The sequence below is a fragment of the Apaloderma vittatum genome, unplaced genomic scaffold, assembly GCF_000703405.1.
Source record: "Apaloderma vittatum isolate BGI_N311 unplaced genomic scaffold, ASM70340v1 scaffold14429, whole genome shotgun sequence".
NCBI lineage: Eukaryota > Metazoa > Chordata > Aves > Trogoniformes > Trogonidae > Apaloderma > Apaloderma vittatum.
This window is the reverse complement of record NW_009733621.1, coordinates 13,121-64,915: the sequence shown is the minus strand read 5'-3', so window position 1 is coordinate 64,915 and position 51,795 is coordinate 13,121. Positions and strand designations below refer to the sequence as shown.

General features: G+C 47.7%; 1 protein-coding gene across 1 annotated transcript; it reads left to right on the top strand.

Annotated features, from left to right (window-relative positions):
• Positions 1 to 28,669: 28,669 nt before the first annotated feature.
• Positions 28,670 to 48,251, top strand: HEG1 (heart development protein with EGF-like domains 1). Its single transcript, XM_009875985.1, has 13 exons — positions 28,670 to 28,952; positions 29,956 to 30,260; positions 30,594 to 31,308; positions 33,999 to 34,112; positions 35,722 to 35,816; positions 37,065 to 37,123; positions 37,596 to 37,756; positions 39,485 to 39,619; positions 45,355 to 45,397; positions 45,505 to 45,542; positions 46,055 to 46,142; positions 47,084 to 47,258; positions 48,102 to 48,251. Exons 1-13 carry the CDS (start codon positions 28,670 to 28,672, stop codon positions 48,249 to 48,251), a joined length of 2,361 nt encoding a protein of 786 aa, XP_009874287.1.
• Positions 48,252 to 51,795: the final 3,544 nt, after the last annotated feature.

Sequence of the window (51,795 nt, the reverse complement as noted above, 5' to 3'; positions counted from 1 at the left end):
TGGTCCCGCCGGCAGGGTCGTTGCCCCTCGGTTCCCCACGGCGCCTTCCTCCTCATCATCATCTTCCTCCGTCCCGAAGTCGCCTGGGCCATCCTTACTCGCCTCCAACCGAGGGATACGCCAGCAGCCCAGGTGAGTGCCCAGTTCCGTCGTGGGGATGGGATTTGGTTGCGGTGCGGGGCAGGGGGTCCCACACTGCGACCAAGGGTCGCTGAACTCGAATTGTAAAAAGTGCTTCTCCAGGTGGGAAATCGGTGGCTCCCATCAGGTGGGCTTCAGGGCCTGCTCGCCTCCAAGGCGGTGCCCTCATCTCGCCCGAGGTGTCGATCCCCATCCAGGTGTGGGGACAGATGCCACAAGCTCTCTATAAAAACCTCCTCTCCCTGCATCGCCTACAGACTGTCAGATTAGTCGTGTACAAAGTTCACACTTTGCCTTGCGTGCCACATGTACGGTGCTGTTATCAGGAGCAATGACTGGTTTGGTGCTTTTCAAATGACGCCTAATTAGGTTTCAGCACAGGAGAAACTGTGTTTTTCCCAGAACAAGTGTGGCTCGTTTCAAGTGTCACCCCGTGAACTGGTTCACTCGCTGAAGACGACACATAGTTCTAAGGATGACTAATTCTCGGTGAGTTCGGAAAGCGCTGGGTGTCTGCAGGTGGTATAAGGAAATCCAATGTGTCACATTAGCCCTGTGTAGGTTTTAAATAGGTTTTGGGATTTGAGATGCACTGTCAAATTTCATCTTTTAATTTCTGATGTGGAGAGAATATCATACTTTGGTACTTGAGGTTAAGTTTACTTTCATAAAGCTATGAAATTATAGGAAATACGGCAAAACTAAATCTATAGCATTTTAGTTTTCTTCGCAACCCCAAGGTGTGCCTTTGGGAGATGTCTCCACACTAGACCAAATGTACAGTTTGAGATATCGACTGGAATGTGCCCTGCGGTGGATTAGAAAGCTCCTAACTAACAGTGTTTGTGAGAGAGCAGCCTGGCGACAAAGATACTGCAGCGAAATGAGAGAGATTTGGGTCTGTTCCCAGCTCAGCCACTTCTTTGTGCCGCTCCAAGTCTCAATTTGCCCTCCAAACCAGGAGACAATAACTCTGTCTTACCTGCTATCAACCTTGTGAAGATAAAATCTGCAACTTGCCAGCAAAGTGCTTGCCTATTATTTGATGAGAGCTGTGCAAATTCCTTGGTGGATAGACAAAAAAAATATTTAATTTCATCTCAGCTTTCGATCTGGCATCTTTTCCTGTGACCTTGATGACTCCTGAGAGCCAGCGGAGGAATGCATTTCCTTTGTTAAGAGTCTGAAAAGCCTGAACTCTCTGTCCACACACTGAAAAAAGCCATTTGTTGGGCTACCACCACTTGGCCGCCGGCACTGCGGTGGAGGCTTTGCTCTGTGCAGCCCCGTGCTCAGCAGCTACAGGTGCTCGTGAATCACGTCAACCCCATCCAAAAGGAACGGGGGAAGCACCGTGAAGGAGTGATAAACAGCCCAGCAGCAGCTCGCTCCCCAGCAAACAGCATCATGAATTATGCTGGGTCTGACAGCCGCGATTCACTCGCTGTTAGCTACAGCTCTATGCTTGTCAGTCAAGGGAATTGTTTGGTGTTACGCGAGCGGGCTGACGGGATCTCCGGAATCACTCTCAGGTTGAGCTGTAGACGCTTGAGAAATCCCTGGTTGTCTGTCTCACGGCCACTCCTGCCCCACTGAGATTTTTTTTTTTTTTTCCCCTTTGAAAACGCTCGCTTGAAGCGGAGTGAGAAGCGTTTCTTATGCGCTCATCACCCCAGCGCCACGTGGAAATGAAGATCGCATCTCCTCTTGAAACAAGTCTGAGGTTAGGCAGCAAAAGCCCTTTCTCAGGCAGGGCTTAGCGAGCAGATGGTGAGGTGGTGGGTGTAGAAATGGGGCTTTGAGTCTCTCACAAAGCATGGGGTGAGGGAGCGGGATGGGAGCTTCCCCAGCCTGCCTGCCCCTTGGCCTGCATCTGCCGCCTCTCCCTGCCAAACCCACTGTGGGCTTGTCTGGTGAAGAAATGAGGGCAGTTGACTTCCACATTTAAAGAACAGGCTGAACCCAGGCAGAGGAACGTAGGAAAAAATAGCTGACATAGGAAGCGAGAAGGCTGGTGAGAGCAGAGTTAAAGCATCATCGACCCGCTCTGTGGAATTCCTCCTGGCAGCTGGTTTACGTGGGTGCTGGGTGAGCTGAAGGGCACTGCCTGCTGCCAGCCTGGGACAGGCAGGGGTTCCCTTCCAAACCATGTACTCCTGCAGGTCTCCTTATTTCAGGTTTCCCATCTGTAAAATGGGAATAATTCCAGTGACACCATGGGGACAGCAGAGGTGGCACTGAGCCTCCGATAAAGTCACTATGGCTGGGGTCTCCCCCTGTTTCTGCAATGTCCCTTTTCCCTTTACTTCTGACCCTGCTATGCTGCCTGGCACAGCGTGGCGCCGCAGGCAATGGGCTTGAGCTGCTTTTCTGCCATCTGTGTCCAGCCTTCTGTCCTTTCTCCCTCTCTCCTGTGCCAGCTGCCACCTTTCCTTGCAGCTTCCCCAGTGGGAGCCCTAGAAATAAGGTGTGAAATCACCTGAGAAGGAATCAGCTTAGCTTGCAGCAGAGATTTATGCTGGCTGCTAGAAGAAACTTCCCAACCCTAGGAAACAGTCTGTATTTACCTTTTTTTTTTAACTTTGAAACTTTTTTTTCATCTTTGAAGCTTTCTGTGTGCGAAAGAAGCAAATTTAAGAGCGAGGGAAGAAGACGATGAAGATGTCTGTTTATACAAAAGTACACTGTTGCCTCCAAACCTGCCTCGAGTTTCACGGTACAGATTTCGTGGCTCTTGGAGGGGCAGAAGCCTGGCTCCTCCTGCAGTCATGCCAATGCAGAGAGGTGTGAGATACTACCGTTTAGCTTTGATAGGATTTCAGGTGACTGTGGGTGATGCGGGAAAGATGCTTCCCCTCCATGTGACGCAGGGACAAGGAAGGATCACCTCCCACACCTCCCCATTGCTACCAGAAGACCCGAAGGCTGCAGGGCTTTCTTTTCACGGGTATCCTTGCTGCTCCTCTCACTCGCTGTGAGTAGATTTGGTTGGTGTGCTGCGAACGTGAAGTCCCTGGAGTTGTGTAGATTTAGCTCTGCTCCTGTGGGGCATGTAATTAAAAGCAAAAAAGAAAGAGAAGAGGCAAAAAAGAGACTCAGAAAAGGAGGGAGATAAGAGATTAGCTTCGCTGCCTGTTCCCTGTCAGAAGCCCCTGAAGGTAATGAGGGTCGTGGACTGACTGGCTAGGATTGCATGGGTCTGTTAAAGTACTTTGCATGATATTTAAGTGGTAAATGAATACAATCTGAAAGATAATTGTGTAACCCAACTGGCAGGGAGCACACACTGATGTGTGTTGATTTACACCTCCATACATAGTGAACGTGAGTGCTGAGCTGTGACCAGGGCACAGCGGGTAAGGGGAGAGCTGCTGTAGCTGAAGCCTGGGATGGGCTCTGCAAGCCTGCATTTCTCAGTAGCAAACCTCCCATTCAGCAGGCGTTAGCAGTGAGCTCTGCTCCAGAAGCTGTCGCTGCTTCAAAGGGACAATTTAATTTGCTTTAATTTTTGCATGTGCCCAGGAGGACAAGGGAGATGGGCAGTTGCTGCCATGTCTGCAGAGGCTTACAGATCCCAGTTTTTGGGCTGGCAGTCAGAAACTCTCCGTGGCTGAGCTCCCAAGCTCTGTGTGCTTGCCTGCATCTTACCCATCATGTTCATTTATGGTGGGACATGTTAAAACACCTGAGCGTTGTGCTAATAGCCCCATTGCCATCATGTCTCTTAGAGCTGATACAGGATTATGCTCATTTAGTGGGTGGGATGTGGTAGCAGGGTAGAAAAGCAGTGGGCCTTGGTGTGGTTGTAGTGCAAAACTTGAACGGATGCTGCCGCTGCGGCTGGGACTGTGCCTGTGCATCTGAAACATAAACCTCCTGCTTCAAACCTGCGCCGTTTCAGGCAAATCCTGCAAAAGGGGTTTTGGGAAGTGTCTGGGAAACAGGAGCAGGGAATTGCTGTGTCCTGGGAGCTACCAAACGGGGCACTGGGCTGTTCCTTGGGTGAAAGCAGAGACCAAAGTCTGGCCGACTGTGCTGGCTGCCTGCTTGGGTGCTGCTGCCGGCCAGCCCAGGCCCTGCTTCAAACCTGCGCCGTTTCAGGCAAATCCTGCAAAAGGGGTTTTGGGAAGTGTCTGGGAAACAGGAGCAGGGAATTGCTGTGTCCTGGGAGCTACCAAACGGGGCACTGGGCTGTTCCTTGGGTGAAAGCAGAGACCAAAGTCTGGCCGACTGTGCTGGCTGCCTGCTTGGGTGCTGCTGCCGGCCAGCCCAGGCTGTGGGGCCGTGCACGGCTGCTGTGGGAGTTGCTGCTGGTCCCGCTTGCTGCTCCCAGGGCTGTACAGAGGTGGACTGAGGCCTTGGTAGCATCAGTCTGGTCATGCCAGTTTTGTTTATGAAGCCTTCACCCAAGCTAATAAAAAGAAGAGCACAGAATAAGGAACTATACCAATTAACAAAGTAATCAAGCCAATAAAACCTGTCAGTGTAACAATAGTGTTTCAGCACTGTGGTGTAGGGTCTAAGGCGTCAGAGTCCTGCGGCTCTCCTGGAGTCGCTGCTGCCACTGTGGGTTCCCCATCAATGGTAGCTATGTGCCAGTTCCAAAATACGGATACGTACGGAGTGGTAGGGCTCGCCTATGGCTGAGCCTGCTGCCTTTTTGGAGCAAAAAAACCCCATGTGAACTTTCTGGGTTCTAGCTTTTATTCCTTTCATAGTTTCCAGAGAGTTTCTCAGGTGTGGGTGGTGAGGAGGGGCTGGGGGGGCGAGGGTGTCACTGCACAGATGAGCAGACCCGCTCGCACCGGGGCTGGTCCACTCAGGCGTACACAGGGCTCCTCTGGAAAGAGCTATGGCCAGATCCGGGCACCTGTTGTGGTGCCTTTCTGCTCTTGCAACGGTGCAAAGAAGCTTTTGAGGTGGTTTGACCAGCCGGAGGGTCAGAAGGTGCTCCAAGGGAATTAAAGGTTGGTCATTCATAGTATTCTGATAATGTCCAATACAGAATCCATGGTCTGTAGGTCACGAGCAAGCTCATCACGAGGCCTTAATACCCCAACCACAGGCCCTGTTATTTACATTCGATTGAAGATGTAGGTCATACAATATGTTTTTTCTCTTTTCTGATCGGCTGAGCGTCAAAGGCAGAATCCAATTTTCAGTGGCAGTAGACCTGATTACAAATTCAAATTTTTATTTCTCGGAGCAGTTTTGCAACATTTGCATTGTAATTTGCTGTTTCCATAAATATTAGAGGTTCATTTGCTGGGATATTCATCCGGAGCCAATGCAAGAGGGTTACAAGCACAGGTCTGGTGAGAGAATGAAGTCTGTGGGTGCCTATCAGAAGAAAAGGGTTTTGTCGCATCTGGCCACCCTTTCCTCTCACCCTTGTCTGTATACATGCAGCTGATGTGTTTGTGCTCAACACCATATATTTTTGAATGCCCACGTGTTATAGCATAACGTCCTGCTGCTTCAGTGAGGGGCATGGTTCATTTATGGCTCTTTGATTATGTGGAGTTCACATTCATCCTTTGAGGCTGAAGTCATTTGCGTCCGAGGACAAGGAGAGAACTTTCCCACCCAAAAGGGAAATGATGTTGCACTACTGAGCGACCAGCCCAAGTAATAATATAATCTTAGAAAAATGCGGTTCCCTTGAGTAAAGGAAGCTCTGTAAACTTCAGCTCCTCCAAGCTGTTAGCGTAACTGTTGCCTGCATTATAGTAATGTTACTGTAAGACCCAGCGTACTGAAGTGCTCGGAAAAGAACAGGGGAAAAAGGGAATAAGAAGCAGTTCCTGCTTAAAATTAGGACCTCTTGTAGAATCTGAATACTGCAAGGTTTGTAATACTGGTTTGAGGGTCTAGAGTCACATCCTTTCTTTGCTGTTAATTTTGTTTTTTACCTCAGCTGGGTGCTGGATGGGGTGGTAGTCACCCGTGTTCCTGAAGAGCTTGGAGAAAGGGCAGGCAAAGCCAGGGCGAGCAGAGGGATCAGTTGGAGGAAGGTAAAACAATGCAAGGGCAGTGCTGGGCTCGAAAGCCTGGCTGGATAAAACCAGGGGAGAAAGAGACTCATTTTTAGAGCTGTCAGCGTTTGGGCAAGCCCACGCGAGGAAGAGACAGTGATAAAGTGACTATGTGAGCAGTGCCTGTGGTTTACTCTCTTCTGCTCGCCATGGGGTGGGTGGTGTTAGTGTGTGCCGTGGTTCGTTTTGCGCCCTGTGGGTGCTGAGTGCATACGGGTCCCATGGCCAGGGTGTGAGTGGAACCACAGGGACCCTCCTTGGTCTGGGTGCAGCAGCTCCCCAAGTCAGACACTCACTGGAGCCATCTCTAGCGAAGTGCTTATCTTCGTAAACCCTGTAGGAATTTGCTGTCTTGAAGGTCTCTGCCTTCTAGTCTGATTTGTTTCAGTGTAAGAAGAGCTGTCTCAGGAGCTTTTGTCTCTTCAGAAACCAATATGAAATGCATGAGATATAAAAACATCATTTAAAAAGTGACCAAAAGACAGAAACCAGCCTATTTGCTATAAGTATCCTGCTTATAGGAAATACCCTACAAGCTGTCACTGCTCCCATGCTGCCCCAGTCCCTCCCATGGCTTTGGGTGAATGTATTTCCTATTGCTTGTCCTCTGTGCACGCAGGGCTGTTGAGGAGGGTTATATCTGCTTCTGCATCTGCTGTGTCTTTGACTTTGAATGTTTGATAAATAGTTTTGCAGTTGGTTACTTAAGTATCTCCGAGGTGCAGTTAGCATCTTGGCTGTGGGCGAGGGAACGCTGCTGCCAAAAGTCAGTATCTGTGTCAAGAGCTTCCTAAGATTTGGCTATCTTTCCGTAAAGCCCCTACTCCTGGAGTTGTCGTTACCGGAGAATCGCTTAGAGGGGAAGAAAAAAGAGCTTCTGGCTGTCGAGGTGATAGATAAAAAGCCCTTGAAAACATGAGCTGCAAATCCAGGAGATGCACAAGAAGTCCAGGTTGGCTGTATTTAAAAATACCACGAGCTGAAAGCTGATCTCCAGAGGCTTTTGGGTCCAGACAGAGGGGCTGTTTCAGACACTTGTGCTTGGCAGGGCTCTACCTGTGTGTCTGCAGAAGTGCAACCATCTGAACTGTCTTGCTTTGCTAGGAAAGAGGGTGCGCAAAGAAGTGCCAGGCATTTCAGCAGGCAAACGGGGTGCAAACTCAAGTTGTTTTGTGCCCTCCTGTCTGAGTACCTTGTGCAAGCGCCTTGACCTTGGCGGACTGACTCTCTGCTGGGAGGCGCAAGCTCCATCTGCCTTTTCATTCTTTGCAAGGATATGAAGCTAGGAGAATTTTTAAAACTGCTTTCACAGCATCCTGGCTGTGGTCTGGCCAGTTTAAGCTGTTTGAGGATGACTGTGTCACTTTCAGTGTGACCAGACACTGGAGGTCCTTCCCTCTGCCCGTCTCTGTGAGCACCCCTTCGTGGGCTCCCAAGCCAACGCTTGCAAAAGGTCCTCTGGAAATGCCATGACCTTTGTGGTTCCTTTGCCAAGGCAAACACAGAGATGTTTGAGGGACCTTTTGCACAGTGGTTAGATGGCAATGAGGATCTTGTGGTTGAGGTCTAGGAGAAAATATCCTTTTCTTTTTAGCCCTGAGCTAATTTAGCTCTGGGGTAAAATCAGCTGGCAAAGGAGTAAGGAGGAGTTCTAAGCGGTCTCATAGAAAGGCATGCGAACTGAGCGTGAAGGGTTAACTCGGCAGGGTTAACGATTGTCCCAGGCTGCACCTCCCAGAGGATGTGGTGTTGCTCACACTTGTTCAGGGTATTTTTCTCAGCATTCTTCAGCGTGATGGCAGAGGTTTTAAAGGCCATTACAGGAATCAGTCTGACCTCTTGCCTCTATAACCAGGCGAACATCGTCATTTCTGCTGCCAGACGCACCCTCAGATTCCCTCAGGGATCTCCAGACCAGGGAAGAAACCCTGTGCAGGAGTTATGGACTGATGGGCAGGCTCCTTTGGGTTGCTGGTAGCTTCCTGAAGAGCATGCTAAAAGGCATTTCTGCATCTGGAGTGACAAGAGGAATTTGGATCTATAGAACACGATTACCCACGTCACCGCTTGTTAGGATGCTGGTGTTAACACCCTTCCTCTTGTGGAAAATCTCTTAAGCCCTGAGGACTGATGTGAAATGTCACATTCTGTTGAACTTCACTGAAGCAGGGATGAATCACACTAAGTTGAAGATTTGGCTTCAGTCTATTACTGGAAAGACCCCTTCTGCGATAGCCGAGCAGCAGGGTACTGGAGCCCACCCAGGATAGTGGGACCTGTCCTGGAGGGTGGAGTATGCGTAAGCTGAGGATGGAGTTTCTGGAGTTTGGATATTTGAGGAGGTTTTTTGTTTGGTTTTGGGTTTTGACCACTCTCTAAAAGCAAAATGCAGGTCCGGAAGGGATCTCAAGATATCTCCCATGGGGTTTCGAGACATCTCCCCTTGCAGGATCACCCCAGAAGATGTTTATCTAACATGTTTTTAAAAATTTACTCCAGAGAAAGGTTTCACAGCTTCTCTCAATAGCTGTCCCACTACATCCATGCCATTATAGGTAAGAAAACACTTTCTTATCAGGGAAACTGTAGCAGCTGGTAGTTAAACCTTCTGCAAAGAAAGATATCCCTTACAAGTGGTGGCCGAGTTTGACCCTGCTTAACTTACACGATCTCATGAACTGTCAAAGTAAGGTAATTTAGCAATCTGGGGAAGTAACACGAAAGGTAACCCTGTGTACTGAACCAATTTCTTCCCCTCTAGTGGGAATGAATTTGCAGGAGTGGAAACATCATCAGAACAACTGCGCATGATTTGCTTTCCTTGTCAATCGGAATCAGGGACCATGATTGTGGAGCATAATACTGCTCTTGTAATTCAGCCTTTATCTTTGTGCTGGAGCTGGGCATAATTGTATCTGTGTCTGGAGGGACAAGGGGAAGGGTTTCAGTAGCCGGTGCTCACAAAGGCATCTTTAGAAAGCTCCTTACCCCTGGTACAAGCTTGGAAGAGCTCAAAGGAAAATACTCCTGAGTAGCTTTAGGCATTTGAACAGTCATCATTGTTTGATTCGGATTCAGTTACGGGACTGACATCTAACTGTTAATTCTTTTTTAGGACATTATCAGCTCTTTCAGCAAATACAAAATAGGACTGCAGTATTAGACTGGCAGCCAACCCTGATGAAAAAAGCCCTTTGAAAGGATGTTTCTTAGGAGGGAAACTTGATCAGAGAGTGCAGAATAATTGTGAAGATGGTCTTTTCTGAGGGGCATGGAGCAAATACGATGCATGAAGAAAGCAAAAAGAGGACCAGGAGGCTTCTGGCCTGAGGAATGGGAGTACCAGCGATTTTGTGACCTCTGAGAATGGTCTGTACCGTGCAGACAGAGATCCCCATAATCCTGTCCTGCAAATTGCTGGTATGCCTGGAGATCGTACAGTCCTGGGTAAGCTGCATCACACACTGGGTTGATACTGAAGCTGACGGCGAGATTGTGCCAAAGCAGTCAGTGTGAAGTGGCTCTGTGTGGGGTCAGCATGCGGACACATGGGGTTTGGGTGCAGATTTCTGGTCTCCTGATCCTCTGGGCTGCCTTGCTCAGCACGCAGCGCCCAAATGCACCAAGGTAGGCTGTGACCTGACCCTGGCTCTGGTGAGTCATAGAATCATAGAATGTGTTGGGCTGGAAGGGACCTTTAAAGGTTGCCTAGTCCTCAGTGACCCCTCGGAGGGTGACAGCCCAGTCCTGCCCTTCTCCATCACCCATTTCCGCTGCTGGCCATGGGGCTGCCTGCTGCAGAGCAGTCACCCACACACAGCCCAATAAGGGCATTTTGCTCTCAGCCTCCCCAAAATGTGTAGAAAGGCACTGGAAGCGGTAAGTCCCATCCCCTACAGTTCTTGGAAAGGAAACGTGTGACTGCTGAGGCAGTGGGGGACAGCGGGAGGGACGTTGGCTCCAGCCGTCCCTGGGACACGCTGCTTCTCCACGGCAGTGGTGACCAGCCAGTGGGTGCCAGTGGGGAAGGACGTGGCTCGTCCCCTGGAAGGAGGAGGTCTGGCATCATTCTGAGCGCTGCCACCGCTGCTTCCGGCAGCACATCGGTGCGGTGTCATCTAGGAAATGCGATTTAGATCATCATCCTTTCGCAGCATGTGGGGGAGGGGAGGGTGGGGGCCCTTATCCCTTCTGGGGATTAATTTCTCTTTAAGCTGCTTAATTTTTTTGCCTATTTGCTTTTTTCTCCATCCCCTCCCAAGTCTCACGGTCTGTTGCTGGGAGAGTAGGATCCGCAAGAGCGTCTGTGGTTCCCACCTTCAGCTAGAAAGTGAGAGCTGGGTGTCAGGCTTGGGCTGCCATCAGTTTTCCCCTGGAATGGGGTTGGATTTTTCTAGTCTATAAGGAGGAGGGAATCCAGTGAGCCTTGTATCTGTGTGTCACCAAAGTGCGTCCACCCTTTGGTGGCTTGGTGATCCTCTTGTGTCTGAGAGGGCCCTTCATCACTCTCATCCCCACCACTACCTGGAGAAGTTGCTCAGTTCCCAGGTTGGTCATCATCCCTTGCATGGCCATTGACCATCAAAGCTCTTTGCTGTGTGCTTAGTGTTAAGCATGGAGAATAGTTCCCTGGGGAGCTCTTCTTAAGTGCAATGCAGGAGCCGAATTCTGGTCAAGACACCTGCACCAAAGCCTTGTTTTCTCCTGTGTCTGCCAAGGACCAGAGTCCTCGGCTGCTGGGGCAGAGGGCTCCTGCCACACGTATGTTCCACACCGCCGGGCCTTGCTTTTTGATGTGCATTGAGGTTTTGTGCAGAAAAATCTGTGCTTCAGCCCATAGCTCTTGTGGTTTTAAGCACAATCCCAGATAATCGCAAATACCAAGAGTTTTTGTTGTTTTTTTTTCCCCTGCCAAGATCTGTTTAAGTCAAATACAAGTCACTAAACTTATATTGGGAGTAAATAAGCTAAACGGAATGACTTTGGTTATACATGAGGTCAGACAGAATGAGCTCATGCTCCCTTCTGGCCTTGAAATTAAACTGTTCAGGAAGCACAGTTTCGTCCTGCAGCTTCTAAGCTGCTAACACCTTTCCTTATGGAGGAGCTTGAGCCCCAGGGCTGTGCAGTACTCTGCCCCTCCTGAGGCTGTTCACTCCTTTTATCACCAAAATGTAGCCCTGCTTGGAGGCAATTTTTTTAGTCTTACAGTTTAAATGAACGCAGGCAGCTTCTGGGAGTGTGTGATGGTGTGAGAAAGTCAGACAATAGATTGTAGTGCCCTGGTTAATGAGCAAAGGATAATTAATCTCTCCATAGCAGCAGCGGGCTGGCTTCCCTGTAAATATTGCTCCTTGTGAGATTTTTACCAGTTGCAAACCTTGCAGACAAATTCCAGGTTTCTGGAATTATTCACATCAGAGCTCTGGAGAAAGGTCCATGTCAGAAATTAAGCCGCGTGCTTACAAAAGCCAGCAGCAGCAGCATCCTGCTCCTTCCAAGCCCTGCTTCTTTCCCCTTAACCAGCCCTGTACACACTGCCATGGCTTTTTTCTTTTTTTTTTTTCTTTTCCCTTTCTTTTTTGTAGCCAGGATGTTTTTTCTTGCCTTTTTATTGTTCCAGTGACCTAGCAACTCCACTTTGGTGGAGCCCTGCCAGGAGACTTCCTCCCTGAGCCGTCTGACGGTCTCCGGCAGCACTGCCCTCGGATGGGAGCGCAACTTCCAGTGACACCGGGCTGCGTCCCTGCATGGGTTTTGCTCTGCCCTGCGAGTGCCACCAAGGGTACTTCTGCCTTCCCATCCTGGAAAGAGGAAGGAGAAGGGCTGCACGGGTGATGTTTGCTGTAATGTTTCTGCAGGACTTTACAGAAAACGCTGGGAGGGTTTTAGAAGTGAATTAGGGGGTGCTAGGGTTTAGCATTTGGTGCAGGCAGGGTGCGTGGAGACATCTCGGTGTCACAGGGCAGTGGGAGAGGGGATGGAGAGGAGGTGCAAGCACTCAGAGGGCTGTACCATTCGGGGGATTTCTTTTGGTTTATTTTTATTTCTGTTTACTGAGAACAACGAGAAAGCAATCCCTTCAGTAAGTGTTCCCCGGCCCCACCAGCTGGTGCTGGGGCAGAGCTGCAGTCGCTTCCCCTGGGGCTTCAGGGGCTTTTCTTACGTTGATACTGGGAGACAACACCGGAGGGGACAGTTCTGAGGTAGAGAGTTGTCAAGCAAGCAAATACAACTAGTTTGGGATTTCTGCTCAGGAAGGGCAGTGGGGACATGGATGTCTGAGGTTGGAGGCTTGGTCCCCTCTTCACTGGCTGGATGGATTGGGATTTTACTGGAGCCTCAGCATGGTTATGGGGGCTTTTAGGAGTATGGGTAGTCATAAGACAGCTTATCCCTGTTGGAAGTGGGCATGTATTTGAATGTGTTTTCCGAAGGCCTGAGAATAAAACAGGACCTTTTTTTATTTTTTTTTAATTTGGTTACCAAGGGCTATTTAAAAGCAAAAGCTCATGAGAAGAGGTTTAAGGCGCTGCTCTGAGCCCTGAGCTGGTGGTTTCCAGGCAGTATGGGTCCATGTGGTCCCAAGGATCTGTGGGGTTCAAACTCTCCAAGAAAGATAAGTAAGAAGCTCAGGGTTTCATAGGTTTGAGCTGGTGATCCAGGAGCCTGCACCTCCCCAGGGAAAGATTTAGTATACCAAAATTAAGAGGCTGGAAACCACTGCATGAGCAAGACTATATCCTGTCCCTGCACTGTGCAGATTTTGCCCTCAGTTGCAGGCGATCTATATGTATGCATCCCATGCTTTTAGAATCAACTGCGGGTTTCTTCATACTCTTTATTTTGGAGTACCTGTTTCTCTGCTTTAGGGTACTGCTCTTAAAAGCAATAACTGGATCCTTTTCTTTTCTTGTGGCATTTATGAGCATCAGGCTCTGGGATCATGAATCATAGACTCATAGAACAATTCAGGTTGGAAAAGACCCTTGGGATCATCAAGTCCAACCATTGACCCTAAACTACAAGTTCGCCTCTAAACCATATCACCCAACACCCCATCTAAACGGCACTTGAACACATCCAGGGATGGCGACTCAACCACCGCCCTAAGCAGTCTATTCGAGTGTCTGACCACTCTTTCTGTGAAGAATTTCTTCCTAATGTCCAGCCTAAACCTGCCCTGTTGCAACTTGCAACCAGTCCCCCTGGTTCCATCCCTAATTACCTGTGAGAAGAGACCAGCACCAACCTCTCTACAATGTCCTTTCAAGTAACTGTAGAGCATGATGAGATGCCCCCTCAGCCTCATCTTCGTCAAATTGAACAGACCCAGCTCCCTCAATCGCTCCTCATACAGTCTGTTCTCCAGGCCCTTCACCGGCTTTGTTGCCCTCCTCTGCACTCGCTCCAACACCTCGATATCTCTCCTGTACTGAGGTGACCAAAACTGAACACAATGAAAAAAGGGCAGAAAGCAAAAATGACCTTTAGCATCCTATGTGGTTTTACAAGTCCTGATGGGGAGGTGGTGTGGAAGTGCACTGTGGTTTTGTCTCATTAAAGCAGCACAGCAAGCAGAGTGCTGTGGCCTGGCATAGGAGGGGCTGAGAATGATGTCGATTCCCCCATGGCTGTGGGCACCCATCACTTAGGTAGACATTGACCACCTGGACCTTGGCGCTCAGAGCTTACAGGGGCTGCTGCTGGCATCAAGCCCCCATCACCTTTCTCGAGCTGACATATTAAAGCTCCAGTCACCTTTGGTGGCTGGATGAATTCTTCATATTATGGTTAAAAAGATTGAAATTCCTGTGACTTGGTGTCCTGTTCTGCCTGAGACCCGATGGGGAGAGGATGAGAAGCACAAGGAGCAGAGCAAGGCAGGGCCAGGGGATGCCTCTGTAGATTATCCAGACCAAGCCCTGCAGCAGGGCAGGAGGTGCTGGCAGGGCTCCTGCACCTCTTCTCTTCCCCATTTACCCCCTCTCACCATCTTCTTCATCCAGCCTAAATAATTCCTTCTATTAATACTGAAAGAATTGGCAAAAAAGGGTTGACCGCTTGTGGTTAAAAACCTCTCGCATTCTTCCCGTGCTTAGTGCACACGAGGGACCTTCCTTAAGCAATATTATCAACGTGTTTACGCTCAACTGACCCATCTCAAGTATGAATTATTTTTTTTTAAGCTTCATTTCAGCGCCTGCCCCCACCACTAACTTCCCCCCCTGCCTCGACCTGCTTCTTTCAGGGCAAGAACAAGGAAGGAAACTGAAAATCCCAGAGAGCCCTGGACGGTCCAGATTTAGGGCTGTAGCTTTTGTTCGCACAAACTCACTTGGCTCCTAACCGGCCTCCACCCATGATCCTGACATCCGCAGCAGCCGTTCAAAACACAGCGCAGAGCCCGGCCCCGGCGGGGACCAGCAGCCACCCGTGCCCCCCACCGCAGGGCCAGCAACCGTGGCTTTGCGCCCCACTTCTCCTCCCTCGCAGCCTGTCTTTCTTCCTAACCTTTTCTTACAGCCGGCAAAGAGTTTCCTGAGTTGAGATGAGTTGTGTTATTTTTTTTTCCCTCTGCGAGCCTCAGATGATGTTAAGATTATGCAACGTTAACAGATGTGGTCTTTATAATTATAGCTGCCTGTCCTCGGGAGGAGCCTGTTTTAGCTTCACGCAGGCTCAGCCCAGCATGGGATGCTCCCGGGGTGGCCGCAGCCCTGGCAAAACAGCCACTGCATGGGCGGCCAGACCGGGAACGGTCCCCAGGGAATTGCCATCCTCCTGAGGAGGAACTGCTCTGGTGTCAATGGCAACTGCTCTTGGCTTTTCCTGTGTGCAAACACAGATTAAATTTGCATTCCCTGGTCAAGGGAGTATTTTTCCGCCCTCTGAGGAGAAATATCCCTCCTGCAGGAAAGCAGCAGGGCTGAGATAGCTTGTGGTGTGTCTTGGCTGGTTGCAAGTCTCCGGACAAATGCTGTCTGTGGGGATCTTGCTCCGCTGAACTTAGCAGGATACATCCCTCCTCGCTCCCTGCCCTAAAGTGTGCCTGGGCAATTGCAGCCACTCCTGAAAACTTGCACTATTGTGCTTTTTTGGTGTTGTGTTGTCCTGTGGTTGAGCTTTCAGCATCACCATGGTGTTGCTCTGGCAGCAGCCACCTCCTGGCCAGGGCAATGCTCGTGCTACCCCCAGGGAAGGACACAGAAAAATCCCTGTCCAAAAGGGATTTTTCAGGAGTCTCAGAAGGTAGACATCCAGCTGGGCTGCCAGGGGCAAAGCCCAAGCCTCAAGAAATCAGCTGGAACTTGATCTGTTTGTCCTGGCTGTGTTATAACGCAGCTCCCAGCAAGCTGCGGACTTGTTATGCTTACGAAGAAAAAGTAACTCCAAGCCTCAACCTGTCTGGCGAGCATTAGTGCTAGTTTTAACTGGGAAGAAAAACACCGGTCCGGCAGGTGGCAGGAGGATTTTCAACTGGAATTCAAATATTTCTCTTGACATCTTTGGTCTCGTGGAGTTAAACCATGGAAAGTAGTTGGCGGCTTAGGATGCAATGAAATTGTTAGTGACAAATCTGTACCTGAGCTAAAGGGCCCCTCTGCTTTAAGCTTTTAATGTGGTCAGGGGAGGCCAGATGGTCCTGTGTGTATTTTTTTGGAAGAAGCTTGCACCTGGTCCATCTGCTCCAGCAGAGGGTCATCTTTGAAGGCTAATTTCTGGAGGGAAGTCAAAGAGGAGACTGGAATTGTCTTGTACTTCTGGCAAGCCTGATGGCTGTGTGATGAGCTGAGAATTCATGTCTGTTTTTTTAAGCAACCTAGTTTTTTCAAGTTTCCTTACTACAGGCTGTGGGTTGGATTTTCCATCACAGCTCATGCTCTGCACCCACCAAAGTGGGGAGCTGAGCCTGGGTGCTGGCATGAGGTTTTCCTCCCTGCACCAGGACCTGGCATGCCTTGCAGGGCAGAGTTAAAAATGCCAGATGACTGTAAAAAGCCTGTGTAAATAATACCTTCTTATTCAGCCCGTCCACTCGCTAGCTGCACTCGGAGCCAGGTTGGCTGGCACCCTTGATAAGGAGAAGGGTTTTGCTTTGCTTTGTTCCCAGCAGCTCCATGGAGTAAAAACTGGATAGAGAAAACTCCGAGGTGGATTTACAGGGCAAACAGCAGTATTTTACTTCCAAACCGTCTGCATTCAATCAAGGGTCGTAGCGAAAGGTACTACTTGCTGGCATTTCCAGGGTTATTTTTAAGAAGTGGCAATTAAATGCCTTCTGCAGTGCCCTGCTATATATTTTAGTGTGCCTGGCCAGAGCCCTTGTTGACAAATGACTTGGCAACTTGAGAAAGCAAGTTTCCCTCTGTCTGTACTCATTCCCTAAGGGATTCTTTAAGCATTGCCTATTTCCCTTGCAGCAAAGCCGACAGCTGGGGCACAGTAAGCATGGGGATGCACAGCTGAAAGCTTTTAGTGAGAGGGGAATGGAAAGAAATCCAGCATGCTGCCCTCCAGCACACCCAAATTTTTCAGCATCGGGGCTTCTATAATTGGACTTGCAGACTACTATTACAGGCTGGGTACTGGCTTGCAAGTGAGCATAGGAAGAGTCCCCTGTGACTTTGCATCCCCCTGTCCAAATAGTGACCACAAGCAACTTGTTACATGGGGCAGCAGATGGCTCCAGGTGAGGTGGTCGTTGCAGCCGTGGTTGGTCAATAAAGGGTCCTTGGGCCTCCTGGTGCTCAGACTCCCGGGTTGAAATGCAGACTGTCCTACCTACGAATGTCTTTTCTTGGTGAGTTCCCACTGAAGCTATTGCAGAGGGATACAGGAGACCACTCATTTGATTGCCACCAGCGGTGCGGCAGGTACAGCAACCCTAAAGGAGGCGCGCAAGGCAAGGAGACCCCTCCCATGGTTGTTTCTTGAGGCACACCTTTCTTACAGAAAGTGCTTGGAGGCCAAGGACAGATGTGCAAGGCTTAGCCTTCTGCATCAGAACTTTTGGGCACAGACTGAGCGGTGCCTTTAGCTGCTGCCTGTGTGTCATGCACAGCCCTGTTGTGAGATGCCGTGTGCAGGCAGGGCATGTCCCAGAGCCTAGTGGATCTCCAAGCTGCAAAGTATAGAGAGTTCTCCTCCCAAATTATACAACTTTTCTCAATTTCTTGAGAGGCTTCAGACCCTGTCACCCTACGCTGCAGTTTCTTTAGAGAGGCTCCAACTGTGCCCAGTCATCAAGTGGAGCATGTTTTGGGCTATTCCAGCCCAGAGATTGTGTTTTCGTTATAAGAAACACAGCCAAAACTGGGATCTTTCTGTTTCAGATGACACAGCCGTGATTTGAACTTGCTTTGACTTGTTGTAGGCTTTGAAGAGCATCTGAGGCTGCAGTGCCAGCCAAGCCTCAGGGCTGTAACACAGAACAAGTGTAGTTACTACTCGTTTTCATGTGACTGATATGCAGGGAAATCCTCACACAGCCCTGGCTGGTACCGTAGGCTGGGAAACCCAATTCCCGTGGCAAATCTCGCTGGAACTTCTCGTGGCAGCTGGCACTAGCTGCTCTGCTCCAGGCAGTATCAGACGGGATGGCAGACCCAAGGCTGAAGCCACAGCTGCTGCACAGAGTCCTGCTGCTGCTGCGGCTGGTCAGCATTAGTGATTGAGCTGAGCAGTTGGCTACTGAGTAATGGCTTCAGTCCTTGCTTAGGGCCCAATGTGGGAATGTGTTTTTATTCTAGAGATGCCCCCAGCTATCTGCATGCTTTTGGAGATCACTTATAGCATGTAATGACTATCAACATCCCTGAGAGAAATAATTTTTGGGTCCATGAGGTACAGCAGATGGTAGAAATGCAGAAGAAACTTGTGCAAAGAGGGGATGACATTGCTGCTGTTACACCTGAGCACGGTGTGGAGCAAGCAGAGGGAGGGGAAGAGCTAGCTAAGCTAAAGGGTAATGCAGGCTTGGGAAACAACATCTATTCCATAAGTGTGTTTATTCATTTTCTAATGAAATCAGAAAATGTGTTTGGGTAATGGGAGAGGTGGAAGTTTGGAGCAGTCTTCCAGGAGGAGCAAGAGAACAGATCCAAACGCTTGTAGAATAGATCAGGGGCTGCAGCCACATTTGCTTAAAGAAAATGGACCTGGAGATGCAGAAACTTCTTCTCCATCTTGTTTCTCATATTCTGGTAAGCATTAATGTCAGATATGCCAAAATGCCCATCACCTTGGGGTGCTTCAGCACCTGAATGGCCAGTGTAACCCGCACCATACATTGATCTCTTCTGTCCCAATTCCTCATGGTGGCTGGGTGGATTATATCAACCCTCCTGTTTGCCCTGCAGTTCTCAGCCAGCTTCATGCCAGCTCTCTAGAGGTGGTAGGATTTTAAGTCAGGCATCCAGCAAGCACTGGCCGAGAGGATGGAAAGAGCACTTAGGATGAGGCACGTGGGCTGTGCTGGGCTCCAGCTGGCCATTGGCTTTGGAGACCTACAGACTCCTCCCATGGACTCCACACTGCATGCATCTCCGTTGGTTATTTGTTTAAGATTGCCTTTTTACTCCGTTAAAGATTTATTTCTCCTAACACAAACAAAAAAAGCATGGAGGTGCTGAATTAAATTAATCTTCCATACAAAGATGGGTTTCAGCATTTGGCCCCACAAATCAACCTAATTTCCACTGGTGTGAATCCAAAAATAAATTTCATGTCTATGTTTTGCTTATGCAAAATTTTCTCTAGTGTAAAGGAGATCAGAGCTTGGACTCCGTGTTACTGCAATGAGCCGAGCATGCATGGGATTTTAATTTTTTTGCTTGCTTTAAATTTCAGTCACTGAAAGCAGCCATCAGGTGAGAAGAAATTTGGAAATGGAGACAAGGACTTCTGGTGCTCTTGTGGACAGCATGGAGCTGGTGACAACGCTGGCCAGGAGTGGGGAGCGAGGATCACTGCCTGCTGGGCACGGTGCTGTGCCAGTGGTGAGCAGGGTCATGGGGCATACTGGTTCACCCACCAGCAGTGGAGATATCACCCCAGCAGGAGCAGGACACCCAGAGAGCTCATCTACTGGGACAGGGATCAGCGTGCCCACCCACAGTCATCCTCCCGGTGAGTACTATTGATGTGAGAGTCCCCAGTTGCCATCCCCAGCCCATGGACTGAGTGTAGCCGGTAGGTTAGGAATTTTTGATGCCCCACTGCTAGAAATTCAGATATTTGGAAGAAATCCAATCCCAGGAAATCTGACTACATCTTTAACATTACAATGAAGGTGATTCTTGGGAGCTGCCATGCTTGTTATTCACCACCCAGCAGCACCCAGAGATGCCTGGCCATCCATGGAGCTCGATGGCTGCGGGCAGAGCGGAGACCCCCAGCGTCCCCACGTGTGCTCCCAGCAGGTTGCCCACAGAGATGGTAGATGCTCTGTCTCTGGAAACATTCAATGTCAGGCTGGACAGGGCTCTGAGCAACCAAATCTATTTAAAGATGTCCCTGCTCACTGCAGGGGGTTTGGACTAGATGGCCTTTAAAGGTCCCGTCCAATCCAAAACGTTCTATGACTCTGTAATTCCGAGATCTTCACTGCATTTGGTGGGACTATGGTCACAAGTGAAACCATGCACTTTTTTAAGCACGTACTAGATCAAGGCCTGTTTCCCACACCAGCAGAACAAGCCTGTGCTTATTATCCTGTCCCCACTTCAGTTTTTTCCTTAATATCTCTGGATGCAAGAAGTGTCCTGCTGAGATATGAGCATGGAGGTTTTCTTCAATATTTTAATTCCCCATTTTTTCCTCTACTTTGGGACTAGAGTGCAGAGCTGGCGTGCCCAGGCTGCCAGCTGCTGACTGTCCTGGCATAAGGTCCTTACTGCTTTCTGCATTTTTAATGTCTTTTTAAAAAAATCTGGCTTTCTTTTGCCATGTACAAATGAAGACAAATTTTAAAACACTGATATTTTTTGGTGATAGAAACCTTCTGTTTGCACTACTCCCTCTTGCAGTATGCTTTGTGTTAAATATAGGAAACACAGAGGATGCAGCTGTGACCTTACCTGTGGTGTATGGTAGGACTGGGTACCACTGCGAGTGATGCTGGTGCTACCCCAGCCAAGACAAATTAACTTGTCCAGGGGGAACATCACCCTCTCTGTGTTGTTTTCCAGCTGCTGGAAGCCATCACTATGCTGTGGACAGCTGGGAGAGAGACAAGAGGGCTCTGGCTTCTCCCAGCACCCCTGCACCTGCTGAGGGGACAACGCCAGTTTTGGCAGCTGTCAGCACTGACTCGGCTCAGAGGACGCCGGGCAGGCACCGCGGGGACGGGGACGTGGCAGGGTTTGACAACATGACAAGGACGGTGCTACTGCCTTCATCTGCAGAGACTCTTCGCCCGGGTGAGCCATCCCAGTTCAGCCTGGGAACAAGGTGGATGTTGTTCCCCAGAGAATCTGGATATCAATTAAGCCGGGCTTCCCAGTGCTCTGAGAGCGTTGTGTGCTTGATCCAGCTTCCCATGCTCGCCATGTGCTCAGGGCAGTTTTCTGGCTTGTGCGTGCATGGGTGTGGAGAGAAGGATGTGTGTGTCTGCTCCTGGATTTGAAAATTATGAATTACTTGGTGCAGCTCCTAAAAATGAAATTGCTGTAGGCAGAGTATGAGTGAGGGGACCATGGAGGGAGGTGGAGGGTGGCAGCGAGGGCTGCTAGGTGGGAAGTTCAGCCCACCTCTGACCTCTCCTTTGCTTTCCCCCATTGCTTTGCAGGCACTGGTGGCCCTTCTCAACCGGCGGGCAGCTGGGTGGGCAAGGAGCCGCCTGACAGCCCACCCCCAGGCACTGCAGCCACTTCACCCAGCCCCTCGGGAAGCAGCAGGAGGATGCTGCAGCCCCTCCCCAGCACCCTCCTCCCTGGCTCTCCAGGATGGCCCCGGTCATCGCCACTAGCTTCCAGTACCCAGACTGGTGCAAACCACATCATGCTACGCTCCAGGGATGTCACAGGGCACTCCACAAGTCCGTCGCTCACAGCATCGCCTGCCACAGACAATTTTGGAGGTAAACTTTACTGGCCCATGGATTTGTTTTATAGCTTTAAAGAGCCTTCATATAGCCTTTGTTTTCTTGAAGAGAAGATGCTGTGTTTTGCATGTGCTCTGTTTGTTTTTATTTGGATAAAAATTCCCTGCTAGAAACATGAAAAAGCAATGGAAAAAATCATTTGTTCTGAAAAACCCCACATTTTCCACTTAAAAAAAAAATAATTAAAAAGGAGTCTTTGGACCTTATCACTGTATTTTCTGTGTGATGGACATCTGCAGCTGTGAAATATTTCAGCTGGTTCCATGCCAGCAAAGGTGAGGTCCCAGTCCCACCTGAGCTGTGTGTCCCACCCGAGTGGTGCTGTAGTGGGGAGAGAAGTTGGTAACCGCTGCTCACGGCCCCACTGGGTGGGTTTGCTCTGGGCTGAATAGGATGTGATGCTTTGTGCTTCAACAATCTGTCCAGGACAACAAAACCAAGACTCCCTTGGTTCTGCGTCTTCCCCTTGCTTGCTCTGGAAACAGCTAATTTTGGAGCCCTCAAAAACAGAGACTTTGCCCCACTCCTCATGAGCTTATTGAAAACTTTGATGCTGTGAAGTGCTTATCCTGTGCTCAGGACTTGCCAGGAGCAAATGCATCTCCAGGTACTCACATTAACACGTCCCTTCCCTCTCTCACAGCTGCTGGGAGCAGCCTCAGGGTTGCAGAAAACCTGAAGTCCAGTATCCAAAGGGCAGTGCCTGGCTCTGCAGCCCAGCCTCTGTCCTTGACACCTTCCTCGGTGGCCCCAGCAAGGGGACATTTCCCTGGGCTCTCCACAGAGCACCGGCTTGCTCCTTCTCACCCAGCTTCAGAAAGCACTGCTGAGGGTGAGTTTGGTTAGCCTAGAGTTTGTTGGTTTACCCTGTTTTTTGCTTCCTTGAGCATTTTTCCTTGTGTCCCTTTAAGCCGTGGGATGTGTAGTGAGCTGCAGGCTCATATGGGAACATGGCTGCGCTCAGGACATTTCCCCACTTTGCTGTTTGATGATGTGTTCGAGCTACAAAAATATACTGAGAGAGCCTGGGCTGATTTCCACCAGTCTTAGAGCAGAGGTGGGATTTAAAGACAAGTCCCCACAGTCCTTGTCCTGTGGGGTTTCCTGCTGGCTGAGCTGCCCCAGCTCTTGTGAAGCCGTGCTGTCCTGGCAGTGAGCCCCGGGTTTTGTGCGAGGTCTTCCTGTGGCGAGGGGATTCATGCCTTTCCAAAAGAGCACTTTGTCCAGATTGAAAACTTCCTATGTTTAATATCCGTATGTGCGTTGTAACCATCTGGGAAGAAAATGCTTCCATCTGTTTATAATTTCATATGTATAAATCCAGGGGGTTTTTTTTTGCATCGTAGCCATTGGAAGCAGCTACCAGCCATCCAAATTCTCGGCCACGGAAAGAAGAGATTCGGATTTCCTCACCACCAGCACCTCCATTTCCACAACAGCCACCAAGGGTGGAGGGAGGACGTTAAGGTCTCTGCCAGCCAGCACCAGAGTGGCCGATGCAGCAGAAATTTCCACCTCTGGTACCAAAATCACCAACTTTTCAGATGAGACCCAGTCCCCTGGGATGCCTTTGGGAGCCCAGGGGGACGGTGGCAGAGGAGCCACAGACCCGTTTCTCGGAGGCTCGCCATCTGCTTCGGAAAGCGCTTCCACCAGTGAGTTTTGATACCTGACTGTATAACTCAGAACATTATTTAAAGACTCTTTATAAGCAAAATACATCCTTTTTATTTTAAAGAAAGAAGGAATAATATTGTATTTGGCACATTCTGTACATTTAAAAGCATTTCACAGAAATGAAAGTATGGATAAATATTATTCTTTTTGGAAAAGGAGGATAGATTTTCCTTGAAAACTTTCAGTTGAATTTCACGAGCAATAACTCCAGGAGTTCTTTTATAGAGACCATTTTTTTTGTCCTGTCTTAACAATTTCCCATTATTAAATATTTACACATTGAATATTCATGCATAGATTGTCTACATACAGCAACATGAAACCTACCCAGCTGTTTTCATTTACATATATGAAGTTTTATATATATTTTCTCCGTTTTCTAGCCTTTAGCAACGGTTACAAACCCAAGAGCATCCTGGCTGCAGAAGAGGCGACGTTGCACTCAGACACCCACAATGCTGACATGCCCAGTGCTGCAGCAGGGGCACCATGGTCCCCCACAGACAGCCACACAGCCGTGGTGACAAAGGTCTCTGCCACCAGCACCGATCCCACCAGCTCTCTGGAGGGGACCATCTCCTCATCGGGGCCCAGAACGCACCGTTCTAATGTCTCACAAGAAGCCACTGATATCCCGGCTCCTCCCGGGGAGCTTTTTCTCACAAGCTCCCTCTCTGCTTCTGAAAGTACTTCCAGAGGTAAGTTTGTTTTTCTGAAAGTTGGCTGCTTTGGAGCCAAATGGGATTTTGCATCCCTGCACTGTTTTTCTTCAGATACGGCCATGAGTCGCTGTTGGATACATGGACATTCTTATTACTGGCTGCATTGGGGGTCAGGGAAGCTGGTGGAAAGGGCAGGAGTGAATCTCAACTTTTGGGTGAAAAAGTGAAAAACGTTAGTGTCCTCATTGCTAATGTAACTCGCATGCTGGGAAAAGCAGCCCTCCGTTAGAAACACGGGCATGAAGTTTTTCCCTGGTGGAGATGCTTTTGCTGGGAATTCGCAGCCGTCGCCTGGCGCTGTGTCTGCCGTATGGGCTGATCTGTAAGAGAGGTGATATTTGGGGGAGTCTGACTTGCCCCATGCCCCTGGAGTGGTCCTGAGTGAGCTCTCCCCCACCGTTCACCATTAATTCTCAATTCAGCCCCTCGCTTTGCAAGTCCCTGCTCCTGCTGACCTGGTGACCTATCGGCGTCCCCAGCACCGTGGTTTGGGATGGCCCTGGGGCAGCACACCTGCTCAACATGGGGGAAATCAGGCTGGGTCGAACACCAGGCTGGGGTGCTGGGATGGTTCTGAGCATCTTTTGGGTGAGACTGTGTCCTGCCCTACATGGCCCCAGGTTCCCAGTGCTGTGTGGGGCTCAGCCCCATGGCTGTGCTGTCAGCCTAGTGCTGCGATGGCAGCTTGGCTCTCTGGACTGTCACTAGAAAACCTAAACCAGGCCTGTTTTAGCTCATCTTCTAGATCTGGTTGAAGTCAGAGGTGAATACTCCTGACTCAAACGGACTTGAAGGCAGTTTAAATGCGTAAATTGGATATTGTGCACAAGCTACAAAACCCACGAGTTTAAAGTGAGATTTTCATGGCTTTTCCTAAGCCACATGTGCTCCAACATAAGGGATTCACCTCCTCCCTTTTCCAGCCTGAGAACTTGGTCTGTTTGATTTCTCAACGAACAGCACAGAAATGTACGCAGTACAAACCATCGCTCAAATGTACAGCTCTATATGCATAAATCAAACCTGGTTTTATTGTGTCTTAGGCATCAGAAGCAGCCACCAACCCATTAACAGCTCAACGACAGAGAAAAAAACCCTTGCTTCCTCTCCCACCAGCACTTTCGTTTCAGCCACGGCCACCGGCAGCGGTGGGAGGCCCCCGAGGTCTGCCACGGGCAGCAGCCGATGGGCAGCAGAAATCTCCACGTCCAGCAGTGGCACATCCAGGAACACGGTCGTGATGCGATCCTCGTCTGCGTATTCTGGGAGAGAGACCTATGGAGTTCATGGGTCCGGAGAAATCACGGATTTCACTGAACAGGCAGACCCTTCACTAACAGGCTCTCACTCTCCTTCGGAAGGTCATTCTGCAGGTGAGCTCAAGTTAGAAGTGAAATACCACTTTTCTTGCAAGTAGAAGGGCTGTTAACTATGGCTCTTTTCTGCTATGCAGAATATATTGTTTGGAAGGATGCAGCGTCTGAAATATTTCAGCTCTTGCTTGACCAAAAAATGTGATTTTTTTTTTTGCAGAAAGGGCACACATGTGGAAAATTTCATTATGCCAAGGAAAATAATTTTCAAATTATGATTATTTTTTACTATCTCCAGTTGCTATCTCCATCTTATAGGCAAGAGAACTAAGCAAGTGAGGATTAGATAATGTCCTTGCAGTCCCAGGGACCAGACTTCAGTTCCTACTCCTTGGACCATGCTGCTTCCCAGAAATAGAACTAACTCAATAAATCTTGAGTGTGGTCTCTGAGGTCCTTCGTGGTGCTGTTTGGTCCTAGGCCCCACTGTGGTGCTGAAGAGGTCTGATCCCATTTCTTCAGACTTTTCCAAGATCTTCACACTTCAGCATTGTGCCTTGTCTGAATCTCCAGGCTTTTCTGGGTTGCTGCAGTATTTGTTTGTTCTAGCAGCATGGGATGCACTCAGGCGTATAATAGTAAAATCAAGTGCACAGCATTAGTAGTTCAGCGGTTTTTATATAATAGCACTTTTCTCGGCATCAAACCGTGGTTTTTAGAAGACAAATTTCTGTTGGAAGGTCTTTGGAAATTTCCTGTTTTCTCTGGATTGACATCTCGTGTTTTCTACTCATGCATGTACTTGCTGCTGCTGGATGAGGAAAGCTCATCTATTTATTTATAGTTCCACATGTGTAAAAAGGTAAATTGTTTCTTTATCTTAGCTACTGGAAGCAGCCAAGTGTCCTTCAGGATCCTGTCGACAGAGAGAACTGATTTCCCTACCACCAGTGCTTCCATTTCCACAACAGCCAAAGGTGGAGGGAGGACGTTAAGGTCGCTGCCAGCCAGCACCAGTCTGGCCCAAACAACAGACATTTCCACCACTGGTACCGAAACCATCAGCTCTTCAGTCTATACCCGGTCCTCTTCGGGAGCCCAAGGGGCTGGTGGCAGAGGTGTCACCGTGTCATCCACGGACCTGTTGCTCACAGGCTCATTGCCTGCTTCGGAAAGCGCTTCCTCAGGTGAGCTCTGACTGTCCCTGTGAGGCTTCTTCCTGCAGACCTCAAACATCTGCTCTGGATGGAGAGATGAGGGCGTGCTAGAAGATGCTGGCCAATGGCACTGGGTGTTACGGAGGAAAATTTAACTTCCAAAGAAAAATGCATTAGCTGTTTTTTGCATTTAGTCACCAGAAAGACCCACCTTTACTGCAAGAGCAGTGTGGTCCCGAGATTTGGTGTGTTGTCTGAGACAGCCCAGCTCCAGGACTGCCCCCTTAGCTGTGTTTATAACAGCAGGAGGCAACATCAGCCATTCCCGACTCCCACCCTGGGGTGCAAACACAGTGTTTACTGATCCCACACAAACCTGCTGTGCTCTGTTTCGAGTACCAGGGAGTTAGGTGCCGCCATAACCCCACCTTGCTCCCCTTGGGAGTGCGGTACCTGCGACCTGGGAGCAGCCAAAGGGAAGCCTAATCTGACATCGTTCCCAGAACTTGTTCCTGGTGTCCTCCTGTGAGCAGTACCTTCTTGTACAGGAAAGGGTTGTGTCTTCACTGTTAGCTTTTTCTCCAGGTTTGGATCTTCTGATATGTTATATCTGTGCTGTCAGCCTACAAGTGGTTGTAGAAGAAAGCACGCCCACCTGTTTACAGCTTAGGGTGTTCTAAATCTGTTTGACTTTACCCTTTCTCAGCAGAAGGGACCTCAGCTACTGGAGGACGCCTGCCTGATGCTCTGCTCACCAGTATGCCCAGTTCAGTGATAGCCACCAGTGGTGGGGAGAGGGTCACAGTGCCTGTGTCAGAGACTCATGCAGCATCCAGGGTGGCCGGGAGCTCCGCTCCACCCCGCACCAGTTCCTTGGATGTGGTCCTTGTGTCATCCTCATCGGCAACGGAGCCTGGAAGGCAGAGCGGTGTTTCGCAGAGTGGTGGTGCTGGACATGGTGAGCTTCCAAAAAAGCTGTTGCCTGCATTTTCTCCCAGTGTTTCACTGCCTTCACCCTCACCAAGTGCTTCAGGTGAGTCTTGTGCTTTCCCAGTTTGCCGTGGAGGACATCCCTCCTCCTTACCCCCTCCTGAGCTCATCCTCCCTTTTCTAGCTTTAAACTAGATTTGCCTTTTTAGGAAGACTAGTTCATAGTGAAGGAAGGGCATGTGAGCCCTGAATGGTTGGTGAGTTATTCAACTCAGCACTTTCGGCAGTGATTCTTATGTTGGGAACTAGATGGCCAGGCAGCTTTTCTGGGCCACATGTGAAAACTGTCATAGAGCCTTGACCTCAGCCTTGAAACCAGGGGAGAGGCCCTGGACCTTCTAGGAAATCCCACTTAGCAAATAAGCGATGTTGGTCACGAAGTGCCACCTCTGCTGCAGGGATTGAAATATTCAGATTTTAGTACCTGTAGAGGCCTCAAACAGTATAATTTTTTATCTATATCTATATCTGTATCTGTATGTATATCTATCTATATCTATAACTATATCCTTTGCAATTCCAGAGACGGTAACAAGAGTTTCTGGTGCTCCTACTGAGACCGTATATGCCTCAACCATGCTCTCCAGCCACAAGGAAGGGACATCTCAGGCTGCAGCTAGCCGTGGCACGTGGACCACAGCAGCAGAAAGCTCCACATCTCACTTCGGCACAGCCAGGGAGCCCCGCACTGTCCCCTTCCCGTCCTTCACGGCATGGCCTGGAGCAGAATATGTCTCATCCAGTCAAGCAGGAGACCCAGAGCTTAAGGGCACCCTTTCATCCAGGGTCTCCACCTACTTCTCAGCTACTGGTGAATCTTCCAGTGAGTTTTTCTGAGCTCTGGGATGGCAGTTGAATTAGGAAAAACCCCAATGCCTCTCCCTTCCCCTCTTTCATGGGGTTGATATGACCACCAACAGGTCAGAGCTGTTGCAGATGTCGTGGGTGGGAGTCTGCTTCTCTGGAGACTTTCAAAACCCGCCTGGACACGTTCCTGTGTGGCTGCCCTAGGGGATCCTGCTCTAGCAGGTGGGGAGAGAGGGTTGGACTAGATGATCTCTAGAAGTCCCTTCCAACCCCGAACATTCTGTGATTCTATATTTACAAGCAGTGGTGACTCTGCTCCTTGGCGTTGTGTATCTGTTGACACTTAACAAATGAGTCTCAGGAGCAAGACATGTAGCTTCTTGCTCTAGGACACATCTACTACCTGCCTCAGTTGGGCCGCTAGTTATAAATGACATAAATATGCCATTTTGACTCTATGGTACCGATTGTCCCTCTGTGTTTGCACAGTCCTGTTTCTTTGGCATAGGCTTTGTGCATTAAATACATGTTTCCGGTCATATATATGTGAGATCTATTTAATTTGTATTTAATCTGTGTTTACCTGTGCAGTTTTATTAATCTGCATTTCCAAACAGAATTATTGTAGAACTCACAAGTGCTCTCTGCTCTCCTTTCCGATCCTACTCCAGCCGTGGGCAGCAGCCATCACTCCTTAAGCAGCTCAAGTGCTGAGGAAAGGATGTCCAGCCCCATCACTGATGCTGCCAACAGTTCGTCCACGTCTGCTGGCGATGGAGAGAGGACCCTGCGCTCGGTGACGGGTGGCACGCTGGCTGGTGGGACGGAGAGCTCCGCTTCCTACACCAAAACCACCAGCTCTCCAGGGCCAGCTTGGCCGGGATCGGTGGAGCCAAGCGGGGTGACCAACACCTCTGCCAGCAGCGATGCCTTCGCAACTGAGATGCTCTTCCCACATTCTTCCAAGATACCCACTTATTCTTCGTTCCAGAACGATCTCACAAGTAAGTTAGTGTCTCCCAGTGTACATTTGAGAAGGGGCAGGAATTCAGATTGTCCTGCATTTATCTGTGATATATACAAAGTTCTCATTCATTAGTACATGCAATGCCACTTGCGGGCTCGCTCCAGGGGATGTTTTCATCAAAGGACTCAAAGCCAGACCCTACCTCACTGGGGAGTTGCTCCAGAAGTGAAGCTGTGAACCTGATCAGGGAAACTGTCCAGTTTTGATAGTCGCATTATTATTTTGCATCTGAACTGGTTTATTTTGGGTGATACTTTCAGAAGCGTTTCATGGTGACCTAAGTCAATTGTAGAATTAAATCTAATTTTCAACACCCTATTCTTTATTTTTACAGATTGCTGAACTCATCTGAAACTTATCTGAAATTTGTATTATAAGATTGACTGCACTTTTTACACTAAATAATCTGATTTTTTTTCAAACTGACTGCTGCTCATGTAGAATTTCTTGACTGCAAACTTCTCAATCAATGAGTTCACGATAAGCTGCAAATTAACATAATGTAATGATTTTATCCTGCAGACACATGAAGTTCACCATGTCTAAACACAGACTGACTGAAGAAGATGGATATTCTTTAGCTGGGAATGGAGGATAAGAGGGAGAGGATATGAGTTTTGTAAATTATGAGTGATACAGTGAACAGATGGGTTTTCCCACTTAGCTTGCCTTAAAATATCACAGAAAGATAAGTGCCTAATTACATTAGAAAAACAATACTGGACGAACGGTGTTTTAGAAACCTGTATGTTTCACAGGAGCCTTATGTCTGTCCGAGTTCATGATTTTAGAATCAATTAAGTAGCACAGAGGACTCCTAACTTGATACCCGTGCTTGGATGGTGCTCTGAATTTTTAGAAGAGCAGGAGTTAGTTCACAGACAAGAACATTTTATGTATTTAGCAAGTGATTTTAATATGACATCAAAATACTTTCATATTGCTCTGGCTTTCTAATACATTTTGTCCTTTTACTTCAGGCTTTTCAAGTAGCCGTCAGCCAGTCAGTAGCATCGATGCTGAGAAAAGGACTTCGGTTTCTCATACGGATGGCATGTACATTTCAACCATATATACCAGAGGAGGAGAAAGGACCCTCCTGTCTATATCGAATAGCAGCACCTCTGCTGACTCCTCAGAGAGTTCCACCTTTTTCTCTGAAATTTCCAGCCCTTCTGATTCATCAAAATCTTCTGTGGCACAGGACAGGAGGAGCAACGTATCCAGTGATGGTGGTTTTGTTGAACCATCTACAGAGCCGCTGCTGGTGCACTCTTCCAAACTGGTGACTTCTGCTTCTGCAGGCAGCGTACAAAATACAGCTCTCTTCAGCACAGACTCTGAGTTGTTGACCACTCACAGATCATCTCTGTCTTCATCAGCATTTCCAGCCTCTTCCTCACTGTCATCACTGCATCACTCACTGCTGTCAACACCACCACCAACTTACCTGTTTGCATCATCAGAATCACCTGAGCCACTCTCATCCTCTGTGATGGCATCTTCACCCCCTCTGCAGGCTTTGTCGACCTCCATGCCCAATTCCTCATTGCTTTCCCCATCTTATTCATTAGCGTCTTTATTGCCTCTGTTTTCATCCCCATCGTCCGTTGTGCAGTCCAAGGACAGTGATCAAGCGAGCACCTCTGTCGCTACGACTGTGGTCAGGCGGGTGCCTTCCACAGCTGCCGTGGCTGGGAGCTCGCCCAGAGGGACCAACAAGCACAATGTCACGCATCAGCCTCAAATCAGCACCACCTTTACTTCCACTGGGTCCCCTTTCCCTGCAGGGCCCATGGAGCAGCTTGGTGGACATGTCGTGTCCATGTCCACTCCTGTGACAGTAACGGAGACCCAGAGGACCACCCAGAGGAGCAGCTTTGGGAAGGCAATGCCGCTGCTCACCACGGCCAGCGATGCCTCACAGGCTGGGCCGACAGATGCACCCCTTAGTTCCTCACCAAGTGCAACAAACCACAGTGTCGTTGTCCCCGTGGTGGCACTGACCACAGTGGAACCCGCTGTGCTGACAACACCGTCCAGTCACTTGCCAACCCCCGGTGATGCTAGCACCATGCAGGCCCACAGAGCTCCAACACCTGCTGCTACCAAGCACATGTATACCACTGGTAAAAGCACAGAAGCTGTGGATCCCACCACTGCAAGGCCTGGTAAAGTCACAGAGGAAAACATCCCTGTTACGAGTCCTTCTGAAGCCCCTCCAACCAGCAAGACCACAGTGAGCATTGCAACTACTTTGGCTGCCACCAAACCAACCACCGTTCTTCCATCGAGTAGCACAGTTGGGCTGAGGCTGTCATCTCCAGCAACAGGTAATGTGTCTAATGGCATTCATCAGTGGTGAGGCCTGGGGCGAGGGGGTCAGAAACACCTGGGTCCGCTTTAAGGGTCTTCAGTGGGTTGTGAGAGAGTTGGAGTTGTTCAGCCGGGAGAAGAGAAGGCTCTGGGGAGACCTTATAGGGGCCTTCCAGTACCTGAAGGGACTGCAGAAAAGCTGGTGAGCGACTGGTTATAAGGACATGTAGCAATAGGACTAGGGGCAATGGTTTTAAACTAGAGCAGGGTAGATTTAGTTTAGACGTTAGGAAGAAGCTCTGTATCATGAGGGCAGTGAAACACTGGCACAGGTTGCCCAGAGAGGTGGTGGAGGCTCCATCTCTAGAGGCATTCAAGATCAGGCTTGATGGAGCTCTGAGAAACCTGATCTAGTGAAAGGTGTCCCTGCTCACTGCAGACGGGATGGACTAGATGACCTATGACCTTTAAAGTTCCCTTCCAGCCCAACATATTCTATGATTCTGTGTATGGATGGGTGGATAACAAGTCTGTTGTCAGCAGAGTTTAAGAACTTGATCTCCATGTTGGTGCTTTTAAGCTGTCCTGCATTTAGCTAAAATCCCAGTTCTGTTTAGTGATTTTTACTTTCCAGTTTAGTGTCTTCTTAGAGGCTGCACGTTGTGAAGTTAGCAGCATGTTTTTGCAGACAGTGCCTGCTGCTAACAGTGATAACACCTGACGTTAAGCTGCAATTTGAGATTTTTAAGGAAATAAGGGTGACTGGCCTTCCAGGGAAGCATAGGATGTATTTTGTATTTGTTGGTTGGTCAACAATATCTATCAATGAGAAGCAGCAATTGACCAGCTCTTGATATTTGTGTTGGAACTTTTTCTATTATTATGACCTATGGCTGTTTTCTCCCAACCTCACTAAATAATCTCCTCCTCAAGGGCTTGTTGCATCTCCTCATAGTCTGAGTGCTGTAGTCTTGCTGAGTGTGTTGTTACAGTCATTTATTACAGTTGCCAGGCTCCTTAATTTCTCAAGTAAATACATTGACTGAGGTTTTTTAATGAATCAAATCAATTGTGTGTTTCAAGTTCAGGACCCTGGTCCTCATGCCACTGTAGGGTATTGTGTGTGCCTACTGCATTAATCTCAGTGAAATGCTGGCAATAGTATATATATTCCATCCAATAATTAAGTATTTAAAGGTTATTTCTCAGACTGATTGGTTTTAATTATAGCCATAGCTTCATACAGAAAAATTCACCGTAGGGAAATGGATTTTTTTCAATTGAAAAATTAAGGTAGCCTATCCTTTTTACCAGCTGATTCACACTTTTTGCCCAGTTACGCTTTCCTTTAAATACCGAGTTTTGCTATTTACCAGAATGCGAAAGATCCTTCTGCTGCCTTGGACATGGTTTTGTACATGGACACTCACTACCATGAGAGAAGAAGCTGCCGTGATCCCTTGTGTACAAAGGGCAGGACAGTACTGTGCAAAATGAAGGACAGCAAAGTGAAAGCTGACGTTTTAAAATCTGCCCACTCACTTCTGGCTGCTTAGGTCAGAGACACCAAACCTCCTTCTCGCTGATGCTGAGGTAGCCATGCCAGGCTGGTTGAGACAGGGACATTGGGTCTAGTGGTGTGTCCCGATGCGGAGGTCGACTCGGCACTGTCTGGTCTGCAGGGCCTGCCTGATGCCAGAGATTATCGCTGTGCTGTCAGAAATACAGAGATGGACTTTGCTCTTGTGCTTTGTGCTTTAACCACAAAGCCCATCCTCCTGCCCCTGCTGCAGTGCTCAACAGCAGCTACAGAATAGGTCCTAGTGGTGTGTAAGCTGTCTTTTAGTGCCTTGTCACCGACAAGTCCGCGGTCCTGCCTGCAGCCTGCCCTTGCATGTGTCTGGGACACGTGTTTGTTTGTGCTCGTGTGAGTCACGTGCCCAGCAAGAGGAGCATTTTTGACTAGGGTATGGTTTTTTTCAAAGGGAAATATTGGATATCTTCTCCAGAATTTGCAGTTTGAGTCGGCTAGTCTGTGAAGTGTCTGAGTCTACAGTCATTAATCCCCTGATGCTCCATATTTCACAGCTGGTGTCTGCTCGCCCAGCAGGAACTGCACTACGAGCGGTGGCACAGGCAGATGTCGCTGCTGGGACCATCCCCTGCCTGGCAGGAGGCTGCAGCCCCGGTAGAGGAGGTGACGGCAGCCAGGGCTGCCTCCACCGTTCCTGGGTAATCTCCAGCCTGCATCAGTGTTCAAGCACTAGCTTTGGATCATGGAAATGGGCTTGGATGACAAAGGCAGGACTAGTGAAGGAGCCCCTGCTTCCATGTCTAGCTCTGGCTCTTGAGGTCCCTTCTATGTTTTCTCCATTTTTAACTGTAGGGTTGTTTGTCTGTGAAAAGCACCCTGAGATCTGCAGATGAGCAGTTCTGTAGACAAGCTGGATGTTCATGTAAACATGGATCAACACTGGATCCCAAGAGCTTTGAATGCATATTCAGGAGAAAGTGATTTGTATTTATTCTTTCAGCTCAAGCAGAATAATTAAGGGCAGGATAAACGGTAAGTGCAACTGATGCAGTGGAGCATCTGAGAATGCTCAGGGGACCACAGAAGACGAGCCAAGTTGATCTTCTTTAGCCCAGCAGCTGAGGACTTTTGTGATTCTGTAACTATAGCCTGTGGTTTTTTCTGCGTTTGTAGATGTGGATAAATGTCTTTCCAACCCGTGTCCTGCATTGGCCACCTGCAACAACACCCATGGCTCCTATATCTGTCAGTGTCCTCTTGGATACGAGCTGGAAAAAGGAAAGTGCAATTTAGGTAAGAAAATAAAAGTTAAAAAAGGGGAGAAAAAAGATGGAAATAATTGTCTGTAATCTTCTACAATAAATTAACCTAGGCTCAGACTAGTTCAGGAGCTTAATGTTCCTCCCAACCACCACTTTTAGTGAGAGCCTTTGGCTGTTTGTACAAGTGCAGCATCTAATACCTGGTGTGTTGGGCTGCCTCGGGGAACAGGCGCAGTGATAGCTGAGGGCTTCCTAAAAACTCAGCAACAGAGCGGTGACCTCAGGCTTGTTGGTACGATCAGATGTGCCCCTTCTGTTCCTAATGTGTTTTAAAACCCTCAAAAAGCATTTAGCAGCTTATCGTGTAGCTCCCAGGCCTGCAAACCTGAGCGATGGAGAAGTGAGTGGGGCTATTGTGTAACCTGGCTTCAGTGGGATCAGCCATGTGCGGAAAATTAAGCAGCCGTGAAAGTCTTTGTAAGATCAAGGTCTTGTTTCATACCTTTAGCAGCACAGTTATTAGTTGGAGCTCAGATTCTGACCCCCTCCTTTCTGTCAGAGGACTCTCAATCTCAAGGATTTACAATGTCTCATTGTAAAGGGGAATTTGTTTTGCTGGAGTTTCTTCTGACCCTTAATCAGCGAGGATTAGAAGCATGGAAATTTTGCTAAGGAAACATGGGTGAGGTGTCCCTGAAGAGTGTTTTGAAACATTTCTTCGAGTTGGAATGTGTCAGCTTCTAATTTAGAGAGTTGTTTTGATTATGCCTTGAACTTGCTTACGGGCAGATTATATAAATACTGTGAAGGTGATTCTCATCTCATTTTTACCCAGAGTTGTTACATTAGAGCTGTCTGATATAAAATTTGTGGTGAAGATAGGCTCTGTGGATGGGAAAAAATGAGAAAGAATTGGAGGCTTTATAATGTTATCTGCAACCGTATTTGTTTTTCTGGTAGAACATGAAACTGGAGCTCTGAGTTCTCATTTTCGCTGAGTATCTCATGACACTTAATACAAGATTTAGGGATATTATCTCTCCAAGTCTGGACAACTCGGATTATTGCATTCTGCTGCCGTGAATCAAATATGAATCTAAGCACAGAAAAATGCATCTTTTGGACCTCTTTTCAAATGTCGTTGCTCATTCTGTCCAGCAATTTGAAAAATGAAAATATCCTTTCAACAGTGCTTTAATTTGACTTTTTGGGCTGCTTTCCTTTCATCGCAGGGAAGAGTAAGAGATTTGAGAATTTACTCCAAATTATTTTAAATAGCTTTGGTACCTGAAACTCTCTTGCTACTAAATTTACCCATCCCTCTGTGTGTTCAGGGATCCTTTTAAATTAGTCTGTTTCTGTACAAAATGTATGAAGGCTGTGGTGAAATGCTGGCTGTTCAGCAGCCTTGGGCTCCAAAATGTGACTGGGGCTGTAGGAACATCACAGTAAACCTTGGGAAAAATCCCACAGCTGGAACTCTACTGGGGCAGTGACTCTCAGATGTGAATTTTCTGTCTGCTGCGTGAAAGGGTTTTCCTTGCAGACAGTTCTGTTGTGTAAGATAGATGAAACTGCATCTACACATGGCACGGAGACATATTCTGATTAACTTGTCTTATTCTTCTTTTTAGTAAGAATATTTATTGGCCAGGTCCCCCTGAAAATTAACATGACCCATGGGAAGTACGCAGAGCTCCTCCACGTTGAGGGTGAAATCCTGGCGATGGTGAGTGTCATTGCTGGCACTTTGGGAACGCTGATGGGACAGGTCCCCTTTGCTCCTCTTACGGTTGTCGTGGAAAGCCACGAGACTCTGTAGTGTGGATTTAGACCATCCTGGTCTGCTGTAAGTAGGATGGTGAGATGTACACTTTTAAATCCCAGCACACTTCTCTCCCCTGCGTTGCCCAGCCTGTCAAGACAGTAGCAGAGAGATTAGTCTGTTTGAGACTTAGGGTAGCACATCTGCCCAGTAAATCCTGAAGCCCTTTTTGTGTTGTGGCTGTGTTCACACTTCTGTAGCCTCCTTTCTTTCTAAGTGTCTTCTGCCTGCATTGCTTTTTTCAGAGCTCAAAAGGGCATTAGGGCTCCTCCAAGGTCAAACGTTAAAACAGTAACTCTGGGTTTCATCGTTCATCAGTAAATCTCACAGGTGCTGGGGCAGGTTGGACTGCAGCTGGTGCCCCCTTGCTCTTAGCCAAACCCCATGGGATGAAGCCCAGCACACTCACCCAGACATACCTTCCTTTTGGTGGAGTTTCTCCGCCATGCTATTGCAACCGTGTAGCTCTCGGTCAGTTGAGAGCAAGCACTGGGTGAGCTGGTGGCTTCACCATACGCTGTGCCATCAATTGCTCCAAAAAGACCCCATTTATTTATTTTTTTTGCCAGATCGTTGCCTGCATGCCTTCATACTGTAAGCCGTTCCTGGACTGGCTGCAGTTCATCCCAACTCTTTTTGGAGCAGGTGATCTGGAGATGCTGCCAAGGGAAGGGGCAGCCAGTGTGTGTTGCCTTGATGCTGCCTGCACAGCTTGTACTGGGAACAAACAAACAGCTGTGTGGATCGAGGGAGAAAGAGGCTCCTTGGAGGGTGTGCAGCCTCTGAGAGCATTGCTTTGAGCTCAGCCCCACACGGGACTCTCTCACTGCTGGCTTCTGGCTCGTCCTCAGCCTTTGTGGTTGTTGCACAGTGGGGCGTCAGGCAAGCGCTCACATCAAAATCCTCAGGTCTTCGTTCCGGTCCAAGGCTGCTCAGTGGTGAATTCAGATGTCCCTTGCTGGCAACAGGACAGCACGTCTTTCTAGTGGAGCAGATGAGCTGCCGGGTTGCAGAGCCCCCTCGCCCTCAACAGGCAGCTGTGGTGAATGCTGGGGAGGGAGCTGGTGACCTAGGAGGACCATCCTGTGTGCTGGGCTACCTCCCTCCATCATCCCCTGGGGCACTAGTGGCTACTCTCTGCTTCCTTTGCAGCTCAACGCGTCGCTGTCGGGCTTGCCAGGGTACCACCACTCCACAGTTAAGGCCACCAGGTAAGGCTTGAATGATAAACTCAAATATTCGGGATGTTCAACTTGAGATCTACGTTCTCTGTTTTGAGTCAGTGCTGAGCTGGGTAACAGTCCAGTCCAATGGCAGCACAGGACATGGGGAATTCCTGGCCACCTTGCTCGGCTCTCCTGGTACCCTCCTCCTGGCCTGAGTGGCTTGGGGGCAGGCTTGTGAGCTGCCCACAAGGGGTTAATGGCTGGTTTCAAAGTGAACTACCAGCACCCCTTCTAGCCCCAAATTTACCTCTCTGTGTGTTTGTCCTGTTTTTAATGTCTGTTCCAAAGCTTGACTGTTTCAGTATTTATGCAATATTTTGTCTGTAATAAGCATCGCTTACATTAATAAGAGTCCTACGTATAATGTACATTAATAAGAGTACTATATATAAGGTGCTAATGATGACATCAGACTGACCTGTGGTACTCAGGGCTGTTTTGTTTTGTTTTCTGTTAGGGAGGCAAATTTTGTGCATGTTTCAGTGCAATCCACGTTCTCTTTAGCATCCAACGTGACTTTCTATGACGTTATCAGCAGTGTGAAAAGTTACATTCGAGCTTGCAAATCCCCCACCGAAGCCTGTCAGTTCATGTCGAGCCTGAAACCACTCCACAGAGGTAAAGAGCATCTGGAGGGACTGCGGCAGGAGGGGAAAGGGATGTTTTATTTGGCTTCTTTTATAACAGGAGGAGAAAGATTTTGATGTTTAGAAAACCCCCTCTAAATCTTTTTTATCCTATTTAAATGGGAGTCAAGAGCCTCACAGTACAAAAGGGACGCAGATACTGAGCCTTATCTCCACCACATGTGTGAGAAATCTGACTCTCTGAAAACATTGTGCATCACAGGATTAAAGGCATTGTAGGGCAGCCTTTCATCTCCGGGATGTGACACCGGGCCCTGGCCAGATCAAAAAACCCTAAGTCTTAATTCCACCCACACAACTGGGAGCCGGGGAGCCGGTGTGAAAGCCAAGAGACAAAAACCACCCAGTGAGGTCGTTTAGAGCCACAGGAGGCTATGTGGGGAGCTCCTCTCTCCCGCCTGCCCGATTTCAGTGTTACAAGATGTAAAAATGGCTCACAGTAAAGAGCTTTTCATTTCTGCACTGAATCCTCTGCCCGCGAAAAAGGAACTTGGGTACAGCACAGAGAGACCTGAAGAACCACATCAGCATTGTGTGGGACCTTCTCCAGGTGGACCCGTCGGTGGTGCTGGCCCTCTGCCCTGCATCTCCCGGCCCTCGCTTAGGGAGCGGTAGGGGAGGTTTAGCTGTGGGAGGTACCGGCAGGATGCAGGGAGTGAGCACCCTTGAAAGGTGGGCTCCTGCAAGGAAACTTCTGTGGCTTTGGGGTTTGAGACTTCGAGATTTGGCCTTGGGGACGAAGGGCGGCAGCAATTAACGTGGGTGTAGTGGGAAACCCTTCAGATCATTTTGGCAATGTAAACATGAAGATGAGAAATTTAGCGTGTGCTTTTTTTTTAACATGCCACATTTTAAAGCCCACGCTCTGCCATGGATTGAATTAAATTATTTGGTAGACCCGCTCAGATTATGTCTAGCCATTACCTCCGATACAATGCTTCTGGTAAAGTCTACTTCTAATCTGAAGTAAAAGGAATAAGAAACAAATTACGTTGTTGTCTAAGTACTTAAAAGAAAATATGTCAGATTAAAAAAAAAAGAAATTATGAATCTGGCAAGGAGAGGTTTATAAAATGTGATTGCCAAATGAGTGATACGGTTTCCATAAAATCCTATTTCTCAAGAATACTTTTTCATTTGTTCATTCCATTTAGTCTGACCTCCCAGAAAAAAAACGTAAATGTAAATTTGGTGACACAATTTCCATCATTTAGCCACAGTTTTGCTGAATGCTCATTGTAACAAATCTGGCTTTCTAAAGTAAAACACTGCTTCAAAGTAATGTAAATGAAAGTACAAATTCTTTGTTTGAAAAATGAAAAAATATCGTGCTTAATACTGAAATGGAAAAAGATTTTTGGGGGCTGAGCAAAATATTTTGCTCGATATAAACTTAGAAATTGATTTGTTGAACTGTCTCAAGGGGTGAACGTGTTTCAGCTTGAGCCAAACCAAATTTTTCTTTTTCATTTCCCCTTCTGCCTCTGAGCTGGAACATCTATTATTCTCCCCCTCTGTTTGCCTGTACAAATGACGGTAGGTACTCAAGAAGTGGTGACATAGTGTAATGCTGACTGTCTCCTACTGGAACAAATATTATTTTAAAAGGAAAGAACCGAATGTGATGCCTGGGGAAACAAATACGCGTAACGGTGGGTTCAGAGAGAACCGCGCTGATGTTGGCCGCCTCTCCCCCCAGTTGGCAGCTTGTGCAAGCAGAAGGACCCCGAGTGTGACAAGGAAACTTCTGAATGCACCGACTTCGATGGAGTCGCGCTCTGCCAGTGCAAAAGCGGATACTTCAAATACAACAAGATGGACCACTCCTGCAGAGGTATTGTTCTTTACGTGGTGTTTTTTGCCTGGATTTCTGCTTAAACATTTCGTTCCAGTGGAAATGAGTGTGTGTGTATCACTGTGCATGCAAGAAGCTCAGTGTTATGCATAAATATTAGCAGCTCAAGTTTCTTTTATTTAGTTAGGGGACTTTTCAGCAGACACTGAAGATACAGTCTCTCTCTCTAGGAATAATATTATCTCTTTCTGAGGCACGCTGTGAGTCACAGTGATTGAGAAGGGGGAGAGAAGGGCCTGACAGCTTTGGGCTCCAGTTCAGTGGCACAGAGCAGGGATGACGTGCGTCTGCTCCTGTTTTGATTTTGTGCGAACTCTCAGCAAACTTAGAAGCGCTTTAAACTCACAAACTTATATTAATACATCATCAGTGTTTTTAAAATAAGTATCTGAAAATGATTACGAATTTATGTTACAGCTCGTTTCCCAGTAGAAATTTTAAGCTTAAGGGTTAGATTATTTTTTAGCTAATCCTCAGATCATGAAATGATTTTTGCTGATTTTGCTGTATTTTAAACAAGGACTTTGTCTGTGTGCCAGTGGTCAGAATGACTTCTTATAGGATCAGGGTGTCCGTTCCCTAGTTCCAGCAGTTGTTGTAGGGCTTCTTAAGAAATTCAGTTTTCTGATGACATATCAATAAGAGTTGCAGTAGTGGCTATATATTGCTTCTGGCAGTGTCTTGCTGCTGAAATAGGAGGAGATGATTTGTCAATTCAAAATCTAATCGGAGAGAGAGTGAGAAAAAATGTGCCTGGAAATAACTCAGGTATTGCAGGCTCTGAGATGGGCATCTCGGAGCACCAGGTCATGGTCCTGCTTCTCCTCCACTCTGTGTCTCCAAGCGAAACTTTTTCCCATTGTATTTTCCTTCTCTCCCTTCATCTTGGGGGAAGGATTTAAATTAGGAAATACTGACCATCTCTACTGACTCCTGAGAGGCAGAGAAGGTCTTTAGTAGTGAGTGAGCAGCTGAGCTGAAACCTGGGAGGCTTTTGCCCAATTCTTGCTCCATCATCAATGGTGGGGATCCAGAGCAAGTTACTCCACTTTTCTCATCTGTGTCTCTTGCCAAGCAGTGTTACGAAGAAAAATACCTGAAGGGCTGTGAGATACTCAGATGCAATGGTTTGCAGAGGGTTAAGAGATCTAACATCTTGTACATGTACAACTTGTGGGTCTTGTTTGCTGTACAAAATATAAAAAACTCTCTCTACACACAAGGAGGCCTCAATTCTACTTTCAGCTTGCTGCTGTCAGTAGGAAGCATATTACTGAGCACTGACTGCTCACTGCTGTCAGTAAGAAGCACTTACTGAGTGTCTGAAGGACAGGGTTGGTGTGGGATTTAGGCTGCAGAGCAGTGGCGTGAGGGTAGCACCGGCTGCATGGTGCCATGTTCCAGCGAGGTGCCAGGTTTTCAGCATCACTTTGTTCCCAGCTGGGTAGGCCAGGCAGTAGGGATTTTTAAAGTTTTTTTCAAAACCGAGGAACAGCCCTCATTTGATATTTAGGGCTATTTTCTGGTAAATATAGCATACAATAATGCAGCCTCTTTGAACATTTCTGCCCTCTTAGTGACTAAACAGGAACTGAGGTCTCTTGAACATCCAACCCTCATTGTGGATTGTGAAAATATGGTACAGTAACTCAATTATAGTATTTGCAAAGAGGGAAATGGCTATTGTGCTGCCCTGTCCGATCACTCTGTGGGAAGGTGAATATGGCTGGGAGAGCTTCTAGGGCATGGGAGATCAGCTGCCCTGACCCCCAGGGATTGTTCTGTCCTGCCTTGTGGTGTCTGTCCCCTGGGACGTGCTTGAAAAAGCATCCCCTGGACCCAAGAATAGTTACATCTCTAAGCCACAAGAGTTTCAACGTTTTGGCAGTGGTACTGACCTGGTTCTCTCTGGATCCTTGCTGGTTTTCAACCTTTCCTTTCAACCTATCTTCAGGGCTGTTTTAGAAACAAGATGACAAATCCAATGTGCTGTACAAGAGCCTGGTATTTTTAATAGTACAGAGCATTTCTGCAGCGAAGCAAGGAGCAACAAAGCAGGTTTTCAAAGAGACCCCTGAGTCTCTTTTGGTAAGGAAAAGGCAAAGAAATTCCAAGTAGAAAAGCAAAACTTGATAGCTTTGCTTGGCCCCTGACACTTAAGCCTTTCCTCCATTCCCTGCTCATGTCTGAAAGCTCTCCTGGGAGAACATTCAAAGGAGCAGGAAAGATGCCAGAGGAAGAAAGCAAGGTGACAGGAAAAGGCAGGGTGAGGAGAGGAAAAGATGTAAGCACTGAGTGCTTAGGTGAGACAGAGAGATCGTAGAATCATAGAATGTTCGGGGTTGGAAGGGACCTCTAGAGATCATCTAGTCCAACCCCCCTGTCAGAGCAGGATCACCCAGAGCAGGTCACACAGGAATGTATTCAGGTGGGTTTTGAAAATCTCCAGAGAAGGAGACTCTGCAACCTTCCTGGGCAGCCTGTGCCAGGGCTCTGTCACCCTCACAGTAAAGAAGTTTCTCCTCATATTGAGGTGGAACTTCCTATGTTATAACTTACACCCATTATTTCTTGTTCTATTGCTGGACAGCACTAAGAAGAGATTGTCCCCTTCCTCTTGACACCTACCCCTCAGATATTTATATACGTTAATGAGATATATGTCCAGGATCCTGCTCTTCCTCTTTACTGCCCCTGTAGCCTCCTGGCCCGAGAGCTGTGTGCCGATGGGGTCCCAGGGCTGCTCCTGCCCAAGGCACAGCTCCAGCTTTGAGACCACTCGAAGAGTTTGTGTCCTGCACACGTTATCAGGCAGGGGCTGAGGGGGTGCCATCAGACTGGGCTCTGCAGGCTCCTCCCAGCTGGGGCTGAGGCTGGGGTACACAGGCCTGCTGCGCTCGTAGAGAAGGCAACTCCAGCGAGCTGTCAGGGTGGTGCCTCCCTCCCCTTCACTGCCGATTTCTTGTGGCTCGCTTTGGTAAAACATTTGCTCAATAATGTTTTGGGTCTGCTCTTGTTAGCGACTGAAAGGAGCAACACCATCGGTCTCATTTTGCTAATTCTTTGGTGTTACGAATAGGCCAGGCAAGGATCCTTTGGGATTTACTAGTCTTGCCCTGGCTGTTTGTTGACTGAGGCTCTTAACTCTTGTCCGGTTATGTCTGGTCTCGTCCTTGACTTCAAAGAAACCATCTTGGAGAGAGAAAAATGAGTCCTGATGAGGATGCAGCAGGAGAGCTACATAAAGAGCCTCACACTCCTCATCCCCAGCTCTGGGGAAATAAATGAAGTGAAAGGGGTGGTGGAGGAGCAGCGAGGCAGAGAAAGGTGTGCAAGACCAGCTATTGTGGACATTTCCCCTCCCCATCATAATTAATGCCAGTTACTACATCAAGTCTATGCCCAGACCTGCAATATTTATGATGCGAGCACATCGCTCATCTGCGTGCACATACCCCACGTGCCCAAAAATGGCCTGCTGGGTGACATGAGATGCCTAGTAAATGGTATGTAGGCAAGCAGTACGTCCATACAACCACGAGCGAGGCTGGGCGTCCAAGAGCAGAGTGCCAGGCACACCATGGGTTGTGTCTCCTTGAAAGCAGAGACTTGGGCAGAGCTGTGAGAGGGGTCTGGTGGGTAACAACGAGGTCCCCAGCTCTGGCTTGTAAGGCTAATGTGGTCCCTGGGTGGATTTAGTGGGCACGGGCAGTCAGAAAAGGGGAAGTTTTGTTGTCCCTAGACTTGTGGTATCTGTTTCTGGAAACCAGAAATCAAAAGGGTCAACGAGAACCTGTGAGTGATCAGAAAAAGAAAAAAGGGACTCAAAGATCTCAGTGCACTTTGCTTTATAAAAGGCAAAGGAGTGATTTGATGGTCAGGCAGAGAAATGTGGTCGTATAACTTTTTCCAGCCCAGCAAGCAAACACCCAAAGGTTGGAATTTGACACTGGGATAGTTTGGACCAGAAAGAAGGTGAATGTTTTTAATGGCTGGAGAAATTAACTTTATGAGCATCTGACCTAGGGTTGTGGTTGATTGTCTGTCACTGAAAATATTAAAATCAATCTTGGATGGTTCTCTAAAATGTAGCTCTGGTTCAAATATTTGATTTGAAACTGGAATTAGATTTAGGGAAGTTCTGTGACCTGTGTTATGAGGAGGAGGTCACAGTCACATTACTCCCTGCTGGCATCAATATCGTTTGTTATTGGTACTGGAAGAGCTATAAACTTCTGAATCCAGCCAGAATCCTAGTGCTCTCTTTTGGTTTACTGTGATATTACCAGCTCATCCTAATGGACAACGTTATACATTCGTCCTTCTTTTCTTCCTTCCCTCCCTCCTGTGCTAAGTGTTTCTGCAGCACTGGCTGTGCTGGAGGGAGGGGAAAAGGCGGCTGGTGTGCTGGGAGCAGCAGAGGAGGAGGAGGAGGGGGCTTTGCTGCAGCTTACCTGGGACTTCAGCTGGAAGCCCCCTCCTCTCCCTGCAGATTTCCTTGCACTTGCTGGGGCTAGAGAGTGCCCGAGCTTTTGGCTGCGGGTTGGTTCTCCCTATGATTAGAGAGCAAGGCAGGGAGAAGAGGGCTTGTTTGCTGCTGTCTCACCGTTTTTTTAAGCATATGGTACTTGAAAGGGAAAAAAAAAATGAGCATTTTTGTTTTCACTTAACAATCTAGCTGTATTTCCTGTGGAGTGTCCTGCAGGGGTTTTCCAGACCCCTGGGTGATGTCTTACAGACCCCCAAGGGCTTCTGCATGTGCTGGCCCTGGCTTGTCCCTCTGCCCAAAGCGACTCCATCCATATCACTCCTGCTCAGGTCTTTGAGCGACCACCTGCGCTGCCCCTGTGAAAGACAACAGCTCTGCAGGAGCTCTGGTGGAACCGTTGCTGAGGAAAGTGGCGATCTTCTCAGTAATTTGAAGCTTGTAATTGTATGATTTTTTTTAGTATCACCTTTGCTACTTAGCAGAAGGCTAGTATGACTTTCTCAGATAATTCAGTCATTAGATAGCTGTCCATACGCACAGAAGTTATTTTATTTTGAAGCAATGGTTTCAGTTTTTCACCAGTGTTTTGTACACAGCTGTTTTCTGGGTTATTTAGACCTGGTAAATTTAATAAGTATTGTATAGTGAAATGTATTTCAAAATTTGATTTAGCTCCGAATTTGAAAGACAAGAACAAAAAATGGCACGAGACAAAATATAACACACCACTTTGGGTTACCCGTGCTGTGTTTGCATGACATTTTGCTGCAATGCTAACATTTAAGTCGTTAATAATGTGTATCAGTGCTAAAGTAGCAATGTTCAAATGGAGTTTCAAATCAAAAACTGGAGGCACTTGTGGAGCTTTTACGCAGCTGTTCCATGGGAAGCAGTGCGAATGTGCGGTGAGTTCCCATTAGGACAAGAAGGGTTTCTGCTGGGAATTGCATTACCTGGTGCCCGCCTTGTGCCAGGCTCTTGGCAAGCTCTGCCGGGAAGCCCTGAAATGGTCCTGTCAAAGGCAGCAGGAGGTGAATTTAAGTGTGGGGTTTTTGCCTAAACCAGAGCAGGTACTGTGTCACATTTGAGAGCGTTGCGGTGCCGGCAGCACGGGCTGGCTTGTGGGTCCCCAAGGTTGGTCTGAGGTGAGGCTGCCGTGGGAGATGCCTGCCCTGCACCAACCACTACGCGGTGCTCATGGCCCTTTTCTTCTCTGTGGTTTTAGCCTGCGAAGATGGATATAAGCTGGAAAACGAGACCTGTGTGAGGTATGGTCACTGGTTTGCCCTCCTATTACCCCACCGTCCTTAATACTGCTGTGGTGACCTGTGGGCACAACTAAGCCGCTGAAACTCTCATTGTTTTCTGTTACCAGCTGCCCGTTTGGTTTAGGTGGATTCAACTGTGGAAACCGTAAGTACCAACTCTAGTGTCTTTTCATTTCCACAATGTCAGAAGTGGGAAATTTGAAGCAAGTAATTGCAAATCACTATGTCTAAAATATAGCAGGTACACACTACTCCTGTCAGGGGTTTTATTTCTTCATTTTCTGTTGAAAATTATTTTGTTGACCACCTTTGATAAAGTTGACTTAATGTTATCTCCTAAGGAAAGATCTCCTTTCTCTGGATATGCTGTTGTGATAGGACACGTAGTAGTCACTCTTAAAGCAAGATATTTGGAGATGAATCCATGATATATTTTTGGAATTATTCTGGTCTATCAGTAAAGGGAATCCATCCCCTAGGGAAACAAGAGCCTGTTCCTCCTTCAGCATTTCACTTGTAAATTTAAGGCAATATTGCTTACAGAGGGAGGAGGGATGAGAAATAAACAGTTAATCCCTTTGCATGAGGACATATTTACTTTAGTGTTTACAACCACATCACTGTTTCTAAGTGAGTCTCCGTTTTTCCCATCTGTAGCATATCAGCTCATCACTGTGGTGATCGCCGCTGCAGGAGGAGGACTCCTGCTCATCATGGGCATAGCACTGATCGTCACCTGCTGCCGGTAGGTGCCACCGCTGGCTTGCATGGCATCACACGTGAACCCTGAAGGTCCAAAACATTGAAAAACGTGAAAACATAGGATAGCTGAGCAAGTGGGTTAATCAGAGATACTGCAGTATTGCATTGTGCTTTCATTTCAGGCATTTGGTTTTTTTCCCCCAGCAATCACGCTGAAAAAGTCAACTCGGTGTCTTCTAAGGATGCCCATGGCAATCATGTCCTATAAGGGTGAGGATGCAAAGGAGTCCTTCCCACTCAGAGCTGTAAGACAGCCAGGGACCAGTCTCCAAAAATCCAAGCTACATAGAAAGGAGAAGTTAAGTCAACAGGAGGGCTTACTGGCCATTGCTCAAGTGGTGTTTAAGTGTATTTAAGGCTGTTTTTAACTACCTTTGTGGACAAGTCCTGCACGTGCTCTCACTGTGTGTGTCTCTCCCTCTCAGATGCACACATACATGTATATACACAGTTCCTGTACAAGAAGGTAGCTTTGGACTACAGGCTTCATGATTTACGTATCATGAAAAGGACTGTCTTGCAGTAACACCATCTCTCTCCCTCGTTCCAGCCCCTTGATCTAGGATTTCAAAGCTCTGTGATTAAAGTCAGCAGCTGGATTTATCAGTAACATAGACGTGCCAGTGGTTTGGCTGGCACAGTGCTGTGTGCTTATTCCCCCATGTTTTGAGCCAGGAGGACACCAGAGGTTATACCATCTCCATCCTTGGAGATTTGAAATCCCAGCAGATAATGCCTTGAGTAGCATGACCTCTTATCTGACTTTCCCGTGGAGTTGAAGATTGGACTGTAGCCCTTCTGAGGTGATCTTTGTTCCCAGACAATGTTCATAACATAAAGTAAATCTCCTATCATGTCAGAAGTGCATACACAACAGCGGAGTATGTTGTATGTTTTCACTTTCCTTCATTCTTTTATAAACAGGAAGAGTAAAAATGACATAAGTAAACTCATTTTCAAAAGTGGAGATTTCCAGATGTCACCATATGCTGAATACCCAAAGAACCCTCGGGCTCAGGAGTGGGGCAGAGAGACCATCGAGATGCAGGAGAATGGAAGCACCAAGAACCTGTTGCAGATGACAGATGTGTATTATTCGGTATCTATCCATAGCTTAACTGTTAACCCTTGGTGCCTGATGCAGTTCATGCACAGCATGAAGGGAAATAATCCTCCTTCCTTCTTCCAGTGAGAATGAGAGATTTGGAAATGTAAATGCATTTTCTATTTTTTTTTTAACTGGCAACGAGAAAGGGGAACTTTTTTTGTAAGCAGTAGGTGATGAGGGCTTTGCATGGATCTGATCTGTAACGGATCAAACCAAGTGGCTTGATGTTATTTGCTGGGTAAAAGGATTGTACAGTCTTGCTCTTTGATATCAAAGTTCCTCAACCAGGTGTCCCCAGGAGATTTACTTAAGTAAGGTGAGGGAAGAGAAAGGAAGGTCAAATCACTTTGTATTTCCCTGTATTTCACATGTAATTCAAGTGCCTGTGTTGAGATGGTACGTACCTATGGTTAATGGGGAGAGAATTGCTCTCAGGTAATACTCAAAGCAAGAGACTAATTTGGATTTTCTAGAAGCATTTTCTTTAAGGATAGCTCTTGGACAATATCCTTTGCGTTAGAGTTATTTCAATACCTGAGGTCATCGGCTTTTGGATTAAAAATTAACCGTGCACTTAGACTGTGCTTGGAGGAGTCAGGTAAACTTCAAGTCTGCTGATTGGCAAAATGCTGAAACTAGATTGCATCAGAATAATCCCTTCAGGTGATGTATAACTCCCACAGTAAAAATCATTCTAGGTTATAGAGATCATTAGCAATCACAGTGTTCCTTAGCTGCTGAAATAACTGCTGGGAAAGGTGGAAAGGCTGTAACTGAAGAAGGATCTGATTGTGAAAATAAGACCCTTTTTATTTTTTTTTTCTGCTAATACAGCCAACTGGACTGAGAAATCCTGAACTGGAAAGAAATGGACTTTATCCTCCCTACACTGGTTTGCCTGGATCTCGACATTCATGCATCTACCCTGGACAGTACAATCCATCCTTCATTAGTGATGAAACCAGAAGAAGAGACTATTTTTAGTGGGGAGTGGAGAGGGAGTGGAAGGTTGACACAGTTTTGTGGCCCTTGATCCCCAGCTACAATCTATCTCCTGGGTGGTTCAGCCCACATCAGTCTTACTCTTCCCGTTCAACAGGAAGGACTTTGAATTTCATAGCAAGCATCACTGCCCTGAGGAACCGTTACACCTGCTGAGCAGCAGAGAGAAGGAGGAGGGAATGCCTCAAGTTGTACGTCACTAAAAGACCCAGATGGCAGTTAACACATGTATTCCAGAGTTGTTCTGAGCTGCTGCTTCACCCTTTACGCTACACGGCAAGCATGGATTAGTACAGGCAGATGAACTGTGCCCAGCACTCTGCATTGAATACCACTAGGGAGTGTTTTGTTTACAAATCTTGTTCACTGTTGACTGTGCTTGTCTTCGTAGCCAACCTTCATGCAAAAATTCACTGTGCAGCTGCTTTTCATAGAGCAAGTTTGTCCACTCCCTTTTACGTTGCTGCATTGCTTTCTGTTTCGTACACCACAAGGAAACTTGCTTGTCCTCTGGCCCTCACCTTGTTACTAGAAGTTCTCCAGACGGATGAGTCCTTGCTGAAGCCTGGTGCCTGGCAATGCTAGCTGAATTCATGGGTTGGTTGTCTCCAAGACGTATGGGAAAGTTAGTTATACCACTGCAAATTTAACTGAAAAATTCCTGTATATAGAAGAGTTCCAGTATGTTGTTGTTTTGTTAACCGCCATTATTCAGAAGTGATGCCACTACCTGCCATCACAGTGCTTCCGTATAGGATCTTTTGGAGCTCAGTTTCCCTGCAAAGATTTAAATGCCTATAGAAACAGCAATATAATGTTAAATAATTGCTCGCAGGAAGGACAGAGATGAGCTGGGAATTCATTGTGCTCCTTATGAGGAATCTGGGAAGGAGCAAGAATGTGATAGCCCTGGCTGGAAAGGTGAAACCTGAATTGTGGGCAGTATGAAAGGGCCATAGTTTTGAAGCCTCCACAGTCCACGTCGTGTTCTGTAGGAGCTGTGGAGGCTTTCAGTACATTGGAAAACAAGGCTCACTGCAGTCAATTGCATTTGAGGGAGAGAAAAATATGATGATTTCAGAGCTGGTGGAGCAAATATCGCTTGAAATGCTTTGCTTTCTTTCATCCTGGTTTCGAGTGATTCACACCAGGCAGGTTTCCTCATCTAGGTGTGTTAATTCCTAGCAATCACCTTGGCAAACAAATGTAAGTTATTACGTTTCTCACCAAATATCAGATTCAAAGTTCATAGGCTGTATTCTGACCTGAGCTGAGTGTTGAAAGATATCTCATTACTGAACTCTATTTACTACTTATCTTTTGCAGTGTTAGAGTCATCCAAACCCGGTCCAGATAGGGATCCTTCCCCTGAATGTGGTGGCTACTTGTATGAGGATAACAAATTCCCTAGCCATTAACCCACTGGGTCTGTAGTGCATACGTAAGCTAGTTTCAATGAAAGTCACATACCCTCTGATATTCCCTTCTCTCCCATAGTGCTCAAAAAGACACGGTGCCTACAAGTAATTTCCTAAGGTAGCTCAGCTGACTGGAGCACTAAGGACCCTGGGATGTGGCCCCCGAAGTACCTAATCCTAAATGAGGATGCTGAGGTGCCGTGTGATTGCTCCCCAGAGGTAAACCTGACATGATGAAGAGCCCTCCATGAGGGACCAGGTAGTAGTACTTGTGTCCTACATACACTGTGATTCTCCACATCCTTTGCCAGCACTTCAAAGGCTGTTATGTTCCCTGTCAAAAGTGAGCAACAGCCACCCAGAGGAAGGGGAACTAGCACTGTGCAGTCACCAGCTGCGAGGGCTGAGAGCTTTCTGGTCCCTGTTAACATTTTCTTCCATTTTCTCTAAACTGCAAGGCAGGAAAGGCACCACAAATATGCTTGAGAAGCCCCAGTTTGGTGCACCAGACATAGCATATGAATGCAGTGTCTTTTTATGCCTCACCCCTTATCTACTATGTAGAAATGGCAATGTGAGCTTGCAGAAAAGCAGATCTTTATGGATGCCTGGGGCAGTGTCCTTTGCACTTACGTGATTTATTGTGGCAATGCATGCAACTTCATACCTATCTGATCCACAGTCAGCCTCTCGGGTGGTATTACACAGCTTATCTCAGTTGCAGGGAGGAAACAAAGGGATGCTCATAGAAAATACAGCTGCCTAAGGAGTTGTATTGAAGGAAAACTCTACTTAAGAGTATCCAAAATAATGTAACAGGTAAAACACAAGAACTAGTTTTTCCTTGCCACACTGAACGGTGTTACTAGCCCGTGAAAGATGTTCTCTCTTCCGTTAGCAGCCGCTATCTCAGTTACACAGGATCCATCGGATGGTGTGAACTGAATCCTTGACCTGCTGTGCTGTGGGGTCCTTCAAAGAGGACATTGGCAGGGTTGTTTTTGTGCAGGTGATTTGCCCGTTTCTGAGAGCGCCTAGGACAGAAAGGACTGCCTTTCTCGTGGTATGAAAGAGGGTTTTGTCTTTGTTACAAAAGAAAAGGAGAAGCTGAGATTTGTGTTAAATCTAAATCCAAAGCATATAGATGAGCACTGAGCTCTGCTGCTATTTACTAAAACAGCTTAGCAAAAAGAGTGTCCCAGCAATAATGGTGGGATTTAACCACGTGCTAGCATTTTGTCGAGTAAAGAAGAGTTTAGACATATGCTTATAGGCAAATATGTTTAATTCCTTGATTAGTTCAAAGGCTGGGAGATGTTCCTCTGTGTGCCAAGGACAACGTAGGAAATACCAACTCACGATTGCAGATCAGTCCTTCTATATGAGAAGTAGCATGGACTATACTAACAAAACTGATGGTTTGTATCTTTAGCAAGTTGTAACGGCTTGAGGGGATATGAGATATGGCTGTCCCTATTTGAGATCACGCAACAGTTTGCAAGTAATAGATTTTCATTTCTTAGTGATCTTTAAATTCTTCTTAATGGTGTATTTGGAGTGATAGGGTCTGAGTAAACCCAGCAGGATTTTCTGAGTGAGGACTGCAAAATTTAGCCTTTTCCAAAAGAGACAACTTTATTGCACTGAAATTTTCTCTGCCAGAGCAAGTAAACATTTGAATATTTCTTTTGAGAGTTTATCCATTGCAGCCTGACCTTCCTTTTAGATTTGGTAAGAATGGAGTCACAGAGACCATGTATAGTCCACAGGAGGAGAAACAAGGTCTCTCCTGACCTGCAGCCCCTCTCGGGGTGTCCTAGGAGGCTCCAGTCAACAGGCAGGAGAGGATTTAGGCAGGTGTCAGCACCGAGGCAAGTGCAGGTGCTTTCCCACACCATGATTGAGGAAGTCTTTGTGGAGCTGGTGGATGCAGCCCTGGGCTAATTCACCCCTGGCTCTCCACCAGCCCAGCCACTCCCTGTGCTCTAATGCTTCCTTTTTCACCCAAGCCCCACCAGCTCCCAGTTCCACTAGGGCAGAAGGAGTGAGTGCAGTGTGTTTTGCCACAATTTGTGAGTTATTTTACTGTAATTGTTTACTGCCAGGTC

Excerpts from the sequence above, each read along its gene's own strand:
- HEG1 (XM_009875985.1), top strand. The coding sequence starts at position 28,670 with ATGTCCAGCCCCATCACTGATGCTGCCAACAGTTCGTCCACGTCTGCT. Across the intron at positions 31,309-33,998 it reads GCTGTCATCTCCAGCAACAG|ATGTGGATAAATGTCTTTCC; the intron begins GTAATGTGTCTA and ends CTGCGTTTGTAG. Across the intron at positions 45,543-46,054 it reads TGGATTCAACTGTGGAAACC|CATATCAGCTCATCACTGTG; the intron begins GTAAGTACCAAC and ends TCCCATCTGTAG.